Source organism: Siniperca chuatsi, linkage group LG2 (assembly GCF_020085105.1).
Source record: "Siniperca chuatsi isolate FFG_IHB_CAS linkage group LG2, ASM2008510v1, whole genome shotgun sequence".
Taxonomy (NCBI): Eukaryota; Metazoa; Chordata; class Actinopteri; order Centrarchiformes; family Sinipercidae; genus Siniperca; species Siniperca chuatsi.
Genome location: NC_058043.1, coordinates 32,536,149 through 32,595,458, shown reverse-complemented (window position 1 = coordinate 32,595,458; position 59,310 = coordinate 32,536,149). Strand labels below are relative to the sequence as shown.

General features: G+C 41.0%; 2 protein-coding genes across 8 annotated transcripts; one reads left to right on the top strand and one right to left on the bottom strand.

The window, feature by feature from the left end:
• Nucleotides 1-3,797: 3,797 nt before the first annotated feature.
• Nucleotides 3,798-21,406, top strand: LOC122883949 (serine/threonine-protein kinase 35-like). Of its 2 annotated transcripts, XR_006379767.1 has the most exons (4): nucleotides 3,798-4,474; nucleotides 6,236-6,975; nucleotides 7,684-11,582; nucleotides 17,992-21,406. XR_006379767.1 is itself a non-coding variant. In XM_044213136.1 (3 exons), exons 1-2 carry the CDS (start codon nucleotides 3,982-3,984, stop codon nucleotides 6,952-6,954), a joined length of 1,212 nt encoding a protein of 403 aa, XP_044069071.1. In that variant the 5' UTR covers nucleotides 3,799-3,981; the 3' UTR covers nucleotides 6,955-6,975; nucleotides 17,992-21,406. The 2 variants fall into 2 exon arrangements, 1 of the variants encoding a protein (XP_044069071.1); XM_044213136.1 differs by lacking the exon at nucleotides 7,684-11,582 and having other exon boundaries at nucleotides 3,799-4,474.
• Nucleotides 21,407-32,913: 11,507 nt separating this feature from the next.
• On the bottom strand, nucleotides 32,914-55,465 carry LOC122883931 (helicase with zinc finger domain 2-like). Of its 6 annotated transcripts, none has more exons than XM_044213080.1 (20): nucleotides 55,309-55,464; nucleotides 52,335-53,945; nucleotides 50,360-50,543; nucleotides 49,546-49,653; nucleotides 47,278-47,792; nucleotides 46,543-47,181; nucleotides 45,546-46,344; nucleotides 45,314-45,389; nucleotides 41,750-45,143; nucleotides 41,500-41,585; nucleotides 41,210-41,335; nucleotides 40,973-41,128; nucleotides 40,730-40,874; nucleotides 40,525-40,641; nucleotides 37,666-37,858; nucleotides 36,133-36,279; nucleotides 35,755-35,964; nucleotides 35,452-35,608; nucleotides 34,745-34,912; nucleotides 32,914-34,650 (listed from the first exon to the last, which is right to left on the bottom strand). In XM_044213080.1, the coding sequence occupies exons 2-20, from the start codon at nucleotides 53,684-53,686 to the stop codon at nucleotides 34,538-34,540; spliced, it is 8,685 nt and encodes a 2,894-aa protein (XP_044069015.1). In that variant the 5' UTR covers nucleotides 53,687-53,945; nucleotides 55,309-55,464; the 3' UTR covers nucleotides 32,914-34,537. The 6 variants fall into 6 exon arrangements, 5 of the variants coding, with proteins under 5 accessions (XP_044069015.1, XP_044069034.1, XP_044069024.1 ...); XM_044213099.1 differs by having other exon boundaries at nucleotides 55,192-55,391; XM_044213089.1 differs by having other exon boundaries at nucleotides 55,223-55,391.
• Nucleotides 55,466-59,310: the final 3,845 nt, after the last annotated feature.

Here is a 59,310-nt window from a genome sequence, read left to right as displayed (position 1 = left end):
AAATATTTCTCCAATAGGTTCTTTCTGTAAACCAGAAATTGAATCCATTTCTCACTTATTCTATGAATGTACTTATTCTCAAGAGTTCTGGGTTGAAGTTGCTCTGTTAATTCATCTCACAATCTAATAACAATGCTCTCAAGCTTATCTGTCTTATCGGCAAATATCACATTCATAAGGCTAGAGTGCCTCAAACCACACCTGATATCCGCCTGTTCTGTGTTGAACTGCAATATCTCTTTGACTCTGTTTCTAAGATAACAATGAACAAGAAAGCCATTAAGACCTCTCAAATAATTGGTAAAATACTTTGTAATAAAGATAAATAAGATGTTTGGTATATATCTAAGTTTACATCTCTCTCGTACAACTTGAGTTTTTGTTTAGTGTTTTCTTTTTTGTTATGTTTGACATATAAGTTGTTAAAATGTTGATTTTTCAACATGATCAGCTGAAATATATATCTCTTTGTACAATGTATTGTAATATTTGAAATACGATCAATTAAAAAAAACAAACAAAGAGCGGCAAGTCCAAAAGGGTCCAACTGCAGCACCTCAGTCCTCCCTCCTCAGACCCGTCTCATGCAGGTATTATCGCCCCCTGCTGGCTGGAGGATGTAACATAAATAAATAAATCATTCATTAAGGCGAGACACCACAAGCAAAAACATAGTTTTTTCATGCATTCATGCATTAATTCTTTCAAACCTTTATTTAAACTCAAAGAACCATTGAGGTTGCCTTCATTTGCAATGATATCAAGTTACATACAAGCTAAAAATAAATAGGACAAAACACAGATGAGAATAAAGAAAAATCAGGTAAAACAGTTACACAATGAAGCAGGGATTTGTGATCGTGGTTTTAAATTGGTAATAGGTTGGTAGAGTATTGATTTTTAACGTGTGTTGAAGATCATGCCAAGTATTTGGGGCACTTTGGGGCTGACTTTACAAATTCAGTCTGTGTTTGGGGGACCTTAAGCATAAGCCAGTCATTTGAGCGAGTAAGGTAGGGTCCAGAGTTCCAATCCAGCATCACTGAGATGTAAGGTGGTAGCTTTTCAACAAGGGCTTTATAGATAAACAAATACCAGTGTTTATTATGTTCTCTGCCAGAGAAAACCAACCCGCTTTTTCATATAGCATACAATGGTGAGTGCCATAGCTATCACCATTAGTAAATCTGAGTGCAGAATGGGTTTAAGAGTGGAAGGAGCAGCATTTGTTTCTGTAAAAGAAACAATTTTTTGACGCAGTTTGCTGACAAGAATGTCTATATGGTATTTAAATGTAATTGTCTCATCAAAGCAGATGCCAAGATATTTATATTCAGTAACTCTCTCAATGTTAGACCCATTCGCAGTGGATATATGCATACTATTATAATCATATCTCTGTCTCTGGTAAACAGCATGAATTTTGTTTTATTTGCATTAAGTACCAGTTCAATATTAATAAGAGCATCTTGTAGAGCATTAAAGAAAAGTTGCAGGTTCTCAATGGCAAGTTGCACAGAATCAGCAATACAGTACACAATAGTGTCATCAGCATAAAGATGGACATGACAGCCACTCAATGAAGAGACAATATCATTAATATAAACGGTGAAGAGGACAGGACCCAAAATTGAGCTGTGCGGAACACCTTTTGTTACCGGCAAGAACTCAGACTGGGCACTCCCTGACTTCACACGCTCTAGTCTCTCAAACAAATAATTCTGGAGCTAATCACACTTTGAAAAACATTATTTTATAATTTTATTTTATCCTCTTCAGTTGAATTCCTGGTATCAATGGCTTGCAATGCTTCAAATACATCACTCGGAGAGAAGGTCTTAATGTAATTTAAATGGGTGAGTTATATAAAGATTCACCCCCTCACCGTTGTTATAAAGGGGGAAATTGGCTACAGAGACCAAAATCGTTTTTTGTACCAGGCTTTAAACATGTTTATTTCTGCTATTAAGTTGGACATTTTAACATGGGGGTTAATGGGGATTGACCATGGGACTGACTTGCTTTTGGAGCCAGCCTCAAGTGGCCATTCAACAAACTGCAGCTTTTGGCACTTCTGGGTTGGCTTTTCAGCCCCGGAGGTTGCCACTTGGTCAAAACAAAATGAAACTATATATTTGTGACCCATTTTTAACCCATTCTTCAGTAGGAACCAATGGGTTCCACAGACATGGCTGGAAAGTCAGAAAGATGAACTGATGGAATGGAAAGATGAATGGATGGAATTAATCAAATTTTCAGTGGATCTATGTTCTTCACAAGAAAACTCAGGGATGGAAATAACTTAGAGACAGTTGAGAGTTTGCGTCTTTTGGGAGTGTATTTCGATCTGAGAATAACATGGAGAGAGTATATTAGATGTGTAGTTAGTAAATGTCAAAAAGTGATAAATGTCATGAGGTGTCTTGCTGGATTGGAGCGAGGAGTGGATTTTCCATCTCAGAAATATATTTATGTAGCCTTAATAATATCAAGATTAGACTATGAAAGTATCATATATGGATCAGCAGCAAAATCTGTGCTAGCATACCTGGATATTATGCAAGCTCGGGCTCTAAGAGTGTGTTTAGGAGCAGTTAGAACTTCCCAAGTGTGTGCACTCCAAGTTGAGGCAGGTGAAATGTCACTGGGGTTACGTTAGAAACAGCTAGTGGCCAATTACTGGGTCAACCTAAGGGAGCAAAGAGATAGTCATCCAACAAAAAAAGGTGCTGCAGACATGTTGGGAGAAGGAGAGGACACATAAAGAAAGTTTTGGCTGGACAGGAGAGCAAATGGCAAAAGATATGGGAGTATATGATAAAGAGTTTTGTGCAACTGTGGTGTGGCCTATTAGACCTTTCTGGGAACTAGAAAAGCCATGTGTAGATCTGGAATTACTTAAGATTAAGCACAGTATTAAGACTGCCAATTTAACCAGTGAGTACTATAGTTATAGGAACCTTAAATATAAAGACAGTTTTCAGATTTTTACACATGGATCAAAGGATCTGCAAACAGATGCAACGGGGTTGCTGTACCTAGTTACCAGGTGGGATTTAACAAGAGAACATCTGATTGTTTTAATGTATATACTGTTGAATTATTTGCCATGTCGATGGCATTAGAATGGACTGAATAGATTAGTTGGAGCAGTATTTTAATATCTAGTGATTCTGTGTCGGCCCTTGCAAGCATTAAGACAGGCACAGCCAGAAGTCATCAGGATCTGCTTTATGAAATCTTGTTTATTAACTCAAGAATAGTTAGGCAAGGGAACTGGGACAAACTGGCAAAAGAAGCAGTCAAAAAAGGAAATGTTGAAATCAATATTAAATTGATGTGTGGAGGAAGGTAAATCATCAGTGGCAAACGCAGTGGGATAACGCAATAAAAGGGAGACATTTACACTCAATCCAAAACACAGTAGATGTGTTAAGAAGTAGGGGAAAAATGGAAAGAGCAAGTAATAATAAGCAGGATGAGAATTGGAAATACACTTTCCATCATAGGAAAACATCCAACTGGTCTTTGCGACCTGTGCCATGAGGCTGAGACAGTTGAGCATGTCCTTAGGCCTATATCAAGCAGGAAATTTACACAAGAAATGATGATACAATTACAAAAAATAGAGGACAACGTTAAACGTCTATTAGAATGTGGAGACAGGAAGTGGTTATTTAGTTTTTGAAGGATGACTGGACTGGAAAGACGGCTGAAAAATGAATGGGCAGTAACGGAGAATAAAATCTGAAGGTGGCAGTAATGCAACATCGTGGATGCCAACTGCCGTAAACCCTCAAAGAAGAAGAACTCGTTTTTTTCATCCGTTTACCCTCCTCCCCCTCTTGATGAGGAAGTTTATTTCCTGGTTTCTCCATTCAAATAAAGGACACCGAGGAATCGCGTGGTCACTGCTGTTGTTGACAAAATGTGGACATTTTTCTATTTAATATTTGAATCGTGAAGGATTCACGGCGACGTATGGATTCAGTTGGTGGTGACAACTGGCGGAGACGCACGAGGAGCGCGCGAGCCTCCTGCAGACAACACGCCGGAGCACGAGCTGACGAGTCCTATGTGCTGCGGTGTCTGAGCGTGGGAAACACGGAAAAAGACAATGACATGGAGGAGAACGCTGGCCTCTTCAAGCAGGACAACCTGGAGCGGAGGGTCATGGCGCCCCGCTACAGCCTGCTGCGGGAGGTGGGAAGGGGCACGTACGGCGTGGTGTACGAAGCGGTGGCCCGGAGGTCTGGGGCTAAAGTTGCTGTGAAGAAACTGCGATGCGACGCGCCGGAAAACGTGGAACTCGCCCTGCAGGAGTTCTGGGCGCTGGCAAGTCTGGAGAAACGGCATCAAAATGTGGTGCAGCTGGAAGAGTGTGTGCTGCAGAGGAATGGCATGGCCCAGAAAATGAGTCATGGAAACAAACGGTCCAAACAGTACCTGCGTCTGGTGGAGACTTCACTGAAAGGTGAGGCTCTTTAGCTCTCCAACGTTAACTTGCTGTTTGAGCTGAGGCACTTTCGAAGATTTAGAGATTAGATGGAAGTAAGTGCTGCGTCTTGGTTTGGATTAATGCCGAATTGAAAAGCAACCCCTAACACTACAGAAACTGTTACGTGGTAGAAATGAGTTTTGGTGGTCATCCGATATATCCAACGTAATGTTAAATGACGAGATTTTTAAAAATGTACTTTTAACTTGTTATCCAAAGCAGAAGGTAGTCCCTCAGATTTAGACACGGATGTTATTGTTGCTAAGTGATGTTAAGTGATCATTAGGGTCATGTCAATGTCTTTAACAGTTATCACACTGGTCATTTGACTTAGCTAACCCAGGAGGATGTTTAACCCTGGTAGGTTTGCCTTGTCATTTGTTGTGTTGTTCTATAGCAAGGTTTCAGTGGCCCACGAGAAAACAAATGCTTGTAAGGTTTAGTTTGTAGGGCTAACTTTGTCTTACGAAATTTCCTTTGAGGTAGAATTGTTGTTGTCGCCATGACACAGACTCGCTGGGGGATGGGTAGATTTGGTGAGGGCGCTCCCGACGATCAGACTCACTAAAATGGAGTCTGCTATGTTGGCTATATTCACAGGCATTTTGCACATTTCTTTACCAATCATTGCACTTTTGCCAAATCCAACACATCAACAAAGTTTTAGCTTCTTTTTTTGTAAAGCCTATCTTCATTTGCTGTACTGGCTCCCTTTTGCTTATCTAGTGGAGGTTTTGTGGTCTTTATTACATAAGGTTAATATTGTGAAAGACAGAATGATTTATGTCAACTGTCACTCCAAATCTCCTTCATAGTAGTGGCACTCAAAGCAAAGAAATATGCATCTCAATCAATAACATGTATGGAGTAGTGGAGTGGAGTAGCAACATAAGTATACAGTTTATCATTAATGGATACCTCTCAATTATTTGGCTTACAGTGATTCATTAATGAAGAATTTTTTTTAACTCTTCAGTCTGACACATTGTTCTTGCTACAAGTCTATAGAGATGCCCTGAACTGGTTCCACAAAGGCTCAGCCTGTTGAAATTCAGATAAATGCCACCCACACATAACCTTTTCAGGAAACACCCTGATAAAGAAAGGCAGGACACATCAGATGAGATGGGGGAAGTCAGATAGTTAGAGTGCAAATTCACTGGGTGGTTGGGAAATTGGAATCATTTGAGACTAGTATCGAATGGTAACACTTATTCACATTCAGTTTCATGAAATAGCCACAAAAATATATTGAATAATAAACCTTATCCGTTGTTGGTGGCCTGATTTATTTTCTCAGTCCATCCATTAGCTATAGCCCACCTGCTTATCCTTTAGAGGCTCATGGGGGGCTGGAGCCAATCCCAGCTGACGTTGGGCGGGGGGCGACATGACACCGACGCCACAGCAACAGTTAATCACAGGGCCAATACATAGAGAGAGACAACCATTCACGCTAACACATTCACACCTACAGGCAATTTAAAGTCGCCAATTAACCTAACCTGCCTGTCTTTGGACTGTGAGAGGAAACTAGAGTACCCATTCAAACTCCACACAGAAGGTTTGAACCCAGACCCTCCTTGCTGTGAGGCGACACCACAGTGCTGCCCCTATTTTCTCAGTGACATGTCCAAATCTTTGATTATTATCAAGATGTTTTTTGGTTTTAGCAAACTATATCTTTTTTCTTTGCACATTGTATCACTGTAAATGACAGGTGTGCGTCTGTTGCAGGTGAGAGAGTGCTTGGTCCTCCAGAGGAGCCTTGTTACCTCTGGTTCGTCATGGAGTTCTGTGAAGGTGGTGACCTTAATCAGTTCATCCTATCTCGGCGGCCCGACCCACGAACCAACAACAGCTTTATGCTCCAACTGACCAGCGCTGTCGCTTTCCTGCATGAAAACAACATTGTCCACAGGGACCTCAAACCTGACAACATCCTCATCTCAGAGAAGTCAGGGACTCCAGTTCTCAAGGTGGCAGACTTTGGCCTGAGTAAAGTTTGCGCTGGTTTAGGAAACGCCAGTGAGGGCAAAGAAGGTGAAGACAAGAACAAAAATGTCAATGTCAACAAGTTTTGGTTGTCATCAGCGTGCGGCTCAGACTTCTATATGGCTCCCGAGGTGTGGGAGGGCCACTACACAGCCAAGGCTGACATTTTTGCCCTAGGCATCATCATCTGGGCCATGTTGGAGCGAATTACTTTCATTGACGCTGAATCTAAGCGGGAGCTGCTGGGTACATATGTGAGACAAGGAGCGGACATTGTGCCGGTGGGTGAGGCACTGCTAGAGAACCCAAAGATGGAACTGAACATCCCACAGAAACGCAGGTCATGCATGTCTGATGGAGTGAGGAAGCTGCTGCTTGACATGCTCGCTGTCAACCCTCAGGACCGGCCCGATGCTTTTGAGCTGCAGGCCAGAATGGACCAGGTTATGTGTGCTGGATGACTCAACCAGATTGTTTTACAGGTACTAGTGCCTTTATCTTCATATATTCACCCTCTGACTTCTTAGACCTTTTTAATGTAATGTGTTCTGCTATCTGCCTTGCTTATGAATTACTGCATCTCCAATTTAATATGGAAATACTATATGTGGTTCACAGTGACTATAGAGCACTATTCACATTGCAGTTGAAAGACTTTTCCTCCCTCACATATGTTACTTCTCATCAGATAGCAAATGGAGAAGCTTTTTTTTTGACCATCTGAAACGTGTGCATTTTTGTACAACATTGGAATGTGAAGCATGCAGCCTATACTATCTATAACAATCCTGGAGAGCTGTAGATAAAGAGAAGCAGAGATGAGTTAGACAATTAATAAACTTCAGACAACTGATTTGTTGATGGTGCAAAAGGAGAAAAACCTTAATCAGCAAAATGTGCCTAAAGTTTTTTATATTTAGTAACAAGTTTTAAGGGTATTTCATTTTGTCACTGACATTTAATAATGATGATGATAATTAATAATAACAATATCTACAAAGTGCTTCACATAGCAAGCAAAGAACACATAAAACATAACAGCAGTAATAGAATAACAATATTTAACCAACCACAATAAATAATAAAAACTAGAATCAGATGAAATCAGGGAAGGCGGTGTGCTAACAGTATGTTTTAAGCTTAGATTTAAAAAAAGCCACTGATTCAGCCTGTCGTATTTCCTCGGGCAGGACGTTCCAGAGCCCCGGGGCTCTTACTTCAAAAGCCCTGTGCCCCTTAGTCTTCAGCTGAGATTCTGGAACACACAAAAGGCCCCGGCCAGAGGATCTCAAGGTGCGGCATATAGGTGACATATAGCGCAAGACAAATGCGATTAAAAACACAAACATCAATTTTGACTTCATGGGAACTTTAATTATGATCAAGACTTTAGATTCTACTTGGGTTGCAACGGTATGAGATTTTCACAGTACGATAATTGTCTCCGAAAATATCATGGATTTACAGTACAGGGCTTGACAGTAACTGTTGCCATTGGCAACCATTTTGAGAAATTGGCAACCAGTTCTTGGCCTTTGGTTGACAACTAATTTTTTGACATATAAAAAATAAGGACAGCAACCATGCGCCCCAAAATAAAAAAATAAAATAAATAAAATAAATATTTGTTGCGTTAGTGATATTTAAATGTTGCTGTTACAGTCAGAACTGGAACCAGACACCGCTGCACGTGCGTTGAGGTATCTGTTTTAGAGACAAGGGTAAAAACAAATTAAGTTGTTTGACTGTGGGGTGAAAAGTTCGACTAACCTGTCGACATCACAAACAAATGTGCAAATTGATTCAGTAGACAAAGAACCAGATGAACTTGAATGGGGAGGGGGATTTGAAATGGGAAAAGGGATAGAACAGACGAACAACCAGTGAAGAATATGACAACAGCTGCACGACTGGTATTTTGTATACCAGGAATCGAGGGTGGACACGTTAACTGATAACACTTAAGATTCAAATTCTGTTAAGTATCATATAAAACACATCAGTTACTGTAATAAAGCTTCTAAACATTCTTTTGTCACATTTTTGTTATTAAGCTGACATATAACTGCATAGTATCTTATTACTCAAAATATAGGGTTACTAAAAATGGCAACCATATTTTCAGTTATGGCATTATTATTATTACTATTGTTATTATTATTATTATTATTATTATTATTGTTATTTATCAGTTTATCAGTTACAATGACTCTTAAAGGAATGAAAACAGGAGGGTTTCTCTGGTTGAACGCTTTATTATAATTTCACAAAATATTGTGTCCTGACAGATATGAAACCCGGTTTTTTTTATATATATTTTTTTATAACACTAATACGGTAGAATTCAATACCATAGATAAGCAAATGTACATGGTATGATAACAATTCAGTTTTCATACCACTTTATTCGGTATACCGCTGCAACTAACTTTTAGTTTAAGAAGAAAATTAAGGGAGAGAGAGAGACAGGTAGAGCATCAACAAATGGGTAAGCTACAGAGTAAGTGTAGGGGAAAGAAACTGAACAGTAACTAAAGGTTGATTTGGTACTTACTGTATGTAATTTTATTCCGAGTAGTTCTGTGTCCTTCTGTTGTTGCAGTGATTTGCATAGAACTACAACAGCAAACTGACCAAACACTGGTTGAAGGTGGGTTTGATATTGTTATCTGGGTGTTCTAACTAGCTGATTTGTTGCTGAGTTTTATCAGCTGCTGTTTTTAATTTAGTGAGTTCTTGTCAAGTCAAATTTCCATGCCCGTGTTTTCTGAAAATAGCCAATGGGCAAATGCTTCCTTGTGTGTTGTATCAGGGGGTAATAGATGGAAAAGGATAAGGCCTGAACCAAAACATACATGATTTTTATTTTTTAAGAGCATTGTTATTCACAAACTCCATCACCCTTAAAGGTGGAGTATGTGATTCTGGAGAAATCCAATACCATGACAAATACCATGATATAGAACAACGACACAGCAAATAACAACTAACGTTAGCTAGGTTGTGGGTTAGCAAACTGTCCTTACAGTTGCTGCTGCGAAGCTAACAGCCAGAGAGGACGAGACGGTTTCCCAGAGCCAGCACAGCAGCTCCAGACAGCGATACTCACAACTCTCCTGCTGCTATAGCTAACATCACAACAATGGCATATCTTTGCAAACTATAAAGTAAGCTCAATGTCCGCGGGCAAGTCATATAACGTATAGTGTTGTGTGACACTCTCCTCTATCCACCCATATAAAGATATTTGTGGTGTGTTGAAAACCTGTGGAAATACAGGCAGAAATTATTTATATATATTTCAAATTAAGAAAACTTTTTAAATGTTCTAGAACATGTATAGTACCACTGACATGCAAATTGGCATTTCTTAATAGCCTAACTTATTCTGAGAACAACAATATGTGACATGTCTACAGGCTTGGGCGGTATCTATTTTTTCATACCTTCCTGACATTTCATTGGGGTATGCGGTATATGACAGTATTTGTGTAAAAAAATAAAAAATTAATAATACTATACCGTAAAAGCTGAGCTGCTGGTGATAGAAGTCATTGTAGCAGTGTTTCTGTTTTAACCGGCGCAGCGTTTCTAGCCTTTACGGCGGCCCAAAATCATCTCATGTGACGATACTCGGCCAATCAAATCTGTGCATTGCGACTCGACTCAGTGAGTGAGATACACACGCAGCCTGTGTGACACGGGAGACTAGATGAGACGAGATAAGAGACAGTCAGAGAAATAAGCGAGTCAGAGGAGTAATTTCACTGTGGCGATTATTAAAAGCGGCAATGTGACGCGCAACTAACATTACGCAACCAAGCACAGAGCTTCTTTTGAGAAAATTTCAGAAAATTGTTCCAGGGCTGAGAAAGAATGTTATAAGTAACATTGTTAACACTGTGCTACATAACAGAGAAATACAAAACTGTAATAAAAATACATTTTACAAGGGGCACAAAGCGAGCTGCCTGGTGCTAATGGAAAAAGCGGTAGAGTTGTTCTGAATATGTCGGAACAACCAGCAAGGAGACTGAACATTTTGTTTAAGTTAATTCAACACAGTATAACATCACACGAGTCTTGTTATTCAAAACACGGGAATAAATAACTTCCAACTTCACTAATAGGCTACTCAGGGACTTATAAATACAATGGATGATGTATAGCGTTACTTACAAATTAACTCTACAAACTCACTCCTCTCCCGCTTCACGCCTCTCCTGTCTCCACCTGAACACGCTGTGTCTTCATTGTCCCCGAAGTCAGAAGGCTGGCCGCAGCCGCTAGATCTTTGGTTCTCCTGTTGTCGCTTGACTTGCTGCCTGCAGCCTTTTCTTAAACAAAGCTTTTCTACTAAACAACCACAAAGCGTGTGTACAGTGGAGCAAATGAGAGAGTGAGAGCAAAAGTGATGTTGAATGTGAGCGGAGAAAAAGGTTAGCAATAACAACCTCGCCTACATGTAAGAGTACTGTCTGCGGTGGAAAGGCAAAACAGATCTAGGGTTTAGGTACATGTAGGTACGGGTTAGGTATGGGTTTCAAGGGTACTAGACCGAAAGTGTTTGGTGAAAACACTGCTAAAGACCCCCCCCCGGTACACCAAGCTCCCAGTCCGGGAAGAGTCAGCTAATAGGGCTGCTAAGTTAGCAAACTAGCTAATGGCAGCAACTTCAGTTATTGCTTTTAAGCTGCCTTAGTGTGTGCTCTTATACTGTCAGTCATCTTGCCTGGACTCCTCTTATGCAACCAAACTCCTCTTATGCAACCAAAGCCCCAGCCTCCTCTTGGCCCGGGGCCACAGATCCATCACTACACAGATGCCTGTGTTTTTAAAAGAGGCTGAGTGAGCATGTAATGGCTCCTCCTGTTGTTTTGTACATAGATGGTTCATGTTAGCCTTTGTTTGCTCTTACGTCTTGTGCCTTGCTCTTGTAGGGGGATGGGGAGGAGTGCATATTATGTGAGCAGGACGGGGGTAGGAGCTGCAAACATCCCAGCTGACCTTCCCGCTCCTGCTCTGCTTTCTGCCTCAGTCTGCTGAGCCCCAGAGTGTTCCAGAAAATGCTGTCTGACCCAAACCCTAGGTCTGTATCGGAATCTGGATAACGACAAGCATATGTTGATGCAGGTATAGATGCACATAGAGCACAATGTAATTGGAATGCCATCCAATTGGTCAGACCACATCTGGAGGTGGTGACGGGGGACGTCCCTACCAATGTCTTAACCAAGCCATGACATGTTGGGGCTGTTGCTCTCATTGGCTTAGCTACAGTTTAAAGTTCAAGATGATTTCATTGGAAACAATTTTCCATTGTTTCTGGAAAAATGCATTTTTTTTTTTTGCTTTTGTGCAAAACAAACTGAATTCCACTCCCCTCCATTGTATCGGGGTGGACATGTTCAAACCTCAACACAAACTTATGGGCATGTATATGCACCACTAGAGATAAGTGAGAAAATGTGTTTGTGATATGGGTGAACAAACTCTTTAAATAACAGGGTTTATCCTCTACATTGTGGAGAATTTTTCAGTAGTATATACAGTGTCTTTGAATAGAGGTAGTCCCCAGGTGGGATGAAACCTCCTTTTGAGAGCCTGAATGAATGTTTAAGTTGTGTATCCAAATGCAGCATCAGTAGTCCAGGGCATATTGGTATGTTAAGTACCCAATAGCCCTGTTACCAGCAGCAGACTGTGTTCTGTTGCATTCATGTGGCTAAGGGTGGATCCAGACCATGAATCTGTCGGCCAAATTCCGATGCTACATAAAACTGACATGTCAGCACTGGCCATTAAAACATGTTGTATCTATAGGCTGCAGGATGAAGCTCTAAATCCCTGCCCTAACTCTGTAAGTCAGTTATGTAACAGAGTACGTGGGCACAAACTGGATCTGTGACTGACAAGCCAAGTGGCTGCACATCTCAAAACACACCAGTCCCCTCACATGGTACTGCAGGTCAGGTCTAACAACAAAGGGCTGCTTGTGCTGCAGGATTCACCAGAGGCTCCGGCTCCTCACTGCTGCACAATAGCTGATGATAATCCTCAACACAGCGGATTACAGACCTGCATGCTGTCAGACAAATTAGCTGTGTTGTTGTGACGTGGAGTGCAGGACCTCCCAGGCGTGTTTGTGGCCCTGGAGTCAGCTGTTCTGTCAGTGTGATTGACAGCAGGCCTGTGACCTAGGGCTGCTCAATTATAGCAAAAATCATAATCACGATTAGTTTGGTCAGTTTGAGATCACGATTATTTAACACGATGACTCATCGACTTTGGAAACATCATGCATTTATTGAACTGGATGAGTAGGTGGTTGCATCATAAAGTGTGTCCTTAATCGATGACTGTATTGCGGTGGAAGAAGTCGAGTGGGCTTTACTTTTCTTCGGTTTTTGTTCCTTTATTGCATGATCATAGACCCCTTTGTGATTGAATTTCAGATGATTAAACAAATTGGTCGTATTGCCTTGTGGTGCACACACCACCGTGTAACAAGTCTTGCACAGTAACCTATTTGTTGTTGTTGTTGTTGTTTCTCATCGGACTCCTTGAAACCAAAGTGTTTCCAAACAGCTTAATTGGTTTTACCTTTCTTGTTGACCAAAGGCTCTCTTTCTGTCATCTTGGCTCGAGCTGAACTAAACATGCCACAGCCTGGCTGAGAGTGAGTTTGGGCTTTTAGGGAGGGGCGAAAGCGCATTGCTGTAAAGGGGTGCGCTGAATTTATGACAAAACGAGAGCATCATTGAAAATGGAATGCGGTGCAATAATCGTTTTAACTCGATTAGGCCTATCTTGTTTTCATAATCATTGGAAGCCAAAATCATAATTGAAAATAAAACTTGATTAATCACCCTGTCATACTCAACATTGCTAGTTTACAGTATCCATATTCATTCATTTGCCAGCCAGCCAGAATTTTGACTTTTTTTATTTATTTTGGCATATCCTTTGAGATGTTTGTATCTGTGCTGCTGTTTTGAATCCAGGTCTTTCTACATGCAGCTAATGTGACTGTCATTTAGCTTGTGTGTGTGTGTGTGTGTGTGTGCAGCAGCAGCAGGCAGGCACTCTGCAGTGGGCATTGCTGTAAAAAAAACTCAGATAATTTGCTGCAGCAGTGTGGCATTGCTGCTCTGACTCAGCACATCTCTGTGTTTATAGGCTGCTGCACAATAAGACAGTGTTTCAAGTCAGGTTGGTTGAATGTTAGTAACGTCTCTCCAGCTGTCTGTATGCCACACACATGTTTTTCAGGCTGTGTAAAGCAGCTGGCTGATCCTCCAGGGGGCTTCAGTCTCTCCTCAAGGAAAACACTGGTTATAAACAGAGCTGCTGATAGATGTACTGCTAGCAAATAAAGATCTATCAGGGGAGCAGCACTATAGTATTTGAGCTTAAAATATCAAACAAATGAATGACAAACACAAAAGTGTAAAGCACCACTTACAGCTATCACAGGCTTCAATGTTCATTGCTCCTCTTTTCTTAGAGCCTGACCAGTAGTGATTGCCTGAAATCAGACAGAATTGTCAACTCGTTTCACTCCATTTTCATCTTCAGTTTTCCCTAACCAATCATTAGAGACCGTCTCTAACGACCGTTTTTTTTAGTGAAAATAAAATACTTATTGAAACATAAACAAAACAGTTCCTTCAATATTTAGCACATTTTACCAAATTAAAAATGCTTATCAAAATAGCAGATTAAATTTGTGTCAAATGACTCATCAATTAACTAATTGTTTCAGCTTTAATCAGAATCAGAAATACTTTATTGATCCCCGAAGGGAAACTCTGTTACAGCAGCTCGCCTTTACATCAGTGCACACAGGAGAAAGTACTAGCAAAAAATATAATACAATACACTATGAAAACAGGTCAGAAAATAAATTAAGTACCAGGTGGGTATAAGTATAAAATAAAATAAGTGTGAAGTACCAAGTGGGTTTACCAGTTGTTGATGATAATACGGTATAATAATACAATGTAATAATATAAGTAATAAGTAGTAGTGCATGTACTGTCAAGTTAAGTGTAGCTTATTGAGATTATTAAGATATTGCACAGCAGTAATGGAGGTATGAATAATATCAATATCAATAATAGGAAAAAACTAAAATAGGAAAAACTAAATATTGCACAGGAGTAATACACAGAATATTGCACAATTATTTCAAGTATGGCAGAGATGTAATGATCAATGTCCAGTTTAGTGACCTAGGGTCATACAGACTAACACTTAGAGGGAGGAGTTAAAGAGTTTTATGGCCACAGGCAGGAATGACTTCCTGTGGCGCTCTGTGGTGCATTGTGGGGGGATGAGTCTTCCACTGAAGGTGCTCCTTTGCTTGACCAGCACGTCATGGAGCGGGTGGGAGACACTGTCCAAGATGGCATGTAGTTTGGCCAGCATCCTCCTCTCTGACACCACCGCCAGAGTGTCCAGCTCCACCCCCACAATGCCACCGGCCTTACGGATCAGTTTGTTGAGTCTGTTGGCATCCGCTACCCTCAACCTGCTGCCCCAGCATGCAACAGCATACAGGATAGCACTGGCCACCACAGACTCATAAAACATCTTCAGCATTGTCCGGCAGATGTTGAAGGACCTCAGCCTCCTCAGAAAATAGAGGCAGCTCTGGCCCTTCCTGTAAACAGCTTGAGTGTTCTTGGCCCAGTCCAGTTTATTGTCCAAGTGTACTCCCGGGTACTTGTAATCCTCCACAATGTCCACACTGACCCCCTGGATGGAAACCGGGGTCACTGGTGCCTTGGCCCGCCGTAGATCCACAACCAGCTCCTTAGACTTTGTCGCATTGAGCTGCAGATGGTTCTGCTCACACCATGAGACAAAGTTCCCCACCGCAGCCCTGTACTCCGTCTCATCACCACCGCTGATACATCCCACCGCAGCAGAGTCTTTAGAAAACTTCTGAAGGTGGCAGGACTCTGTGTGGTGGCTGAAGTCCGTGGTGTAGATGGTGAAGAGGAAGGGAGAGAGGACAGTCCCCTGAGGGGCCCCAGTGTTGCTGACCACGCTGTCTGACACACAGTGCTGCAGGCGCACATGCTGTGGTCTGCCAGTCAGGTAGTCCACAATCCAGGACACGATGGGGGCATCCACCTGCATTGCTGCCAGCTTCTCCCCCAGCAGGGCTGGCCGGATGGTGTTGAAAGCACTGGAGAAGTCTAAAAACATGATCCTCACCGTGCTTGCCGGCCTGTCCAGGTGGGTGTGGATGCGGTTAAGCAGGAAGATGATGGCGTCCTCAACTCCCAGCCGGGGCTGGTAGGCGAAATGAAGGGGGTCTGGGAGGGGTCTGACCATGGGCCGCAGCTGTTCCAGCACTAGTCTCTCCAGGGTCTTCATTATGTGGGAGGTCAGTGCCAGCGGTCTGTAGTCCTTGGAGCCTCTGGGACGTGGCGTCTTCGGCACAGGAACGAGGCAAGATGTCTTCCACAGAACAGGGACCTTTTGGAGACTCAGGCTCAGGTTGAAGACATGTTGAAGGACTCCACATAGCTGGGGGGGCACAGGCTTTTAGCTCCTTGGGGCAAATGCCATCAGGGCCTGCGGCCTTGTTTGAGTAGAGTTTCATCAGCTGTCCTCTCACCTGGTCAGCAGTCAGGCACACAGCAGAGGTTACAGGTGGGGGAGGGGGGGAGTTATTAGTGTGAAGAGGGCCGTTAGCCTGATGGGTAGGGGGGAGCAGAGTACTCAAAGGAGCTTGAAGGCCGACAGCAGCTGAGTTAGCGGAGGGATGAGCAGGAGCCGGTGTGTCAAATCTGTTAAAGAACAGATTAAGTTCGTTGGCCCTGTCCAAGCTGCCTTCAACTCCTCTGCTGCCAGTCGGTCTGAAGCCAGTGATGCTCTTCATGCCGCTCCAGACCTCTCTCGTGTTGTTCTGCTGGAGTTTCCGCTCCAACTTCCTCCTGTACTTCTCCTTCTACTTCTCCTGGATTGCCCTCACTTCCTCCCTATTACCATCAGTAAAGGCCCTCCACTTGGCATTCAGGATGTCCTTGATGTCCTTTGTTTGGGGGGGGGGCGTTGGCATACAGCAGGTCCAGTGTCCTCTCCTCTCTAGTAGGACAATTCACATACTGGGTGAAATTAGTCAGTGTTGTTGAAACACTGACATGGTTGAAATCACCCGAGATTAATATGAGTGCACGCCGATGCCGGGTTAGCAGAGGGGGGATGTAAACAGCCACAACAATGGCATGTGAAAATTCACATGGCAGATAATATGGCTGGAGTCCCACAGCTAACAGTTCAATGTCCGGGTTACAGATACTCTGCTTGATGGTAACGTGACCAGGGTTACACCATCTGTTGTTAACTAGAACAGCAAGCCCGCCGCCTTTCCGCTTACCGCTCCCGGTGTGATCCCTGTCGGCCTGAACAGTCTGAAAGCCGTCGATGGAAACGTTATGATCCGGGATATCCTGGTGTAGCCATGTCTCTGAGAAGCACATCAAACTACACTCACGGAACTCTGTTTGACTCCGGGCTAACGCCGTTAGCTCGTCCATTTTATTCGGCAGCGATCTCAGGTTGCCCATGACGAGAGAAGGCAGACACGGCTTAAATCTTCTTAAGTCTCTTTTGTCTGCACCTCTCTCTCTCTTCCCTCGCCGCTTCGTTCCACCTCTGTGTCCTCCTCCAGCTCTCAGTGGGGACATCGGTAGTCCTGGGCGCCATGCCGCTCGGCTTCAGCGCGATCTGCTGTTCCCTGGTGTAAATAATGTTGCCAAACAGCTGATCTGCAGCAGTGCCCTGACCGAGTAGCAGGAGGAGAGGTTCCACGGCGAAAAAAAGTACTAAAACATTTTCTACTCTGATTTTCGGACAGAGCGTAGTTTAAATTATACTTACACACAAGTTACTCAAGTTTGGAAGAAAAAGGAAAGCTAAAAGTTGGAAAAAGTAAGACAACGAGACGGAGCTACGGCGATAGGCAGCATGCGGGCTGGCGCATGCGCACCTAAAGTATTTCATATATTTTATGACTGTTCCCACAGATTGGTTTGATATTTCTTGACATGTGACAATGTCGGCCTGATGTTGGTGCTTGAGGAAAGGTCACCAGAAACACATACCTGGGGGCCATTAATGTCCATCTGGCCAGTAGATGTCTTGATGTGTCACTCTGAACCAAACGCTGCCCAGCGCAACCAGCTTGTTTCTTATTGATACAAACTGTTTACAGATGACATTCAGGATGTTTACATGCACACAAGAAACCAGTGTACACGGAGAAACCGGGTTAGACAGGTAATCGGGCAATGCACTGTGGTAACCCACAGACTTTAATCAGCTGCACTCCAGTCACAAACTTGTTTCTCTCTACTCAAGGCCACCATATCCCACAAACTGTATGTAGACAGACAGTAAAGTCTCAGTTTTGTGCCTTTGCTGTGTATTCACTTGTTTTTTAAACACTTTAAATTACTTATTTTTCTTGTGTTTCTCTGCAGATACATGTTACCTGGAGCTGCTACATCAGCGAGGGTCTCCTTGGTTTAATCTGAAGACTGAAGACAAAGGAGAAGCAAAGGAACGTCCTGAAGTTTGGATTTTTGTTTTCTTTGAACTTGTTTACAGTGAAGGCATCTGCCAATTCTGATAGGGAATGTTTGTCTTGCCCTGAATATTATAATAAAGCAAGAAACATTACGTCTTACGTGCTTAGTGGGAAGCTTTATTAAACTGACGTAGCCATGCCTCCATCAAAGAAGTCTGGAGAAATTCCCATCAGAAAACATGAGATAGTGACACTGTGCAATTGACTCTAAATTAAAGCTAAGCTGCAGCATTAGTTTATGTGTGTGTTCACAGGGGTGATCGTCTCCATGTGTCTGACGCTTTTCTAATATTTAATGAAAACACTGTGACATCAGATACACACTGCTACTGAAAACTTTGTGTGGTGGTGTTTCTGTTATTTTGTCTAAAACTTCAGTGAAATCCGGTCTTATCTCAGATGTTTTACTTTGCTGACCGTTAGGATTGTATTTCACATGCTTGTCTTGTCTTGTGTCGGTGTATTTCCTGTAGATTACCTGTCGTTACAACAGTGCTCTAGTAAACATCATTGCCATGTGTTGCCCAAGTGAGATTTGATGGCTTTATGGAATGACAGAAGACAGTGTCGCCACCCCTTTTCTGTTGTTGGGTTTATATTTCTCCAGACATCTGTTGGTTTACACTGAGGTACGCTGCATAGGAGTCATGGTTAGTTATTAGCAGTGGGTCATATGTGTAAAATCCATTGTCATGGTATATGTAATTTTTTATTGCGATATATAAATCATGATACTGTCAATTTTCTGGAAGTTCAGTTTACACTGTTTTGGCTAATCCAGTAAATGAAAATACTTGCAAAAATGCAAAAATCCTGTAAATTCAGTACTGTCATAAAGTAGTCATGTTCATTGGTTCACAGCATTGTCCACAATGTCCAGATGTATCCAAAGCTTTTAAAGTGATAGTTACCTTTAGTATAAACGACAGAGCAGAATTTGTAATGGTTGACAAATTTCTATAGTCTCAGTAAAAATCGTCATATTTCCCAACCCTACAAGCCACTGGATAATTCTAGATATTTTTACCCTGGGTTTTGTTTTCTCGTTATACCGTCACACTGTGATCATGTTTTGACAGATCAGTCAAGCTGCTCTCCAGTACAGTCCTAAGGGATCGATGGAAACAAAAAAATCCACACAGTGCCACTGTTTACTTCCACAGCCTTTAACTGCTACAACAATTTTTTTAATGGTACTTTTTGGCATTGTTAACACACTTAATTTCTTTACTCTGCCACCTTTCTGAGGTTCACATCAGTGTTGCAAACCCTCTCTCCATTTAGTGCTCAAATATGCATCTTCAGTGTAACGCAAATAGACTAGGTTTCACTGAAGATGCAGTGGCTGAGTATTCTCATGTGGTCATGTCATGTTTTTTTTGCCAGGAATGTAAAAGCTAGGAAAGTAAAGCCCAGGTCAAATTTAAGCAGAATTGTTGTTTGAGCTGATTTTGAGTAAATCTGGAGACATGTAAGCTTTTCACATGCCCCATGTTATTTTACACCACTTCTTTGCCTACTAGAAACCCAGTGCGGAGAGCAGGTTATTTGGCAGCCTGTCAGTTAACTTCATGGACACTTTGACCCATTTGATTTCCACTGTAGTCTAATTCTTTATACCTATGGTGCCTTGGAATTGCTTGTCAGGTAAAATTTGGCTCAAGATCAGCTGCTATATTTTTCTTTGATTTGGCACTCCAAATACATTTTTCAGGGTATATGGTCTTGATGATTTAGTTTCTTCAGTATTTAAGAGTGTAACTAGAAACAATAAATGTAATCTGCACCTCAAGGAATATATGATTTTCCAAAATTCCTATGTGGTAATTTGGAATAATCGTGAAACGTGAATCAAGGGTATTTTTGCATTTTACTGTTTTTTGGTAGACCATGTATTTGTTGAGTAAAACTAAGTTTTTAAGGGAACTAAAGACTTTATGTTTAAACAGGTGCCATTCATGTTAAAGGAGCAAAGCCGCAGTTAGTTCTTATCGTTTAGGGTGCATTATAGGTTCTAAACTGTGATGAACAGGATTTGTTTTTTTTTTTGAGAAATAATCACTCTTAATGTTAAGTGTTGCTAAAATAAGTCACAGGCCTTTGTGAGGTGAAATTGTGCCTGTGAGCAAAAGTGGAATGTGAAAAATAAGGAGTTTAGAGGCATTTTGTAACATTTGTACAGTGAACTACAGCGGAATATTGTAAATTGGTTGATATTTTTGTCCTGAAACCAAAGTTCGGAAGGAGACTGCAGAAGCTGATTGAAAGATTTCCCTGAAGTCTGTTATATGTTGAACTAAACCCTGGGACCCTAATGATTTAAATTAATCGTATTTCTTTTTAATTGTACTACCTCATGTTTCTGCACATTTTCTTTACTGAGCCATTGTTTCATTTTTCCAGCAAAGACATTCCTCAGACAAAACCTGGCAGATTTCAAAGCAAAAGCTTTTTATTTCATGTCATCACAGTGTTTGTTGAGTGTGTGCACTTTTCCTTGGATTGCAAATGCATCACATGGGTTTGGAGTAAGCAACACTGTTTCTGTTTTTACTGATGCATTGTGAGAAATGGGTTTAGATTGGTACTGATGTTTACACACACCTTTAGCTCAACACAGGCCATAATGTACTTTTGGTTAATTTCTTGAATTTATGTGAAAAACGTACCTCAGTTCCTCACCTTTTTGTTTCACTAACGTGTGAATAGTTGATTGTGCATGGTAGAGATGAGAATCTTGAACTGGAGATAAGCTAATGGTTGAGCCAAACTTGAGATGATCAACTCACACACAGTTTTTTATTCTTAAGATTTCTGAGGAATTGCTTTTATTTTACTTTAGAGGAATGTACTTAAAATATAAAGAGATTTAAGCAAACCCTCAAAATATTCCCCTCCATGTCCATGTAGCTGCCTCTGGATGGTTTCCTTTGGTGGTGGAATGATGTACCTGTAAATGTGTGCAGGAACACAGTGTTTGACTAAACTCTAATGACTAATAGGTCACTTGTTTTACATGTAACACTCTTCTATGCAACTCGGCCTCCCTGGATACACTGTGGAACAATCCGGGCCTGGCTGATTTTGTTTGTCTTCTGCTTCTCATCCTGACAGGAACTGTACTATACAACTGGACCTTGTTGTGTTAAGATGACTTAACCCTTTATTTCAATATAATTTCAGTCCTTGGTTGTACATGTTACTAAAGCCATTAGCTTAAATGAAAACATGTTTGTTTTTGTTTTTTTCAGTTGTTGACTTTGTACATATCAGCGCTCTGTTTCAATAAAGGTTGGAAATACCTCTAATCTGTGTGAACTAACATTTGTATGACAATGACTGAAGTGTATAGGTGTGGGAAGGAATTTAATAAACGGAAGTGCCTGAAAACCAAACAAATGTGGGTGCCTCACATAAGCCAAAGACCATTGTTCAATGTAATTAAACCCACATTTAATGGATATGCCGTTATATTGTCAGTGCACAGTATTTTGGTCCTCACACAACCGTCTTGATAATGTGAGCACTTGCAAGTCATAAACATAGGGATCTTTCCCATCTCGACCATCCCTCCCATATGACGTGGACACGACATCAGCCCCAAATCCATTGGTTCCTACTGAAGATGGAAATCTATAATAATGGGTCACAAATACATTGTTTCATCTTCATCAAAAGTTTCAGTAGCTTCCTAAAACAGCTGAGCACAATATTTTTAGCAAAGGTACTCATACAGGAGGAAACAGTGCATTTGTTGGGGACTATTTTCCGCAGCAGATTAATCCACATTGGTGCTCTATTGAGTATTTAGGGCAGCAGGATCAGGACGGTGTATGTGGGACTGAGTCAAAATTCACTTGGGTGTGTGTATTCATGGTAATGCAGCAACATTTCACCCAGTGCAACATTCTTTTTACAAGTCTGTAATTATTCTGGTGGTAGACTCCACCCACGTCTACATGGGTTACATACTGTTACTCCAAACACACTGAGATGTTACAGAGAGCTCGAACTTCTAGCTGAACTGATTCTGGAGTTGACAAGCCATGATCTGTGTAATTAACCACCAACAATAGCGCACTCATCCCCCCTCAGATTTTCCCAGCCCTGAAAGGATGCACAGTTGGAATGTCAAACATTGTCAGGCAGTCAGCATGCAAAAGCAGAATCCCTCTGTTTGTGAATCTGCAGTGCAGATGTCATGTTATTGATGTGTAGCACTATGTACTGTATGTCCCTTTGGGCTGTAACACCGGGAAGCAACAGCTATACCCACTTCCATCCCACTTGTCCTGGAAAATTGTCCCTTTACTACTTTGGTGGGACTGAGGCTTTCTGCAGGTCAGCCCAAGTGTCACTGACGTATTTAACCACTGAAGAGAAGGCTTTGTGTATTGCTGTGAGTGAGAAAATTATAATTTGCCCTGGCAATATGCTCAAACCAAAGTGCTGTGACTGCTTTAATATATCTGAATTCACAGATGTATTGTACATAAAACAACACACACAACATGGGGTATTCGTCCTTCTCTACCTTCCACTAGACACCTCAGTTTCCATTGCATAGTGTAACTAAGTGGGCTAAATCCTCCCTCTACCTAGTCATCCATCAAGTCTTGAGTTAATCATCAAGTATTGTAGCCTTACCTTGAGCTGGAGTGGATCTTAATTAACCAAATAGTATTCAAATGGCTGAAACAGGATCACACTGAACACAGCTGAAGAGGTCATAAGCAATCAATCAGCCACTGATCCTAAAGTAATCAATCAATCATTGCTGATAAGAAAAATGTGTCATTGTCTCAGTGGGTGAATGTGACTGCAGAGACGTCAGCATAAGTGAATACCATACATAACTACAATAAACGTTATGATAACAAAAACATGAGAGGAAAATGCATAGAATAATAGTACTTATAGTACTTACTTAACTTTCCCACCCTGTCTGGCTCTCAGCTCCAAGCCCATTGGTTTCCACTGAAGATGTAAATCTTTAACAACAGGTCACAATTTTTACTAAAGGTAATTTCCTCAGTAATTTCCTAAAACAGTTGGTCACTGTAGTTTTTATCAAATGTTACTCAAACAGGAGGAAATAGTGCATTTGTTGGGGGCTATTTTCAGCTGTGGATGAATCCACATTTGGTCCTCTAGTGAGTATTTGGGGCAGCAGGACGGTGTATGTGGGACTGAGTCAAAATAAACTACAGTGTGAGCATGGCCACATGCAGGGTTTTAGAAATACAGAGGTACTGCCCCTCGTGACCTCCATCGCGGGTACGACCATGAGTGTGTGTTCATGGTAATGAAGGAACATGTCACCCAGTGAAACAGTGTTTTTAATAGTTTTTGGACTACAATGGAGCTCTATGGCACAGAAATAACATAGGCCTATGTCAGGCTTTGGATACACACACAATACTTGTTGTACAGTAGGATGTATTAATTGCTGGTGTGGGTCTTTTCTAGCCTGGGAACCAGACAAATCTGTCGAGCTCATGTTTCATTTGCTCTGGCAGATAAAGTCGGGCCCCTCTTCCATTCAAACAGATTTCCACCTGTCCTGGATCCGGTCAGGCCAATCACAGCCGTTTATCTAATATGGGGCGGGTTTGATACGATGACTGACAGAGTAGCCGTTACTGGTCCAGATTTGAAGTCACATGTCACACATTTCGCTGCTCTGATTGGTTGATACAGCACAAGGCACCACTGCTCACGAAACTCTGATCAAACTGTCAAAGTAGGCAGTGCTGATCAAATATTAATCAAGATTCTGTTACTGCATTGCCTATTTTCTATGGAAGTTTTTTGGCTTCTTTATTCAAATGGCAACACATTTTGTAATTGGCAATTCAGTGTGCCAGCGAAACAGCACCCCTAGTCTATTGCGTTTATATTTACTTGTCAACGTGCTTTTTTGGTGTCAAACTTCAACTGGAAACGCAATCTGCCAGTCGTCTCATCAAGGCGGATCATTTCCTCGTTCAGTGATTGGGTAACAGCCGGCACTTCACTTCGACCACGCCAACACTGTTCTTCTTGATGGGTAAGTTGCAGTCTGCCTGAGATAAAGTCCATATGTTCAACCTAGAGTTCAGACATTCATTTATTATAGCAGGGCCATTGTTGGCATTTTGTGTTTATCTACTGTACATCCTCATACTGAGGCATTACAAGCTAATGCTAGCTAGGCCTGGGTAAAGCTAGCAGTTTGTTAACAACCTAAGCTAATGCTATCAAAGTAACTTAGCTAAAGTTAGCTAAAGTTACTGCTGGTTGCTCACTAATTTACAACATTAGTGACAACAGTGATGGAGCATTGGTGTAATTGGATAAGTAGATGTAGCCCAATAGTAATTTCTTTATGTGTGCTGATGAAGTTTACACTTAAAAAATAATGTAAATTTGTTAGCAAAACATATACTTAAGTAATAACTAGCTACCATAACAGAAAATCCCAAGGCTTTGATATGAAAATAAGTTATGCTAGAAATATTTGTCATAATGTTTATTTTCATTGCAGCTCACCTGGAAGATGTGGTGCTTCGTTGGTTGAAATGATTAGCAACAACACACTAGAACGTAAAGACATAATACAAAACCATTTTTTTGTGTGCAATTAAATGTTCTTCAGGTGAGGAAACCAGGCTGAATCAGTGTGCAGGAATATTTTCAATAGTGAGGTTTCACACAGTTTGAGAGACGGACACTATTTTTGTATGCAACACTGAAGTTACAAGCTATGAATTACAAGCGTAAAATGTCAAGTTTGTATCTCTGCAGAGCGGAGACTTTGAAAAGGCTTCCTTATTGTCAGCAGAAAATCACGTGCTGATACTGGAACTAAACAGATCTCTTTCAGGGAAAGAGCTAAAACAGCTAAAAATGTCCCTTCCATTTCTTAACTTCTTTAACCGGAAGAATTATTCAGATCTTTTACTTAAGTAAAAGTAGCAATAGCCTAGATACCACACTGTGAAAATATTAAACTATAAGTAAAAGTCCAGTATTCAAAACCTTACTTAAATAAAAGTATGTATTATTAGTCATGTTTACTAAAAGTATCAAAGTACTCATTATGCAGAAAAATGGTCCCTGTCAGTGCCTTCCTATTATATACAGTATGATGGATTAATATTACTGCTGCATTAATGTGTATGTTGCATTTTACTGCTGTAGATGTTTAAAGTTGAGCTAATTTTAACTACTTCGTGACAATGTATTTTTCAGCCAGTCCAAGAGGAGCATAGTTTAAATAGTTTATTTAGCTTAAGAAGTAGTAGAATTTTCTCAACCCATAAAGGAGCAATTCAGCCTTCAGTTTATCAGAAAAATTCAAGTTAAAAATTTGGATATACATGGTTTTCACTGGACAGTAAGGGTATAAAAAATTTTAATCTGAAAAGTAACTTGTAACTAAAGCTGTCAGACAAATGTAGTGGAGTAAAAAGTACAGTGTCTCTGAGATGTAGTGGAATAGAAATACAAAGTTACATAAAATGGAAATACTCAAGTACAAGTACCTCAAATGTGTACTTAAGTACACTACTTGAGTAAATCTACTTAATCTACTTGTCATCATAATTTGTATATACTGTGATGTTATGTTGTTGTTGGTCTATTCTTTTCACATGACATCTATTGCATGTCTCTGTGTCCTGGGAGAGGGATCCCTCCTCTGCTGCTCTTCCTGAGGTTGAAGGAGGTCTTTTGGGGAGCTTTTCCTTATCCAAATCAATGGTCTAAGAACAGAGGGTGTCGCATGCTGTACAGATTGTGATATGTGATAATGGCCTATATAAATAAAATTGACTTGACTACTTAGTTACATTCCATCACTGGTGCTGACAACAAAAGTTCAGAAAACTGTTCAAGTCATCTCAGGCCGAAACATATTCAACAGCGCCACCAAGGGGTGGTATTCTGTACTACAATGCATGAATTTACTGTGGTCTAGACTCAAAACAAGCAAATATTACATACATTTAAAACTTTAAAACAAACAGAATAATAAGACATTGTCAAGGACATAAATTCAAAACAACTGCATTTGCTATTGTTTCTATTATTATCCACTGAAATTCTATCTTCTGGACAAGGCTTTGAAACAGTAGCATACTTAGACCATAGCTTAGGGAGATAAATTCACAGAAAATATAATTGAACAGTTAAATAACAACACCCCTACACCCTCCCACTCCGTGACGGAGTGCACTCTGTGTGGAGTCACACTCGCGGCTGTGGAAGGTCTCTTAATTAAGGGGGAGGGCGTCCCAAAGCTTCTTCCGTTCCTGTCTTGTGAGTATTCCGGACCTTTGTGTGTGTCACCGTTTGGTGCATTTTTTGTTGTACCTGGTTCCAGTGCCCAGTTCCCCGGCAGTTTTACAGTGAGTTCTGTTTTGGATTCTTTGTCTCCCGTGGACCTTGGTTGGATTCTGGATTTTGTACTTTGCCTGCTCCCTTTTGGACTGTTTAGCCACCTTGGACTTACTTTTACTGGAAGCAAGTTTAGCCAACGCTAATTTACCCAAACGCCCCTCTATGGAAGCAAATAAGAGACATAAGGATTTGAATTTTAACAGCCACTGAATACTTAATACTGAAATTTAAACACCACTGAATTCATAGCATTGAAATATTTTACTTTGAAAACCATGTATCTGAATATATTTCTTCTGAATTCATGTCTTTGAAATTAAAATATGAAATTTCTTGAGTTGCAATTTCAAAAGCTGAATTTGAATATATTTTTTTCAGTGTTCATAAATTCAGATCTGAAAATTTAAGTTTCAGAATTTCAAAATAATATATTCAGGTTGCTCAGATTTGATTGGTCAAATTCAGATCCAAAAATTCAAGTTGAAAATGAACATCCGGGCTACCCAGCCCAGGACAGGATAGGCAGTCGAGCTTGAATTCTGGCCTATCAGAGCACGGTCTGTCAGTCAGGCACAAAGATTGAAACCGAGGTATGTCTGCCAGGGAGAACGATGGAGCTCCGGTAAGTCATCCAGTTTGTGCTTTTTATGTACAATCAAACTCAGGGCTTGACAGAAGCACTGGCCGGTGGTCGCTTACGAGTATGTTTGGAACACCAAGCTATAGTTTGGAATTGTCATATACGATGAGATAAAGAGGAACATCAGTCAGTATCAGTCCTTCCTCCTGTCCTCTGTCCTCCTCCCTCTGCTGCTGCTGTGATTCACTGCAGGTAAGTTACCTGGTGGAGGGACGAGGGGCTGGTTTGTCTCAGCCAGCAGGAAGTTTACAAGAATTTGCCAAATTTTAAGATTCGTGACACACTAAGATAAACAGTTAGACTAGCCGAGCTAGCGTGTTGTGCTTGTGTAAAACATGAGACTGCAAACAGAGCAGATTGAAATATAGCTTTTAACATGTTCATATGTTTATGCTTGATAAACAGGTGTATTGATAAAGTATTGCTTTTTATCTTGTGGAGGTTTTATTGCACATGCTTACAGTAACAAGCTCCTTTAAATCAGTTGTAATAGTTAACTTCTATGCTGTTTACCAATGTAGTACTGTGTAATAACATTTTGCATGATCAGATCAAGGGTAAGCTATGCCATGTGACATGTCAGTCTTTACTGCATTGCACCACCACAGTTTACCCTCCATAACATTCTTGCCCTGCTGCTAATTCTGAATAGGACCTACCGTCTGGCTGCAGTACCTCTGGACGGTCCAGGCATTGCCTCTTCAATGTCAGTACTCCTATCCAACACCTCATTTCCTGCACTGCCCAAATTCACAACACTTATACACTTCTATCCTACATGTAAAACTGCCTTAATGTTTTACATCTGCTTGTTAGAGAAACAAGTACATACAATAAAAATGACTTACAGTATATACTGTACCTTTCCCCACACTAAGCAGCATGTGCTTCAATGAAGTCAATGGGAAACATTTCCATGCACATAGGACAGGGCTGCTGAACTGGTGCTGAGAAATTGAAGTTAGCAAAAATCAGACTTCAACAAGAACCACTATGTTAAGTCATTACTTTGTATTTTCCAACAAACCATTTGCCCTAATCAGGAATTGTGATTTTAGGCCATCCATGTTTAATGTTAATGAATATACTAGAAATGCTCAATATATTAATTCTTACATTGTCACTTATCATGCTCACCATTATCTTACACACTACCCTGGTTTTCATCATTGTCAACATCAATGATACTGCAAGACTTGATGTGTTCCATCAGGAGCTGCAGTGTCCTCCACACTTGTGGAACATTGCTTTAGGCATGCCACTGAACACTTCATTGGTTAGCTGTAAAGGATGTTTTTGTTGTTCCTCTTGAATTGGAGCATCATCACGTGCCACATTGGAGAGTTTTCGGCTACCCCATCCTCCTATAGAAAACATATGAGATATACATGATGGTTTACAGTAAGACATGACCTTATAAATGCTCAAAACACAGAAAGCCAAATCACATTAGTAATGAGACAACGATAAAAAGAGACACACAGTATTGACAGTGTGTGTCAATTGTGCCTACAATTGTGCCTACCTGCTGCCTTGTAAAGCAGCTAGCCACCAGTTACTGTCTCCAATATCGGGAATACAACTTTGAGTGTATCACATAATTGTAAGCAAAACTGTTTTAGTTTAGAATATGCCAACAGTTCATGATTAATAAACATTAATTCCTCAGAAAGGATGTTGATAACTGTTGAGATGAAAGCTGATTGTACTAGCATGTCAGTCTTGCTTAGATGCATTAAAGCTTCGAAGCACTCTCATGGACTAAATGATAGCCTGATGGCTGAGTGTGGATCTTGTCACCTTACCATCTCAAAGATGAAGAAAAGTATCGCCTGTCTGGAAGCCAAGCTCAGAGAAAAAGACAAGCTCATCTTGGAGTTCTCCACTGTCACCTCGGCCCAGGCAAGACACCTTGCAGTCCTCAGCTCCTCTGGCTGCGGCAACCGGACTGCGACCGTCCCATCTCACTCCCTTGACTGCTCCACACCAGCACTGGACAATGATCCCACTCTTCCGTGGCTCGGCTCCATCATCACTGGCGCCCCGGAGCATGAAGCCGTTTCAGCTAAGCCTGAAGATCCGTGGCTTCTCATGGGTGCAAAGCCCAAAGCAATTGCCATTTCTACTCCTTGCCGAGCCTCAGTGGATGCACAGTCACTCGCCGGCTGGGGTGGTGAGAAGGCTCCGGTGATTTCGACTCCACGTCAACCGGAGCACTGGACCGTAGCCTGTAAGGACAGACATGGTGCAAAGCGCCTGCCTCCTCCACCTTCACATCGGGACCTCCCGCTTGCCAACAGGTTTGACATCCTGGATACGCAGAACTTTCCTCCACTGGAGGGACGCTCCCTTTTTCCAGTCAAGTCTTCCTCCTCCTCTCGCCGCAAGTTACTGAAAGAGGCCGCGATCAGGAGAAGCTCTGGGGGTCTCATTCGTCCTGAGACAGCAGAGAACTCCTCTGCTAAGGAGGACGCCACCCCCTCACCGCAGCAGTCCCCGGCCACAGCTATGCCAGGGATGGCTGATGGAACTCAGCGGTCTCCACGATCATCGACTGTGCCTCCTCTCATCCCCCCAACTACGCTGATCATTGGAGACTCCATAGTGAGGAATATCCACTTCGTTAATGCGGTCACATGCTGCTTTCCCGGAGCTACGACCCCCCGACATCCTTCCACGGACTTCTGGCTGCACTCCCGAAGACTATCACGAAAATTACAGTCCATGTCGGCACCAATGACACCACCCATCAGCAATCGGAGCTGACGAAAGCAGACTTCATCCGCCTCTTTGACCTTCTCAACAGCACCGGAAAGCATGCTTTCATTTCGGGTCCAATTCCTACACTGGGTCGTGGAATTGGCCGTTTTAGCAGGATCCTCAGCCTTCATACCTGGCTTCAGTCTGTCTGCAGCACCCATGACGTTGGTTTTATTCACAACTTTAACTTATTCTGGGATCGTTCTTCCTTGTTTGCACAAGATGGTGTTCACCCAAACAAGTCAGGTAGTCGCATGCTGGCGGCTAACCTGCAGCACGCTGTGCTGTCCTCCTCACGCAGTTGACTATTTACATCACCTGTTTTCCCTCGCTCTTCCTCTTCCTCTTCTCTGCCCACCAAAAACAGCCACGCACCCTCTGCTGTCACTACCTCCCCCTTGTAGACTGATCATAGTGCTGCTATCTGGAGCCCGGATCCCTCTAGTGCCACTTTCACTTTTTTCTGTGGTAATTTCGGATAGGTCCTTAGTGTGAAACAGGCACAGCCGACACAGTAATAATAATAATAATAACTTAATAAAGATCCGGGCCAGAACCCTACCTCCAGTCTCAACCTCAAATCTGAAGCAGCATAGACTTTTTAAGAGGGCTCTTCTCAATGTAAGATCCCTCTTGGTATTGGAACCAATACTGTTCTCTTTGTACATGCTTCCTTTGGGTGATGTAATCCGCAGACATGGTATTTCTTATCATTGTTATGCGGATGACACGCAGTTGTACCTCCCTGTCAAGCCCACTGACCTTAGTACGCTGAGTTCTCTGCAGGACTGCCTGTCTGACATAAAAAATTGGATGTCGATAAATTTTCTTCAGCTCAACTCAAATAAAACTGAAATCCTTGTTATTGGGACCCAACACATCACTAAACAAATCCGTCCGGCAGATGTTGAAGGACCTCAGCCTCCTCAGAAAATAGAGGCGGCTCTGGCCCTTCCTGTAAACAGCTTGAGTGTTCTTGGTCCAGTCCAGTTTGTTATCTAAGTGTACTCCCAGGTACTTGTAATCCTCCACAATGTCCACACTGACCCCCTGGATGGAAAGCGGGGTCACTGGTGCCTTGGCCCTCCGTAGATCCACAAAGAGCTCCTTTGACTTTGTCGCATTGAGCTGCAGATGGTTCTGCTCACACCATGAGACAAAGTTACCCACCACAGCCCTGTACTCCGTTTCATCACCACCGCTGATACATCCGACCACAGCAGAGTCATCAGAAAACTTCTGAAGGTGGCAGGACTCTGTGGTGTAGATGGTGAAGAGGAAGGGAGAGAGGACAGTCCCCTGAGGGGCCCCAGTGTTGCTGACCACGCTGTCTGACACACAGTGCTGCAGGGGCACATGCTGTGGTCTGCCAGTCAGGTAGTCCACAATCCAGGACACAAGGGGGGCATCCACCTGCATCGCTGCCAGCTTCTCCCCCAGCAGGGCTGGCCGGATGGTGTTGAAAGCACTGGAGAAGTCAAAAAACATGATCCTCACCGTGCTTGCCGGCCTGTCCAGGTGGGTGTGGATGCGGTTAAGCAGGTAGATGATGGCGTCCTCAACTCCCAGCCGGGGCTGGTAGGCGAACTGAAGGGGGTCCAGGAGGGGTCTGACCATGGGCCGCAGCTGTTCCAGCACTAGTCTCTCCAGGGTCTTCATTATGTGGGAGGTCAGTGCCACCGGTCTGTAGTCCTTGGAGCCACTGGGGCGTGGCGTCTTCGGCACAGGAACGAGGCAAGATGTCTTCCACAGAATGGGGACCCTTTGAAGACTCAGGCTCAGGTTGAAGACATGTTGAAGGACTCCACATAGCTGGGGGGCACAGGCTTTTAGCACCCCGGGGCTAACGCCATCAGGGCCTGTAGCCTTGTTTGTGTGGAGCTTCATCAGCTGTCCTCTCACCTGGTCAGCAGTCAGGCACACAGCATCCTAAGGTTACCATTACCTTTCCCGTTACCTACGGAGACAACACAGAAGACTCCGCTCTGAAGATCTTCCCCCTTTCCCTCCCACCTTTTGCTTGGCAATAAAGAGTGACTTAATTCACTATCGCTCGTGTGTGTTCTGCATTGTGGGCTCTACCGTTAGATCGTACTTACGACAGAACATTTGTTTGTGTACTTTTTTCACATCTTTGTTGATGTAGGATGAAATGTTATTGACCCTGCCATAGTGACAAAGAGTACATTTAAAATTTTGGCACAGCACATTAAGGGTTCTATGTAAACAGCTTTGATTTGTTTTTAGTATGTAAATTGAAAAACATTAATACTGCTCAGTATATTGCTTTACTGCTTGTGAACCTCATGTTTAGATAGATAAATAGATCATGATTATAAAGTCTGTGCTAAAACACCTTAGATAATGCAGTTTGTAGTAAATCTATGATATGGTATCACAGGGCATGTACTATGTGATACATCTATGGTATAGTACGGGCCATTACTCACTGGCCTGGTGAGTAATGGCGCCTGCCTCTCACAGTAGCTGCCAGGTAACAATGACCCAGGCAGAGGAAGCACAACTTGTGGTAGTCCAGGAGGGGCATGGACGCAGCACAGATGAGGCACTGCTTGGTGTCGGCCATAGTGCTGATAAGAAGATGTGAAATGGTGAGAAGGTGGTGTGAAAAATAATTTAGTATTACTCGTTATGTTTATCATTTATTCATTTCGTTTTAGATTTTAGTAACTATTGTGACGATCCAGTACTTTTCTCTGAGTGTAAAGATCTTTTTCAGGGTGCTGAGGCACTGCCTTGGAGGGTAAACCAATAGTGAAGCCTGTTAGAGGGCAGAGCACGTATGAAATAGAACTGAAAAAAGGTACGCTCGATGTGTGAATCTGCCTGTTGTCGGCAGTGAGTCCGCTGTTTGTCAGTCCTCGTCACCAGTTTACCGCTATTATCTGCCACTAGTCTGAAAGGCAAAACACCTTATACTTGGGATGACATTCTTTGCAGCACATTGATGGAGGTGCCATTTGTCTGTTTTAGGCAAACAAGTGTGTATCTGAAGACAATAAGCAACTCGGCTTCAATCCCATACCTACACTTTTATTTACATTTATTTCTGAATGCTATGAAAATCCCATAAATTCCATTTTACCGGGTCAAGACAAAGCCATGAATAAATCAATTTTAATATTTTGTACATTTGTACCACATTTACTAAAATCACTGAATGTAGTAAGGCTTAACAATGAAAATTTCACACAATAGAAAATGTTTTAATAACATTTCCATAGGGCTGCACAATTTATTGAAATTTTATTGAAATCGCAATGTGGCCAAGTGCAATATCCAAATTGCAGAAGCCGTAATCTTTTGATAAAGGTAAAATGTGTGACAAAACAGCGTTATAATGAAGTGCTGTAGGGCTGCAGAGAAGCCCTGGCCAACAAATTGTGTTCTCAGACATAAGAAAACATGTTTGTTTGGTAAAGACCCAACAAATGTCACATCATCATGATTTTAATAGTTTTTCAGTGAAAATGAAAATTGTTATGCAAAAATGATCATTCCCACAAATCGTGAATCATATCTGTCAAAATAATAGCAATATGATTTCATTTTTTTTTTTTAACCATATCGTGCAGCCCTACATTCCCGTAACCAAAGTTCATCTCTGAACATACATTTAAAAAGGTATCAAAAAAAATATGAGAAGTCAAACATAAAAAAACCTGACTGGTGAGGCAGTTAAGGCCAGCTGTCCTGCAATAAAAACAAATGCTGACTCATTCATTAGTAAAACGAACATGCCTCACTGATTTCATACTGTGGTAATTCTCTATATTTCAACTAAACCTAAAAATGAATGAAAAGATAAAAATAGCAAGAGCTGAACTCTGTCAGAACACAACAAAAACTGTCAAATACAATATCAAAAACCCCAAAATCTGCTATAAAACTGTAAAAAACTCTTCTGTCAGCTGTCCACAGTTAAGATTAGCTATTTATTGTAGCCTACAACTGTTCTCAAATACAGTATTTTAAATTATAGTAACACAAATTAAAAATACAAAAAACAAAACACAACAGACTATTTAGTCTTTGAACCTGAAGGTTTGCAATTTAAATGAGCACATCTAACAAAAAAAATGTATTCTACAGTTGACATAGAAGTTGTAGAATTTCCTATTTACAGATGCATACATATTAAAGAAAAAGGTATATGTAAATCAGAACACAACAAAAACTGTCAAATACAATATCAAAAACCCCAAAATCTGCTATAAAACTGTAAAATGAATACATAAAAAGTTACTGCGACATCACAGGCAGCTTAAGTGTTAAGGCCAGCTGTCCTGCAATAAAAACAAATGCTGACTCATTCATTAGTAAAACGAACATGCCTCACTGATTTCATACAGTGGTAATTCTCTATATTTCAACTAAACCTAAAAATGAATGAAAAGATAAAAATAGCAAGAGCTGAACTCTGTCAGAACACAACAAAAACTGTCAAATACAATATCAAAAACCCCAAAATCTGCTATAAAACTGTAAAAAGAATACATCAAAAGTTACTGCGACATCACAGAATTAATGAAAAAATATAAACTTGTTTCATGAAGTCGTGCTGTTGCACAAATGTATGAGCTCAGATCTGCTGCTCGTAGAACTCAAATCTCCTAAAAAGGACAGAGGAGATCAGCTATGTGGCACAACACACTGAAATCTTGTCTGCATCTGTCACTGCATTGTGACGCGTGTAGTGGTCCAGGAGCTTTTTCCAAGCTCTACTGCAGCTGAGCAACTCTTGGTTCCCTTTGAAAGGAGAAAAAACATTTGAGGCATTTGAAGCTAGGAGCTTTGACCCTTAAGCGTAGGCAGAAATAAGACATGAGCTGCAGTAGCTTACCAATGATGCACAGTCCCTCCTTGGCCCTGGTGATGCCCACATTTATCTGGTTGGGATCGCCCACAAAGCCCAGATGTTTGGACAGCCAAGCTCCTACTGGTTCCCTCTCAATCTCTTCACTTGGCAGAGAGCACACTGTAGATATAATGACGTAACGCCATTCACTTCCTAGAAGACAAAATGTTGCATGTCACATGATGAGCCATCGCTAAACAACAAGGTGGAGGTTTTTCTTTAATTTCTTCTGATCTGCACTGAAATACCAGATTGAGTCATGGGATTGTCATTGACATGTCTAGAAAAATTGTCTATATCATCAGAAAATCAGACTACATCAATTGGAGCAGAAAGTAGACTTGACAGTTTACTCAAGTATTTCTGTGAGCTACTACATTTGAAATATTCTTTTTATTTCACAACATTTATCTGTATTGACTACTTTACAGATTATGATTTTATATTCAAAATGTGAGATATGGTCATAAAATCTGACACACTGCTGGTTTACCCAGCAGGACAGAAAGTTCTGAGAACCAACACCACTGGGTCAAGCTACAACATTAAAACACTGGTTACATGTACATTACATAACATTACATAATATTTTAACTTTAATACTTTGAGAGGAGCAATTCTTCAGAATATTTTCCACTGTGGTGTAGCTACTTTAATTTCAGTCCTAAGGTAGCAGAGAGGTACACAGTCACCTTGGCTTTTGGTGATTGTGGTAACAGTGATTTGATCCATTTTCTTCTTCTTCAGCTTATCTCTGATTTCTGATACTTGGGCATTATAGGGCGACAGAATCACAATACTTTGCTGCTCGATTTTGGCAATCTTCACTAGGTTTTCAGCAATGTCAACCTGCAAAAGAACCAAACCAAAACCAGTGAAAAGCGATAGTAAATGATGTCACTGAGTACTACCAGGTTAATAACTCTATAGCAACCTTTACCCCTATATTTTAAAATTAGTTTAAAATCAACAAGCAAGGGTGCCCAATACAGTACCACTTTATTTCTCTCTTCCTTGTTTGCTTTAGAGTTCTCGTTGCCCTTGGCTGTGCTGACAATCAGTCTGATGGTCTTTCCTTTGATGTCCCCAAAAACGATTGGCATTATCTTGTTTTCAACACGCAGGACACTGCTCGGCTGCTCCACCCCAGTTTTCAGCTGTCCCTCATAATATTCTTGGGATGGGAACTCGCATATGTCCTTATGCTATGAAGGTACATAATTGATAGTTGTTGATTAATTTAAGACACTAAACAGACGGGGCAAAACAATATTACTACAGTAAATACATATGTACAGAAATATACAATTTACTGTATAATAAATATAAAAAACACTATACGTGTGTATATAGTGTATATTAAATGTTCTCACCATTCTGTACTGGGTGTCCAGCATCACTGTCCTCTTCTTGTGTATCATATAGTAGCGCTCAAACAGAGACTTGGCCATCCCCAGCTTCCTCACACGCTCATTCTTCACGATGGGTCGTAACTGTTTGTGGTCACCGATCAAAACAATCTGAAAGGGATATTGTAAGGCATTAGAGTGATTATTATAACTCGACTAACATCAAGTGAGCTTCACGAAGCAATGAGGCAACCAGTGCCCCAAACTCCTATAATTTAAAGGCAGCAAGATGTACAAATGACAGAACGAAGCGTACGCCTCGGCCAGAGTTGCCAAGTCCGCTTTTAATACACAACTTTGGGGTTCTTTTTTTTTTTAAAAAGTCACTTATGCAAAAATCACGGTTTGCAGTTTTAGTGTAGTGTAATTTGCCTTTCCACAAATCCCCACGTGGACCTATCCTGCCCCTCCTCCCTGTCATGTCAATCATGTTGTAGCCTTACCTATCTGGTTTTTTGCAGTTACTTTTGCGGTTTATAGTTTTATTTTTAGAGTGCACCGTTCTTATGAATTTTGATTTTGCTCTCTCGTACCCTTTGTAATTAAACAATACATTAATACAGTAGTTTATAGGTTTGTTGTTTCTAATTAAATTTAAACATCTTTCATTTTAGAATAAATGCATTATCCAGACATTATCGGTGGTGATTTGCATTTAATTTATATCAAATAATATTGACTACTCAGATTTATTGATGGAGATGTGCTCCATTAACTTCTTTTATCATCTATAAAAAAAATAATTCTTCTTAGTTTTCCTTTTTAAATTTAAATCAGCATTGTTACAGGCGTTTTATTTCCTGCCTGGCTATACAGACTAAATGTAATCAGATTACATCACGCTTTGTGAGTAATCCAACAATCACATATTCTGTCAATGTAAATTATAATCATTACTGGATAATGTTGTCAGCATCACCCTAAAATACAAGAGTAACCACCAAAGCTAATATAAATAAAATCTGTTTTTGCTTTTCAAACTCTGAGTGGTTTGATTTTAATATGACGCCGTAACAGGCTATATTAATATTGGGCTTGTTTTGGGCTTGTTTTTGAAGCTGCGGTTGCTTATTTGTCTTGCGAGAGTTGGCAACACTTTGCTTGGGCTGCATTCACACAAAATCCGACAATGTGGCTCCTTCCCGCAGTGGCCATGTTTAATTGTGTTTTAAAACATGACCGTCATGAAACAATCAGAAAATTACGTTTTATTTCTCTGATTCACTACTTTGTTGCTGCTAGAAGTTGTCATGATGTCATTGTCACATTCCATACCAGTGTTACAATTCATAATGTGAAATAAAATCATTACATGTTTGATTAGGATTAGGCTAATGCAAAAATATTCTGACATTAAAATGCATCACTTTGGAAACTAAGGGCAGTATTTTCATGAATCAAGGCACAAAGAACATTCATCATTATGATACAAACACATTAAGGGCAGTGTTAATGGAAACCAATAGCAGGATACTGTTTGTTAAATGAAAAGCACACCTTTTCTGGTTTGTTGCAGACTAAGGGAATCAAGGCCTGTGGTTCAGTTGCCATTGCACATTCATCAATTAGGATCTGACGTGCGCTGATTGTCTTAGTCAAACCCGGGGTGGAAGACTCCGTACATGTGCACAGTATGATGTCGTGCTGTTCAAGCTCATGTGTCCGAGCATCTCTGAGAAGTTTTTTGTATCTAGGAGGAAAAACAATCCATACAGTTAGGACTGCGAATAAAGTTCTTCATATTCAAACTGATGTCTTAAAATGGCTTACTTACTCTTTTCTACTTTTTTTTTTTTTTTTTTTTTTTTTTACAGGATTTTGGTATGCAAACATATTAGACATATTATTATATGACAGAATAAAGAACAAGGTTATGATATGGTCCTATGGATGAGATTGTTACAGTATGTTCACTCACAATTTCAAGACATAGGGGTGTCCAACCTAGCCCCGTTTGGGACTGCCTCATCCACTGTGTAGGAGTCCCAGAAGGTCCCACAGAAAAACACTGGGAAGCAGTGTGCACTGCTCTTTAACAGAGATTAACCAGAAGTACATTTGCCAAACAAAACAGTTAGTTTTCATCTTTGAAGTCTTTTCTCTTCCACGCTCGAAAACAAACTTCGACAAGCGACACAAAGGTTAGATTTATGCTTTATTGGAAGTGTTTTCAAACTGTATGTCTTGGATTTACATGAGAAAAGACAAGGCTGAAGACTAACTGGTTGTTTTGTATGTCTGGTTAACTTCCCCACCTCTGTTAAAGAGGGACTCTAGGACTGTCTCTCACAGAGTAATGAGACAGTCTCATTGGACACCACTATGTCTTGAAATGGTGAGTCAACATACTGTAACAAGCTCATCCCTATCATAACCTTGTTCCATATTCTGCATAGAATAATGATCAAAAGGAAATTAGACGAAACTCATACAGTCACTTTTTTTCAGTTTGTTGCAAGAGATGTCCCTGAAAACCACTAGTCAGTGCTGTGGGCAGTAATTCACTAATTGTGGATAGATAGATAGATAGATAGATAGATAGATAGATAGATAGATAGATAGATAGATAGATAGATAGATCTAAAAAACAAGGTCTAACACATATATATGTATATATATATCCATATTTTTTATATATATATCCTCTCCCATATACTTTTCCAGTACTGTTCAGTTTCCAGCCTTGGTGGGTCTGCTCTGCTATTATTACCCTGCCATTGAGCATACACTTTCGCAGGTTGAGTTGCTTCATTCTTCTGGCTTCACTCTCTCTTGTGTACCTCTTTAGGCAGCTGTCTGTCAGTTGGCTCACTTCTCTCTGTGCCTCCTTGATTTTAGCCTCCAGCCTTCATTTCCATGGTGGGTACTGTTTCTCATGGTTGCTCTTATAGCCAAGCATCTCGAGGATCACTGCTGCTGAAGTGTATATCAGCTCATTGGTTTCGGTGATGGTTGTGGTAGGGATCGCACTCAATGCTGCATTCACATCTTCTAGGAGACTTTCTGATGGTACTTCACTTAGCTGTTGTAATTGGCATCGGGGTTGCCTTGCATTCATTCTCACCATGATCTTATCTTTCAGGTCAGTTGCTGCCTCGTTCAGCGTGATTGCACTTGGGGCTTCTTACCCAATCTGACCTGTTGTCCTGGTTCCCCCTTGCCGTAGCATTTGTGTTGTATCTCGTCAATCTCAAGTTGCTTGTGGATGTTGAAACACTGAGCTACTAGTTGCTTCGCTGTAATGTCAGAGCTGTAGATCCTGGTGGTGTGGATCAGTGAGTCGATGTTCCGCTCGCTCTTAGCATATAGCTTGATGTCATCCATGTAGAGGAGATGACTGATGGTGGCCCCATTCCTGAGTCGGTATCCATAGCCAGTCTTGTTGATTATTTGGCTGAGGGGATTCAGACCTATGCAGAACAGCAGTGGGGACAGAGCATCTCCTTGGTATATGCCACATTTGCCACCATTCATCCCACATCCTTTGCATGTAACCCCTCTGTAGTAGTAGCATTCCAACAGAGCCTTGTTATCGCATCTCGTCCTCTGGTTCCCCAACACCTGACCTTGTTTGACCAGGCGACGTGTGAGCCGGCATCTCATGTATTTCATTGTCACTCATCATCATGAGGTAGGCAGTAGCGTGAAGGGTCTTGCCTAACGACCTGAGGGGGATTCGAACCCATCTAAATCTAAATCAGCTGGGCAAAATGCTTCCATAACACGCTGTCAAAACTCATGGAGGAACAAACAAGTTCAATTACTGACACTCGCATTCACTGACGGGCCATATTCATATTATGGACCTACAGTATAAGAGGTCAGAGCTCATCGTCACTGAGTATTTCTGTGAAGTCATGTCACCATGCCATACATTGGCTTTTGCTGCCCCTGATGCATACATTTAGCACACATATGCAAATAACTACCTTTTCCTCCTAGAGTTTAGGAGGGAGATATAAAGGAGTATTTGAATCGATAAGTCTGAGGATGGTACCAGATGGCAGAAACTGAAACTGTTGGATGGCAACAGAGGCTTTTTACAGTTTGGACCAATGTTAAACTTCCATAATGCAATGAAGAATAACAACGCCTTGTAAGTACAATATGTACAATATCTGTTCACATGGCAAGTTATCCTACATGAAAAACTGCTGTCACATGTATCAAACAAGTCAGACATGATTGCTGCTATAATATTTGATTAAAAAACATTAAAAAAAAAATCTATATCTGGTGTGACTGCTTTTAGCAAAACCTTGTGACTATCCCCACTTTTTACTGACTAATGGATAACTTTTGATCATTTTCATGCAATTTTAAATTTAGTTAAACCAATAGTGCATCTGAACTTACTCTTTCACCTCTTCAGAAGTCAGCTTTTCTTGAACTCGAATGCGTTGGTCAAAATCTTTTATTTGACCTGAGTAGGGGTTTTGGTCCTGTCGCATTCGATGATGCAAAGTGATGCTCCTAAAACCAAGTAAAATATGTCAGTGCTAGTTAATAATTAAGAAAAAAACTCAAAACTGAGTGTCATCAACTGGTGTGATTACAATACCTGAGCTCTTGTTTGGCACGTTCTTGGCGGAGTGTCCTCTGGGAAAACTGAAGGGTGCAGTCTGGATAAGGGTAATCAAGCATCTCCACTTGTTGGCTGTAGAACCGGAGGGGCTTTAGCCTGTCCCCAAACCTCAAAAGGTACTCTGTGTTACAAGAGTAAAACACACACACAACACAATATGGATTAAAGTTACAGAAAGAAATGCAGTTGAATTTTTAGCAGAGACACAAAATAACTTGCCTGCAACAACATCAACAGACTTGTTGGATGGGCCACAGTAGAGAATAACTTGTTTCTTGTTCTCATCCTTTGGGTCATCAAATTTCCTTTGGTTCTTTGAGTTCAGCTCAAAGAAACGGTACATTATGTACACACCTACTACTGTCTTTCCAGTTCCTAAGACACAAATGGGAAAAATGGCTTAAACTTTTGCAGAAAATATGAAGCATCAGGGTAAATACAAGTTCCAGCTCTTACCAGGTGGTCCCTGTATAAGTGTGAAGTTATTATTTAGAGCTTTATCCACAGCAAGACGCTGACTCTGGTTAAACTCTGGCAGTACATTTGGTAGTTCTTTCCTCGTGATGTGCCACACTGCTTTTACTGCAAAGACAAAATGACAAATTGTTTTTTGCAAACAAAAGAAAAAATTGAATCAAATTTAAAAGATACTACAGGCATGTACAATGTGTGTTCAATTTCATGTGTGACACAGATAGAAATAGTTAAAATCTATGTAACTATTTACTGCTGACTAATGGACATACCCTCTTTTGGAATGTGTTGTCCAAGTGCTATAGTCTTGACAAGCTCACATGCAGATGTAATGCTGACCACAGCATTTTCTTTCCGGCTACAAAAAAATTATAAAACTGTATGTCAGCAGTTCAATCTAAAGTCTAAATTATCAACATATAACCTCAATGTCATTGCAAGAAAAATATAAGGGGGAAAAAGTGTGAAAAGTAAAACTATAAACAATGTTACATTGGTAAGGTCAAAGGGAACTACACTTACATGTCAGACACGAGCTTTGGGATTATTTCAACTGTAAAACAAGTGTTTTTCTGAAAGATACAGTCAGGAATGGTCTCCATTGGCAGGTGATTGACATAGAACTCCACTTTACTTCCTTCATTTGGAGGGTTTTTACATTCTTCTACTTTTCTTGTGACACCATGAGCCACCCATGTGAACTCTCTTGGATCCATCAATGCAGAATGTTCCAGGTCAGTCAACTTCAAACCTCTTCTCCGTATGCATAGTAAGCACTTTGAAAGGTTACATTCAATGGCCCATTCATTGATCCATGCCAGAGGTAAGAAGAAGGTTCCTGTTAGCGTGCCTTCCTGCTCTTGATTGAAGTTTACCAACAGGTTCTCGATGACTATACTGTCACTTTCATCGACAGCAGTGGTGGCAGATTCCATCTCACACAATGGTTTCCAGATCCGTACATACTCCTCAGTGTCACTATAAAAAATCCTTGATGGATGATCTGCACATCTGGAGAAGCATGTGATAGGGCTGTGGACATGGTCCACACAAATCTCAAACTTTGGTTTAATGCGCACCAACTGAACAGCAGGCATGAGATAACCTCTTTTTACCTCTGATGTCATTTGGATCTGAAGGGTGTCACCTGTCTGTAACTGGAGGTTGATGTCAACCTCATGCTCCCTTTGTACCTTTTTCTCCACGGAGGTACATGTGTTAGTCTTGGAATGAGGCATCTCAGATGATTGTGGCAGAACATTTAGTTTTTCCAGTTGCTTTGTATTAGCGTCCATTATGAGAGACTTTGCATGATCCAAGTTTTCTTTGTCAACTGCATCAACAGTGGCTTTCCATACTTTCAGTGGAAGCTCAATGCAAGGACCACAGTCTGGCATTTTCAGCTCTTGGTGGATTTGCATGGTGTCAACTGCGTAGATCCGCCTTTTCCATTTCAGAATGCAGTGATTTGCTTCATTATTAAATGGTTGGTCCCACAATTGTAAATCTTTATACATAATTGATAAACTCTCTGCAAATATGTTCTTGTTAAAAGGAAATGAGACTGCAAAACTGTCTCTGTTGGGATCTACACAAACAACAAAGGCTAGCTTTGCAGTACTTTGTTTTTTCATGCTCACAGCATAGGAGATCTGCTCACCCTTTTGTTCATACTCTTTGGCATGCTTGAGGTTGTGCTCAAATTGGTTGCACAAACTCGAAATCTGTGTAAACGTGTACTGGACATCCCTGTTACATATGACGGAGTGCAAAAGTCTCTGCAAGATGATGTCCATGTACCGCCTTATCGGTGAGGAAGCTTGTGTATAAGATCTTACGCTTAGAGAATAATGGCCAACCTCTGCTTTGGGAGAGGAGTTGGAACGGATGACATAAGCTTTACTAGAGCACCTTCTGAACTGATCAATGACTGGCTGGAGCAGAGGGTGGATGTCATCTGCAGCAATCAGGTCCACCATTTGGTCTATATCATCTGTTCTGGCAGCTGACTGGATAGCTTTCCAGACTTCTGTGAGTATGTGAAAGTTTTCGCAGTTTGGGGATTGTTCATCATAGTCAACTTTGTGCCGCACATGAAAAGACAGTGGTATTAATTCTCCGCATTTCTCCTTGAATTCATCTATCTTTTCAGGATCTGGTTTTGCCTGACAGCGAAGGGGTGTATAGTACCTGGTTTTTTCTGAATCAATCAAAGTCTCAGATGCAAGTGTATTGAATAACACACTCAGCTCCTCAATCATCAGATTGGCTTTGCGCTTTCCAGGCACTCTCTTATCATCAGGTTGAGAATAAGCCCAATCCACAAGTCTAATCTTCCTCTGAGCTTTTGCAAATAAATAAGCCACTGTGACACAGTCTTCCTCTGTGTCAAATTTAGGTCTCTTTCCATATCTTTTGGAGATTATGTTCTCTGCCTCTTCGTAAGACAACTGCTTATTAGACTTGATCAGTGACAGCTGGAATTTAGGCTTTCCAACGATCTCATTTGTTTGCTTGTTTACTTTGAACATTAATGAAACCACCCTGCGATCTTGATCTGGCAAAAGACTGAAGAGTCCAGTGCTCAATTTTTGGGGGAACATATGAATGGGGTTTTCCCCACTGCAGTAATATGTAGTACCACGTTGTTTTGTGTCCTCATCTAATTTACCACCTGGACTCACAAAGCTTGCCACATCTGTAATATGGATTCCCAACTCATATTGGTCTCCAATTTCCCTGATACTGATGGCATCATCCAAGTCTTTTGCTCCTACTGGATCAACAGTGAAAGTGAATACCTTACGCATGTCCTGTCTGTGTGTCCTGTCTTCATCTGCCCAGGAGAAACCCTCATCTGATGTACATGTGTTGGGTGCAACTTTGAATTCTTCATTCAGGACCCTTTGTCCATCAACCAAAGATCTTCCGACTGGAATAATATCTATGACGTTCCCTAGTGGAAAAGAACAATTTTCTTTCCAGCCAATCACTTGCACCACAAATACATTGTTCTCTTTGAGCTTTTCATCAAGATGTTCATATGCTACAGTCGTCCACTCTCCATTAATTTGCTCCCATATTGGAATGAAGTTACGTCTTTTCTTGCTGATCAGTATGCGTACTTTGGGCGCAGATTTTGTAATGGGCATCATCATCCTTTTAACAAATTTGTCTTCAGATTTCTGTTTGCTGTAATCCTCATCCTCAAGCAGGCACACAAGTACACGGGCTGATTCAGCTTCCTTGGTGATGCTGACCACCCTTGCTGTTTGTAAGACCACTTCGTCTCCAGTGAAGACCTTACCCAGGTTTGCTCTTCCCTTAATGCTTATACATCTGGTGGGGTTATGAAATGGTATGACATAACCTGTGTTATATGACTCCCTGACCAACGTTCCATGCATGTACATCTCTGGTTGTTTTTTGCATAATTCCACAAGGTCTGTGTCAACATCAGTGATATTGTATGATGATCTTGACTTGTGGTGAGTGACGTTTTCAAATTCCAAATTGTCTTCATCTGAACTATATTCTGTTTTCAGCTGTTCATATTCATCTTTCAACTCTTGAAGAATTGCATCACTAAGAGTGTTGCTCTCATCCACATGTTCAGACTTTTGAAATCTTGCAGTTTCCATAACATCTTTTTCGAAGAAATCTTTGGTGAAATGCTGTGGTGCAACATTGTTGTTGCTGATGCAGTGGTCTATGTAGCTCTTCCAGACTCCTGAGCATTTCCCAAAGCAACAGAGGGCAGCAGCATCTCCAACCACAACCACGTGGGACTGAGCCCTAGTCATCGCAGTGTTTAACACACGGACATCATTGAACAGCTCCAGACCAGGCAGGTGAGACGTTTTTAGGCTGTCACGTGTTTGCACAGCTGTCATTATGACTGCCCTGAACTGTTTACCTGTTAACACATGAAGATAATGTTTAGTATGTAAAATAACAAATATATATGAAAGATAATAAAAATATGTTTGAATAGTCAGACAGGTGCACAGTTTGAATTTAGCCATCCTTTATGTCTAACATAATGGGATAATCATGCAGGAGTTCTTAAAGCAAAATTAAAATTACCTTGCACATTTGCAAGATTCTCAACATGGACTTCAGCAAGGCTTCTTCTCGAAAGCGCTTTCCTAATTTGCCGAACCTATGAATCAAACAATTGAGATAATGAAACTATTACAACTCTGACCATATCTAACAATGACAGTACTAATACATTCATGCAGAAATCTTATCTGTATGATTGATATAATTAATATATTTGTTTCAGTCTTGTGACAACTAAACAGCTTTAATTTACCTGAAATCCCTCCGAAAGAACGCAGATTGAGCTTTGGTCCTTGGTCCCCCAGGTCAATGGCCAGTGTTCGATAATCTCTTTCACTGCTTCAACTACTTTGGCAACCTCTTCTTGGTTATACCAAGACATAGACACTGTTTCCAAGAGACACTCTCCCCTAACATGGTGAAACTTTAGGGCATGGCCATTTGCAGGAGCAGGAATATTTCCAGTAGCTTTGATAACATCATTTTTACCAACGTAGAAATGGGTCGACACAAACTCCACAATTTCTTTGGTTGAGCGGTAGTTGTCGCTGAAAATGATTCTACTGTTCTGAGCAGCATTACAGTTTTGGCCTTGATAGTAGTGGAACAAGCGATTAAGGAGTGTGTGATTTGAACGGTGATGATCATCAACTGAGAAAAGCTTGGGTCCCATTTGCATGTGATCTCCAGCCAAAACAACTCTGGTGTTTGGCCCAGCAAGACCAAGGGCCATCAAGGCTTCACATTCTAGCATCTGAGAGGCTTCGTCAATTAGAATGTGGGTGAAGTATCCCTCTGGGAGCTTTAGGTCATGAAAATGTCTGGCCATTGTTGTGGTGGTTATGACTATTTTGTGGCAATCTAGGGCGGCTTTTGAAGGTGGTAGAAAATACTGTCCATCTTCCGAAAGAAAACAGTATTCCAAAGTAATCTCATCTGTGGCAGACAAAGCACCCCCTTGTTTGTTTGCTTTTATTCGAAGTGGCCTCATTCCATCATTTTTCTTGTTGATGAATGGATGGAAGTGATCTCTGACGTACAGATCTGCAGAGCTGAAAATAAAATGTCAAGGACAAAAGTACATGTTGGTGTTATAGTAAAACCTATTTACAGCAGTACATCTTAGAGCAAAGAGCTTAGCCTAGATTAACACTTTGAAAGTAACACAAGAGTTTAAAAAAATTACTTGACATGTCAATATGTATAAATATTTATATTTCATTAAACACATTTTCAATTGTATGCATTACCTGTTGGTGTGTGTGCAAATTAGCACTTTGTTGTGAGGCTGCTTACAAAGCTCTCTGGCTGCTGTAGCAAGGGTGAATGTTTTCCCAGTTCCAAATGGTCCATAAATGAGGAGTGGTGCCACAAACTTTTGGACATTGCAATTCCCTGTGATAAAGTCAATTGCTGACTGCTGCTTTGTATTCAGCTTCTCATAGTGGATGTTATTCACAGGAACTTCACAGTGTTTAAGGTCTGGTAGCACTCTTTTTGTATCAGGAAGGAGGTCTACTGCCTTGTGCATGGTGCAGAAGCTTTGGCGGTTCAGCTGAAACTGCACTTCCATTTGATACGATTCATTGCTTTTGAGTGTAAGATCAGAGCAACATTTTTTAGACAGTTGCAAATACATTTTGTTCTCACTTGTTTTGTCTTGCAGAATGGTGGCTTCGTAGACCTTGGAGTTTCGACCACTTGAAGATAAAGGGGCTATCAGGCCAGACTTGATGCTTCGTTTTAGTGCCAGTCCCTCGGGGGTGTCTGGTGTGAGATTACAAGGAATCGAGACAGCGCAGAACAGTCCTCCCTGAGGAGCCATCATCATGCCAAACTTTGTACTGTTCAACGTATCCAATGTTGTAATTTCTCCAGAAACATTTAGTCTAAAGTAAATAAGAAAAAAGCTTAGGTATTGTTTTATAAATATATGCAAATATCAAACATTGTAAAAAGACAAAGGATAAAAATGAGCATCTTACCTTGAAACAACCTGGTCCTCTGCCCGTTCCTCATTGTACAGGAAGTGGTGCATTCTTTCTTTGTAGTTCTCATTATTCAGAGGTGTTTGGCTGTTGTAGCAGGGTTTATACAGAAAGCTAATCTGAGGAGGCTTGTACTCCTTTAACAGCTCCTCCTGTTCTTCTGTCCTGGACAAACATGGGATGATAACCCTGTTCCCTCTATGCCAACGCTCAACACTTTTAAAGGTAGCTCCACAGTTCACAGTTGTTTGTTCAGTGTCATCCAATGACAGCTGGCCTACTCTTACTCTGAGTTTCTTCAGGAGCACTGGTCTCATGTCAAAATCTAGCACTAACCACTGTTCGTACAGGCCTGGGTTGATGGATGTGAAAGACACAGTGATGTTATAGGTCATGTCTTCACTGAGAAAGTGTTCACCTGAGGAGTAGATGCAGGCCACAGAACTGGTGTCACCAAGGGTGAATGAAGCTCCTGGTTCTTGTTTCAGCAGCGCCACGTGCACAAGCTGTCTCTGTATGTACAGAAAAGTGGCAATTGACAAAACATTTCTGGGACATGAAAGAATTTTTTAAGTTTAAGATTGTGTGAACACTACACTGACACTAAGAAGAGAAACAGAACACAGAGTAACTAGGCCAATGGTTAAACACAGCATTTAACTTTTAACATTAACAGGCCATTCTGTCTTTCTCAGTTATATCACTCATGCCAGCCCATTGCATGCCCATTTTTCAACATGTTGTGCTGCTGGTATCCATAATGCACTTTGCCTTTGTGCCTCAGTCCAGCCATTTCTGCCTGAGTGTATTCTCTGTTTACCTGTTACCTAGCTGACACCTGTTACCTGGGTGTATGATGTGTCTTGCTTGCTATCCTGCCTCAGCTCATTTGGATCATTTTCCAGATCCAGACTTGATTATTGAAACGTTTTGTTGTCAGGCCTGCTAGTTGGCTACTAAAAGTCTTCAAATGGTTCTGAATGCTGCAGCTAGAATTTTAACTAAAACTAGATTTGACCATATTACAGATTACATTTTAGATTCCCTTCATTGGCTCCCTATGCATTTCAGATCAGGCTTTTGATGATTGATGATGAAATTCTAAATGGGCACGCCACTTCATAGCTGTCTAATCTCCTTAAATCTTATATTCCATCCCGTGCTCTCCTCTCTCAGAATACAGGGCTCCTGTCTGTCCCCAGAGTTAAGAAGTCAGCTGGCTGCAGAGCCTTTTCCTATTCTGCCCCTTCCTTTGGAATAACCTCCCTGCTGACATCAGACAATTTGACTCCATTGAGGCTTTTAAATCCAAATTTAAAACTTCATCTGAATCGAGGCTCTAAGAACACAGGGTGTTGCATGCTGTACAGATTGTAAAGCCCCTTGAGGAAAATTAGCACAGAAAAAAACTACAGCTCACTTAGTCTCTCTCTCTACATTACGTTGGCTGTTCTTGACTACTTGTCTTTCTTGCACAATTGAACCTATTTTTACCTTGATTAAACTGATCACAACCACAGTGATTGATCAATGAGGCTTAGGTACTATATAATTCATGTGATTATTTGGAGTATCGCATCAGAATTTATTTTTATTTTTTTGGCGTTTCTGCTTTTTTTTTTGAGATAGTAGAGAGAGACAGGAAAGGCAGGGGAGAGAGATAGAGGATGACATGCAGCAAGGGCCCGGACCAACAAAACCAAATGTCATGTTTCTTACCACTAGGTTGAAACTTTGACCTATTCCAATTATTATTCTGTCATAACTGCGATAAAAGACTTCATGTAAATGCTTACATCTGTTCATATGAGTGAAAACGTTTAACGATTAATGTAATATTACCTAAAAGACGTATTTTAAATAGAGGTGATAGGATATGGTATTTTTCTTCTTTCTCATATATGCATATATATATACACACAAGGTAGAAGAAAAAAATATATACACACACACACACACACACACACAGTACTGTATATATACAGACACACTTATATAAATAACTTTCCTACATGTAAATTAAAAATTGGGCTACTTTTATAACGATTGGGTGGGCTCTGGGCTTTGATTGGGCTACTTTTTGTCAGTCCAATTTGGCAACACTGGTCCCTATCTACTGGAAATGTGAAATGTGTGGCCAAGCACACAGGCAGCGCTGCTGTGCCTGTATGAACATGTTTGAAATTAGATATTCAGCAGCTAGACTTTTTAGCATTTGACACAGGAAAAGTATCCAACTTTCATCCCCTATTGTAAAAATCTTACCTCTGTTTCAACTTGGAAGTTCCATTGCAGTGTTGTATTGATCTGTTCACACTCCACAGTTAAATCCTCATCACAAGAAATGCTGACATCATCAGTTTGTTCTGATATCTGTTCAACGTTTGAAATAGTGAATTAAAATACTGTGATTTAGGATGGCGAGAAACTGAAGAATACATTGATTCAACTGTCAGTAATATTTAAAAACAAACATGTATTTAGTCAAGTTTAGCCGAGTTATACACATGTATAATTATTTGTTATACTCAAATGATATCTAGTTTTTGATACGTCTGTATTCGATGAAATGTGATAAAGTAAAAAAAAAAAAAAAATTAAGGGAGCATTGCGAGTCTTTGGGAAGCAGACATCACTATTCTTAAATAATACCCAGAGATTAGTGTCTCTGGTAGACCAATATGTACCCACAATACACTAGGTCCACATCCAGCCAGGCATCTGTATCTCTACTGTAGTTTATCAAATGAAGCAAAATCACACAAACATCAGCATGTATTTGTTCACTTAGCACTTGATGGAATAATATTCTATTCTTGTTTTTCCATTTATGTATTGTCTTCTTTGTGTGTGTCTTTTCAGGTCTGACAGCACAACAGTTTTTTCTTTAGGGGAGTGCTAAAGTTTGCTATAACCTTGAGAACGACTGGAAGGGTGCGTGGGCGATAAAGGCTGGATTGAAAGACTCTGAGAACATGGTGTCCTCTCAGTCAACTGAGAACCGGCACATCCTGACATGTAAACAATCCTCAACAGAATTAGAAAATAATGACACAAAAGGTTAGTGCCTCATACTCACAATGTGCACTTCATTACTGCTGTGTTTGTATTCCTCCAAGAGCCTTTCATTATAGCACATAAGACCCTGGGCTCCAATGTTATGTCTGATCTCCTTCTCTTCTGCAGCACGCATCATCCATTCCTGCAGTTCTTCTGCAGAATGAGCTTTTGGGCAGTTGATGCCGTACTCGCACGTTTGTGGTCTAGGATGAAATGGCAATTTTAACAGTACAATACAAAGAATATGTCAATCAAACTGCAGTAATAACAGTAAGAACAATAACAAGACATCAAAATGTTTCTCAGAACATTTAAACTCATTTAGATTTATACTACTTTTGTTGTTTGTTTTTGGAGGTGATTTGGAGCTCCCTTATTATGGAAGATTTAAAATGCCTGAATTAAAATCAAAATCAAACAAAGAAAGTGAAATACATATGCATTTCCTTTTTGTGTATGTGTTTTATTGTGTCACAATTACATCAAAAACAGATGTTAAAAGGACAATTATTTTGCTTTTTGTCTTTAATAACAGAATGAATTGTTTTTCATTATGACATGACAGACATTAAAACAGTTTTCTGGAAGCTAAAACAGACTGCAGGCCTGCTACTGTTTACTGTATATCTAATTACATTTATGTAAATTACAATCACAAAAGCAACTAAATGTTCAGTCAGTGGTAGTGGCTCTCCGGCCGGCTAGCCCACAGGAAAGTGTTTTAATGTGAAAGGCTGTCTGTCTTGCATAAGCAACTAAGCTTTGCCCATGGTCACACGCCCAAGCTGTGATTGGACAGTTGATTTTCATTTTGGCATGGACAGTGCCTCTCCCTATCAAATAATGCTGCGTTCCAGACAACTTGGAACTGGAAAATTTCTGACCTCCTACTAGAAAAAGGACAATGGAGATCCTACTTGTGAACTCGGGGCAAATACATCTACTCCGACTTCATGAAGAAGCAGTTGTCTGATGTCACACAACAATGGCAGCACCCATGGAAGCGCACATTAGACTACATTTCAATCAATGGGGGGGGGGGTAGGATGTATTTGTAGACTACAGTATTGTATTAGGCTAGTGAATGGAATATTTAGATACGTTCCAAGTGTAAAAGTGCCGTAAATATATATGTATAATGGTGTTTGTTCATGCGTTGTTGTATCCTCCTCTGAGGCTGCACTGCTGAGAGTTCAATTGTGTGTACACTTGCCAAAGAAACATCAGTTTGTTACGGTCAGCCATGTTTTTTGTTTACGTTTGACGTCGTGCACCTGGAATGCTTTGAGGTCGGAAGTCGGAAATTTCAACTGTGAAATTCCAACTTTGACTGGAATGCAGGCTAAGACCACTCCCTCTCACCTGCTCATGACAACTAGTGAGAATGCTTTGCATTTAGCATTGGCAGGTCTACGCTGCTCTCTGCTGGACAACACTGAAATGCAATACACCTCTTTCTGTGCTGGGATTTGAGTTCTTTGAAAAAAAATTTAACTTACACTATTATTTTGAATTTACTTCAAGCTGTGAGTGGCTCCTCCTGAATTTAGTATGCATGCTGGCATCTTTGAGTGAATGTTCTTAATTTCATTATTTTACAATGTGAACACACTAAATACTCAAAACCTGGTTACGATTAGTGTGTAATGTGGAGTAGGGACACAACATTGCTCTTTAAAGAATAAGTCTGGCAATGTTTTATGTTTTTCTTATTGTAAAACCAACAATGAATGCAACCTATTTGTTGTTGACAACAATAAAAATACAGAATATCACTAGCCTTATCATTTAAACAGGATAAAACAGAAAAAGTGGGAGAGCCCCATACAACTATATGCAATTCTGGTAATGTAAGGCATTTGGTGGTAAAATAAATGGGTTAAGTTCTTGGTGTTTTAGGATTGCCCACCACAGTGAGACAAAGCCATGATAAAGAACCTACATGAATCAACAGTATGGTTGTAAAACATGTAAAAGGGAGTAGTGTTGTTTACCTCTCACACAGCCAAAACCCAGCTCGGCAGTTGTGGGGAGGCTGTCGTCCTCTCCACTTGGTGGTGGTGTCCTCGGAGAGTAACTGGGCATGCTCCAAAGAGGAGCAGTGCCTGTAGAAGCTCTCTGGGGAGGACAGGACCAGGAGGCAAACTTTGCAGTACATGGTGACCGGTCTGCACTCCGTCTGCTCCCGCCGGCTCAGCTGAAGGAGATGAGGCTGAACGGAGAGCCCGCTGTGCTCCGCTTTCCACACGGCCATCTCCACCTCGCTCTGGGCAGACTTGCAGTGGCCGGCCTCATGCCAACAGGGTTTGCCTTGCCTGACATGACTGCAGTACTTAAACTGACAGTTCTGGGGAAGAGGGCGCACCTGGCTGTAGATGTGCTTTCCACTATTCTCCGATAAGTGATAAACTAAGACTGGGTCCCAGGTGTGCGCTGTATCTGCGGAGCAAGTGGCATTCCACCTTTTGGTTGTCAGTTTTTGTGGACGCTCATGAAAGCAGTCTTTACACAGCTCGATGAATTCACCTGAAAACTGTTGGAGTATGCTTTCAGCTGCATGTTCTGGTGTTATCGAAATAGACTCAGACTCAGTTACAAGTCTGATTAACTTGTCTTTATCAATTTTTTTGTCTCTAACATAGTTCCATACAGTGGCTTCTTCATAGCTTCTGGCATAAGTGCATTCCTGTCCGTGCAGTGTACATCCAGAGCCTTCAACAAAGAAGTTACACTTTTGGTAAAGAACATTTTGACCAAAATGTCCGCATGTAGGCCGCTCAGAGACAGGCCTCCATTGCTTTGAGGCTTTGGCTTTGGCTAAAAGCAGATTTCTACTGCACTCGTGACTAACTGATTGAACTGTGTATGTTATTTCCTTCTCCTTGACAGAACACAGATCACACACAGCCTTCAAATCTAGAGTTTCCAAGAGGTCAGCCAGAGGTTCAGAGTTGTCAGGCTGATCAGATCCTCTCTCAGACTGAGCTATAAGTTGACAGAGAAGCGCATGGTCTAATCTGTGACACTTTTCAAATGTCCACACGGCAGCTTCCTCATCGCTTCTGGCAAAGGTGCACCGGTTCTTGTGGTATGTGCAACCAGAGCCCTCCACAAAGAAGCAACATACGTCATATTTACTCGGATTTGGAAACATGGGCCGTCTAGAGACAGGCCTCCATTTGCTGCCACCTTTGGCTTTGCAGAGCAGAAGATTGCGAGCACACTGGTGTTGGACTGATTTTAACGTATATGTAATTTCTTTCTCCTCAACAGAGCACTGAGTACATACAAGTTTGAGGTCATGTGTTGATAAAAGAGCAGCCAGTTTGGACCCACTGGCTGACATTGTGATACATTCATAATGCTGAAGTCAGCAACTGAATGCAGGAAATCGTGTAATGGGCCTGCAGAATGTAGGAATGTGCTCAGTGTTGGACTATGTGTTACGTTTTCTGGTTGCAGTTAGTCACAATAGATCCAGATTTAGTCTGATCAACTAAGTCTCTAACAAAGGAATCTCTCACAGGTTGGATATACTTGTCGACATTATCTATGGCAAGCTGAGTGCCAAAGTCTGAGAAATGTCCAACTTTGCTTGAATGTGTCTGAAAAAGAAAACAGTAGAGAAGACAGCATGATAAATAGTGTGCTCAATATATTCAATTCAGAAAGCCATTAAGAGTCATAATATTTTTGTGTGTGCTTGTTGCTCTGGCCACCTGTTGCTTAAGACAACATGGCCTCAGGTACACCTGGTATTAACATATGATCTGTATCTGGATACATTAACTGGATGATGACATTCAGTCCACTTGTCATTGCATTTACACCTGGCATTAATAAGCATTCACATTACCTCAGTTCTGCCTGCATTGTGATGGGATTCAGTATACAAATTAGGCAGTTCTTTAGGGAGGTGAAGGTGAAGGGAAGCAATGTCATGGACAGACGTCATTCATTTTTAAATGACTTCTTGCAAGGGAAGACTTGCTAGCTACTGTCAGAGTCAAGTGACCTTTCAACTTGCTGGGCAGATTTTTCTTAACAATGTGATCTAAGATCTGATCATAGTGCAAGCCAGACCCAGACCTCTAGATGTGGTCTGCACGATGTTATCACAATGCATTCTGCATGCATTCACACCTTGCATGGATATGATCTATGTACAGATCCCATGTTAAAGCCAGGTATAAACAGGGTCAGTGTGACTATGGAAATCTTTCTGCTTTCAAAATTCTAAAACAGCACTCCAACAAACAGTTGGCCCTAATCAGAAACAGGGAGGACTTACTGTATGTCACCAACTCCGTTTTCACAGAAAAGCCCCAAAGAAAATCAAATTCGGGGTTCACAAGATGTTGTCATTCTAATATAACTCTGCTGACATGAACGACCATGGTCACAGCTGAATTCATCCTAAGAATCCTAAATGACTACAGATTTTTTTTTAAGCAGTTCGAGACCAGCTTGCATCCTAAATCCACTAGATGGCGCAGTTGCACATTTTTCAATACAATGTCATGAGCAACCACAGGGACCAACACAGAGAATGAAGTCAATGGCACAAATGGCTCAAATTACCAGGGAATAATATTATAAGTAATAAGTAATATAATAATATTATAATATAAGTAGGTTTAAACTGTAGAATTTGTTATAGTAAGCTACATGTCCCCAACATTTCAACAACAATTAAAGACATTCAAAATTCAACTATTATTGTCAAAATAAAATTCTACACCCATGTTCAAAACTGCCAAGTCAAGTTTACTATTTCGACAATATTGCTACAACTACTGCTACTAATGATAGTAGCCTAATAACTGTGACAATAACAACAACAGTAATTACCGCCATAAAGGGTGTAATATGCGGAGACTACCTGAGGTCCTCGATGATATTTGAAGCTAACGTGAGACTGATCAACAACGTCAATCCGGTTTGAGCAGCAGAACCGTGTGCACTCACCCGTCTCAGGAGTGAAGGCAACCCATCCCTGAGCCGGAGCACATCTGCAGCCTCTCGACTCTCACGGACTTTTATGTGGAGTGATGACCAGGAACAACCTGACTTAAGTTTCGTTTCCCATATTTTGCGTCAGCTTGGCATGATAGGCATGCGCTCTCTATAGCCCCCACCCTCCACACACACACACACACACACAAGCACATTACACAAACTAAGTCTTAACCCTCAAAAAGTAGTCTGTGTGTGTGCGTCCGTGTGTGTGTGTGCGTGTGTGTGTGTGTGTGTGTGTGTGAGGAGGGTGGAGGCTATAGAGAGAGCATGCTTGTGACCCAAGTCCCCATGGGTTAGTATGCATTCAGGTTAAAGTCCCCACCGGGATATAAGAACATGAAACACCAGATCCATCATACAATGTGGGACATTATTTTTCTTCTTTTAAAGCAGGGGGAATCTGCTCAGGGTTCAAGAGGTTAAAGTAGGCTAAATCCATGTTCTTACTGTGTTACTTACTTACCTGCTCCTTAAAACATCATATTTTCAATTTGCAGTTGCAGAAAAATAGTGTTTCTACAAACATGTCACAGAACATTTTTACTATTATGGATAGTAAATAAACTCAAGTATGTAAATCAAAGTTTAAGGTCTGCACTCTATAACTCCCAAAACATACAGTACCTGCTCTCACCCACAGCCTTTTCTCTGTCGTCAAACTGGCATTCACCCTTATCCACAACCACCGGGAATACATGCATCATATAATCCTGTATCTAACATTTTATTATATTGTCATTTAAGTGAAGCTACTCATGTGGCAGAGCGGCTAAAGCTCCAGCCTCCCAATAAGGAGATCGTGGGTTCGTGGGATCGATTCCCGGACCAGACCAACATCACACAATCTCTCTGGGTGGAGTCTGCATGTCCTCCCCGTGGGTTCTCTCCGGGTTCGTGGGCTTCCTCCCACCGTCCAAAGACATGCATGTGTAGGTTAATTGATAACTCTAAATTGCCCGTATTGAATGAATGTGAGAGTGGTTGTCTGTCCTTGTCTGTGTCTGTTAGCCCTGCGACGAGTTGGCCACTGTCCAGGGTGTACCCTGCCTAAGGCCCAAAGTCACTGGGATAGGCTCCAGTCACCCGCAACCCCTAACGGGACCAAGCGGTAGAAAATGGATGGATGGATATATGTATGTATATATATACACATCTCGGTCCAGAAGAGTGCAGTACTAGGAACAGCATATATATACAAATGTGTGACTAATATGTGACAAATATATATTCATAATCTTTCCATGTGTGGAAGTATTAGTAAAATTGTGTGTCCACTTTGCATGTGACCAATAGCACTACTAAAATTACACAAATAACTGCACTAAAATGATGAAGAGCACTTGTGCATTGGCATCAAGGAAATTCCACTATAATCTCAATTAGAATCTCTCACTGGCATATAACTCACAACTCATTTACCTCATATATGATATTGTATGATCTTAAGTATACATTATGAATCAATCAAAGTTGGTGTTGGTGAGTGGTTAACGTCTGCTCTCTCATGGTAGGCGATCTGTGTGAAATACCACTAATGACATTCTGTGTGACCTGGACCAAGCTATTCTCATTCCCAGGTCGTCAAATACCAACATTTAATTCCCATGTTAATATTGTTGTTAATACTATTCCATTCTGAAAAAAGATTTTAAAATTTAGTTTTAATATTACTTTGTTTATTATTATTATTATGATTATTTTTATTATTATTATCTTACTTTTAATTATTCTTCTGTGTTGCATTTTTTGGGAGCAAACGCCAAGACACATTCTTTGTATGCTTGCATTGGCTAATAAAACAGATTCTGATTGAATGGGTTCTGTCATGCTGACATAAAATCCCAAAACAAAGAATCATAAAGAATGATCACCAGGGTTGTGTAAATAGTAGCCTATGCATGCCTCAGTATTTGACCTGTGAATGAGAACGAGTTGGTCTTTTCAGCCATAACCCAAGCACCTCAGGCCTTTGAACCTTGACCTTGGTGCATGTTTAAAGGGTTAAAATCCAGCAACAAAAGAGGCTACAGACGTGGGACCAACTGTTATAGAGAGCTCTTGACTTCAGCTATTATGTGAGCATAGTCAACAACTGGGGGTTCCGTCAAATAAGATAAGATGAATTTCACTGATCCCAAATCTAGGGAAATTCGCTTGTTACAGCAGCTCAAGATTCAACATGTACAGGAAGAAGGTTGATAGATAAAAAATACACCTAAAATAAAAATAAAATAGAAATAGAGAATAGAAAATAAGAGCTATAAACACTATATACACCTGTCATTTATACAGATATATGTGATGGATAATTGCACAGAATACTTGCACAGACATGGTAATACACATTGCCTTGAGAGCATTGCATCCCCTTAAACTCCCAAGTGTACTCTCATTTCAGTATTTACAACTTCCAATCCTTAATATTTCCTAAAAACTACAATTCCCTAACGGCCGCCATGCAGCTTGATACAAATCAGCACCACAGTTGTAGTTCTTCCAGTTTTCAAAGAAGTGTTGTAAATGGTGTCGTAAAAAGATATATCTACTAAATATATCAAATATCTACTATAGCCGAACTAGTAATTACACTTCATCTAGATGATCAATGTTAAGAAATAGTAAAGATCTTGGTTTATTTCAGATATTTCAGCGAGTATTCTAGAAATTGGGTTTTGGGTTGGCAGTTCTTCCGATTAGGGTTGTAGTAGGGTTGTAAATACGATTGTTAAAAGATATATCTATCTCTATCTATCTATCTAAATATATCAAATATCTAGTACAGCCAAACTAGTAATTACACTGCATCTAGATAATCTATGTAAAAAAAAAAAGTAAAAATGTTGGTTTATATAAGATATTGCATGCAGACACCTAGCTAGCTGTCACGCTGCAGTCAGATTGGATGAACAGGTATTGTTTTAAGGCTCCCAGATGCATGTGCCACTGCCCTAATAGCCCTATAAAATATGACAGACGTTCTTTGTCTAGTTAGTTGAGCTTGCAACAACTCAGTTTTCTTGTATTCTGTATTAATGCAAATAAACCAACGTGGACTGAAGACTCAACCCTCCCTCCTCTACCTTGCCTGGACTCCATAGTTCTGATTCTTAGTACATCTTAGTTTATGGTTTAATATAATATGTACTGTGACTCTTAAGTGTAATTTTTGTTAATTGAGGACAAAAACCACAACACTTGGCTCAGTAAGTTCTGCTGTTATTCTGGTCATGTAATTTTGGTTACTTTTTGTGTAAAACAGTCCCATAGTGCTGTGTTCATTGACTTTTCGGTGACAACCCTATTTGTCACCTGTCAGCATTTTTTAGGTTGTTGGTTCTGTGTCTCTCTTTGCATTGCTAATCTAACAATGACAACCATGTTTAACAGACAGGAAAAACAACACCTAACTTTCTCTTTATTTATTCTAAAAGGGTCGCCTCCATTACCTCACCTACCTGCTTAACTGTTCTGGATCTTCATATCAGTGTTTCTCTCTGTGTGTCTGTGTTGTGGGCGTGGCACTCCGTTTCTCCACGGGCTCCTGACTCATCACCCAACACACCTGCTCCAAGCCGCACACCTGCAACTCATCCACTAATCAAGCGTTGCAGTATATCAACCCTGGTCTTCCTTCTGCTTATTGTCAGATGGTTGTTTCAACCTATGTGGTAGTTCAAAGCCCCAGCTCCTAGACTATATACTCTAGTATTTTTGCTCGCTTATATTTTTGCCTTGTAGTAACCTTGCTCTCCTTGTGCTTAGGATCACTACCTGCATGTCTGTCTGCCTCGCTCAGCAACATTGCCTGCCTACCTGTCACGCTTGGTTTCAGCCACACAGCTACAAGCACCTCTGGACTTGGACCTCAGTCATCCCTCATCTAGCCACGGCTCCCCTCATACTCCTCGGTCCCCGTCCTCTGGTTCCCTTCCCTCAAACCCATCAAGTCTT

Coding starts and splice junctions, on each gene's coding strand:
- LOC122883949 (XM_044213136.1), top strand. CDS start 3,982: ATGGATTCAGTTGGTGGTGACAACTGGCGGAGACGCACGAGGAGCGCG. Junction 4,475..6,235: donor GGTGGAGACTTCACTGAAAG/GTGAGGCTCTTT, acceptor CGTCTGTTGCAG/GTGAGAGAGTGCTTGGTCCT.
- LOC122883931 (XM_044213080.1), bottom strand. CDS start 53,686: ATGTCAGCCAGTGGGTCCAAACTGGCTGCTCTTTTATCAACACATGAC. Junction 49,654..50,359: donor GCAGTAATGAAGTGCACATT/GTGAGTATGAGG, acceptor AACGTTGAACAG/ATATCAGAACAAACTGATGA. Junction 40,875..40,972: donor GTCTGTTGATGTTGTTGCAG/GCAAGTTATTTT, acceptor CTTGTAACACAG/AGTACCTTTTGAGGTTTGGG.